Source organism: Bubalus bubalis, chromosome 13 (genome assembly GCF_019923935.1).
Source record: "Bubalus bubalis isolate 160015118507 breed Murrah chromosome 13, NDDB_SH_1, whole genome shotgun sequence".
NCBI classification, from domain to species: Eukaryota; Metazoa; Chordata; class Mammalia; order Artiodactyla; family Bovidae; genus Bubalus; species Bubalus bubalis.
The window spans coordinates 28177375-28249463 of NC_059169.1; positions in this window are offsets into that span (position 1 = coordinate 28177375).

Below are 72089 nucleotides of genomic sequence, written 5' to 3' on the forward strand. Positions count from 1 at the left end.
AGTTTTAAACAGGTTTCCTGCTATTTTGGTTACTTCATCGATAACATATGCAGCTACTTTCTGCTGAGTTTCACCTGAATTTGTGCTACCTTCATGATTAAAAAACAAACAGAAAACAGTAACAAAAGGCCCACTTACTGCAGTCACTGAGAGAATAAAAGATGGGTTATTCATGACATATTAGAGATAATAGTTTAAAAGAAAGTTGGGAAGTGTCAAAAAGGCTACTATGGTTGTGAATTATCTTTCAGTTCAGTCGCTCAGTCGTGTCTGACTCTTTGTTGACCCCATGAATCGCAGCACACCAGGCCACCCTGTCCATCACCAACTCTGGGAGTTTACTCACTCATGTCCTTCGAGTCAGTGATGCTATCCAGCCATCTCATCCTCTGTCATCCCCTTCTCCTCCTGCCCCCAATCCCTCCCAGAATCAAAGTCTTTTCCAATGAGTCAACTCTTTGCATGAGGTGGCCAAAGTACTGGAGTTTCAGCTTTAGCATCATTCCTTCCAAAGAAATCCCAGGGCTGATCTCCTTCAGAATGGACTGGTTGGATCTCCTTGCAGTCCAAGGGACTCTCAAGAGTCTTCTCCAACACCACAGTTGAAAAGCATCAATTATTCTGTGCTCCGTTTACTGGCCTCCAAATTATTTCTCTATTATAAAATTCAATTGGGGTAGAGAATTACTTTTCACATTATTGTGTGTACTCCAGAAATTATTAATAATTAAGGTACACTTCTTCTCTGGAACAGAAAGGAAAACTATGAGTTAAAAAAAAAATAGACCAGTTAAAGGATATTCTCCTGGAAAGTAAACTTTAAAAGTAGTTGATGCATATTCATTTCAATCAGTGTTTCCTAGAATCCTTGGTTTTTAGATCTTGACAATATTTCAGCTTCACTACAGATTTAGTTAGTTGCCCAGTATTTTAAACAAAATATCTTTTCCTTACAAAGTACAGTATTAAGTCCCATTTTTAAAATTTTAATTTAAAATGCAATATAGTGAAAGTGAAGTCGCTCAGTCATGTCCAACTCTTTGTGACCCCATGGACTTCTCCGTCCATGGGATTTTCCATGCAAGAATACTGGAGTGGGTTGCCATTTCCTTCTCCAGAGGATCTTCCCAATCCAGGGATCGAACCCTGGTCTCCTGCATTGTAGGCAGACACTTTACCATCTAAGCCACCACAGAAAATGCAGTATAAAATAGTTTTGTAGAAATTAAAAAGAGAAATAGGCTTATTTTAATTATATGGCTAGTTTGTGTTAGATTATCAAATTAAGATTATGAAAAAGTAATCTTCCAGCCCATCACTCCAGCTCTAAGTCATCTATTCTTGGTTATTCAAAGGCATTTTATATTTGAAAAGATTTGTTGTATTGACATAATTAAGTCTGATAGAAACCTGAAGGCAGATATAAACAAGAAGAAGGTTACAATAAGTCTGTTTCTCTTTCATTCTTACCATGGACATGGTTTCTAAACAGTCAACTCACATTTAGAAGAAAATCATAATCTATAACCTATGAACCCTTTTCATAATGGCATATTGCCTGTAGATATAACTACTAATTGAGAAAATGGAGCATAAAATTGCAAAAGAAGCATAGAAAACTAATATTTAAAAATCACAAGAAAACCTAATTAATTGAAAGAGCCATCAATAGAAGTGGAAAGTGTTACTGAGAAAATGATTATATGAACTATGATGGGGTGAAGATTGGGGGAACTATGATGGAAAAGATAAAATACAGAAAGTCACATTAATTTCATTACTTTTTATAAAGTTAGGAAAATTAAATGCCATGACTTTAATTGACGTTCAAATGAAAGAGTAATATCTTGAATATATTTTAAAATATTATGTTTCAGAAAAGATTATTCAGGGTCAGTTCAATTGTAGTCTAATGATTTGCTTTTTTTTATCTTTGGTTTTTGTTTCTTTGTTTTCTTTGATATTGTATATAATATGTGCTTAAGGCATTTCCTCAAATCTTACTCCCACCTCACCCCATCAGTGATATTCTCTACCTTCAAAAGAATCTCCTTTTGATTCTGCATCCTTTTACCTTGGAATTATTTCCTTATTTTAAATTTATCTTCCTTTTCACACAATTATTTTGCCAATTTTTAAAGTAATTATAAGGTATGATAATGGAAATTATGATCTTCTTAATAAAAAGCTATTTTTAAAAGCAATAGAATTTTTCTATCCTCAAAATTTACTATTTTTATTACACTTTTAGTTTTTTGTGAAGCAAGTGGTGCAATAACTATAACTGCTCTCATTTGACTTCTGCCCTTAATCATAAAATCATAAGTTTCCCACAGTTTAGGTATTAGTCTAATAATTACAATATCAGTTTTTAAAGAAAGCAGTAGTGATACAGGCTTATTTGATTTCCAAACATATCTCATTCTGTAATTGCTCATCATTATAGTCATTTAACTTTTTACAGAAGCTCTGATAATAAGAAGAAAAGAATTCATCCTAAAAATGGAAATTTTGTAAAAGACAAATTGTTTTCTTTTTTACTTTATATTCAAATTTGTAATAACTTCTTCACTTATAACTTTAAATTAGATTTAAGATCAATTTTATTCTTTCAAAATACCAACCCATTAAATTGAATTTTATATGCATATAGAAAGATTCAGAAGTTTATGTGTTTATTTTACTAATTTTTAATGCTGATATGATGATATTTAACACAAAGCTTTATTCACTTCATATAGTTACTTCTAGTATTGGATATATATGTAATATCTGCTATCAATAACACTATTATTGTGTACTTGCATAATGTCCATTATGTTTATAAGTTATATCATTGATATCCACTATATATAAAATATGAAATATTTGTATTTCTATACAATGAATGTATTTTAAATACAGTATTTATTCCCTTCTGTAGCCAAACACTTGTAGCATGTATAAGATTATAAGCCCAAAAATTTAGGTGTAAATATATATATTTAGCATTCACTGTAGTCACTATTTTTAAAAATTTAGATGCATTTTATTTAATTAAGAAATCACCCACATGAAGTCATACTATAATTTATCCTCGTTTCAGAGATAAGGAAACTGGAACTGCTATGTACTGCTCTAGGAATTGAGAATATCAGAACAAAGAGTACAAATTCTTATTTTCCTTCATACTGCATGTGTTCTAGTGGATAAACAACAGACAACTGGGTGAAGAAACAAAAGCTTCTCAGATAAAGAGTTGATGTTTAGCTGCTGCTGCTGCTGCTAAGTTGCTTCAGTCATGTCCAACTCTGTGCGACCCCATAGACAGCAGTCCACCAGCCTCCCCCGTCCTTGGGATTCTCCAAGCAAGAATACTAGAGTGGGTTGCCACTTCTCCAATGCATGAAAGTGAAAAGTGAAAGTGAAGATGTTCAGTCATCTCTGACTCTTAGCGACTCCATGGACTGCAGCCTACCAGGCTCCTCCGTTCCTGGGATTGTCCAAGCAAGAGTACTGGAGTGGGTTGCCATTGCCTTCTCCTTAGTTGCTGAATCATATCTAACTCTTTTGAGACCCAACAGACTGTAGTCAGCCAGGCTCCTCTATCCATGGAATTTCCCAGGCAAGAATACTGAAGTGAGTTGATATTTCCTGCTCCAGGTGATCTTCTTCACCCAAGGATTGAACCTGTGTCTCCTGAATTGGCAGGCAAATTCTTTACCACTGAGTTACCAGGGATGCCCAAACAGAAACAGTACAACCATTCAAAATAACAGGCTGAGAGGCTGCTTCAGGTAGAAAGATGGAGAAAGCTCTTCTGAGGGGTTGATACTGACAATGAGACCCAGAAAAATATAAAGAGCAGGCTATGCAAAGAATCAGAAAAAAATTATTTCATTTTAAAGGAAATAGAAAGCGCAAAAGCTCCAAGTGACAGGAAGGATTCTAGTTTATAGAATAAACAATGAACAAAAGAATGGTATGGATAGGATGTGGTGAGTACATAATAATATAATACACTGAAAGATACTCTAAGATATAATCAACCATCATGGAACTTGGGAGTCAGATCAGGCAGAACCTTGGCAGCCATACTGACAATTTTCAACAGCATCTTGGTTGGCAAAGGCCAGAGTGCACTGAAATCATATATCTCCTCCCATGCTGAACTATTACCTTTTTCATGCATCTTAGTTTATATAGCATTTTTATTTTCTGTTTGTTTTTCTCTTCCACAATATGTTGAGTTGTTTAAGAACAGAATCTCTTCTTCCTTTATTTAGTCTCAGATATAAAAGAGCACGTCAAGGCTGTATATTGTCACCCTGCTTATTTAACTTATATGCAGAGTACATCATGAGAAACGCTGGGCTGGAAGAAGCACAAGCTGGAATCAAGATTGCGGGGAGAAATATCAATAACCTCAGATATGCAGATGACACCACCCTTATGGCAGAAAGTGAAGAGGAACTCAAAAGCCTCTTGATGAAAGTGAAAGTGGAGAGTGAAAAGTTGGCTTAAAACTCAACATTCAGAAAACTAAGATCATGGCATGTGGCTCCATAACTTCATGGGAAATAGATGGGGAAACAGTGGAAACAGTGTCAGACTTTATTTTGGGGGGCTCCAAAATCACTGCAGATGGTGATTGCAGCCGTGAAATTAAAAGACACTTACTCCTTGGAAGGAAAGTTATGACCAACCTAGATAGCATATTCAAAAGCAGAGACATTACTTTGCCAACAAAGGTCCATCTAGTCAAGGCTATGGTTTTTCCAGTAGTCATGTATGGATGTGAGAGTTGGACTGTGAAGAAAGCTGAGCACCAAAGAATTGATGCTTTTGAACTGTGGTGTTGAAGAAGACTCTTGAGAGTCCTTTGGACTGCAAGGATTTCCAACCAGTTCATTCTAAAGGAGATCAGTCCTGGGTGTTCTTTGAAAGGACTAATGCTAAAGCTGAAACTCCAATACTTTGGCCACCTCATGAGACGAGTTGACTCATTGGAGAAGACCCTGATGCTGGGAGGAATTGGGGGCAGGAGGACAAGGGGACAACAGAGGATGAGATGGCTGGATGGCATCACCGACTCGATGGACATGAGTTTGGGTGAACTCTGGGAGCTGGTGATGAACAGGGAGTCCTGGTGTTCTGTAATTATTAGGGTCGCAAACAGTCAGACACGATTGAGTGACTGACCTGAACTGATAGCACAATACTGACAAAGTTTTAGGGCATAATTAACTTTAAATGAGTAATTTAAACTTTGGATGATTTAATAATGACTCTTCCCAGTGACTAATGTATATGAATTACAATTAGACACACAGAAAATTTTAACCCAGTTTTGCAATCTTGTAGCAATTATTACTCTCCAAATACCATTTTTAGAGTGAGTTGAATCTTTAATTGTACGTTTCAGATAGTGTATTCCAGGTTGTCTCATTAACAGGGGATGAAGCATAATAGACACCAGATCTGTTTCACATTTTTTATAAAATATCAAACATACATTTTAAAATGCTACCAAAGAGCTAAGATTATATTTAATTGCATGGCTTGAATTGTTTACCATTAATTTTCTCAGATATGAAAAATGTATATCTACAAATTGTTACATTAATAGGGGCCCTTTGTGTAATAACTTGTACCACTGAAAATTCTTCAGAAGGCATTAAACTTCATATGACTGAATGTCTAGCTCAAAATCTATCATTTTAATCTCTTTTCAATGCAATTATTCCTATATATTCTCTAACTTTCTTATTTCTCTTAAAGAAGAAACATTCAGCAAAACCTCTGCCTATAATTGTCACTTGTGCTGAGGCTGAGAGATATGAAATAAGGTGCAGAAATAGGGAGAATGCCACAAGGCTTTCCCAGCCTCCTTGGGGTTTTAGCATCATTTTGTTTCATAATCCCTGTTTACCACTGCACTAGAAAGTCACTTTGACCCTGAGTGAAAAGCTCAGACAGACTTCTTTTCTAACGTTTTATGTCCCATTTTTCACTTTGTAGTTTCTCTTTTTTACTAATTTCAAAACTACTCGGCTTTATCAAATTCTTCACTCAGTACCTACATTGCTGAGTTTTGTGCTTTGAAATTGTAATTGTTAATTTAGATCACAGACTTATCCAGTTTTACAAATGCTCCTCCACTAGGGAAGAGAAAGAAAGTACTGATTAAGCTCTGACCTGACTTTGAAATTAGTGGCTAGAGAACCATGTTAAAAAGCAGTCTTAGAATAGAGAAGATATAATGGACATTTTTAAAAATGTAGAAGTCTCTCTACACTTTTTACATAAGGCAGTGTTTAATAAGCCTTTCAATTTGAGGGAATGAACTACACTAGGTAAATTCCATTTTATTCCTATAGGTGAAGTATTATCTCATCAAATTTAAATGCAACATGTTCAAGATAGTTCAGAGATCCAGAATTTCTATTCCATATTTTTATCAAACTCATATTTCATTTATACTGAAAGAGAAGGCAAGCTTTTTCCTATCTACACCCTCACTTGACCCTGTGTCAACCCTTTCACCATTTGTTTAATAAAAAATATCTTCTCAAGCTCTCCTTGTGGCTCAGACAGACAGCAAAGAATATGCCTGTAATGCAGGAGACCTGGGTTCTATCCCTGGGTCAGGAAGATCCCCTGCAGTATTCTTGCCTGGAAAATTTCCTGGACAGCGGAGCCTGGCAGGCTACAGTCCATGGTGTCACAAAGAGTTGGACACAACTGGATGACTAACACACTTTTTCATGTTCTCAAGCATAGAGTTAAAGTAGCACTGAAATGAAAGTTTCAAAATTTTATTTGGTTTTGTCTTTTTTTCATCATTATAACTAGAATGTGTAGCATCTCATTGTGATTTATATACTTGCAAAGATGTACTAAAAGTCCCTGGTATTCATATATTTCTGGTGGGAATGGAAAGTGGTACAGTCAATTTGGGAAATAAAAGGGTTTCTGTTTCTCATAAGATTTAACATCCATTTAAACTAAAACAAAAAATTTACTCATAACCACATTTACATATATTTTTAAACACTTGTCTACATGCATTACAAAATGGCTATCAAAACCATTTTCTTGAATAATACTATTCTCAAAGTAACAAGTAGGCAGCCTCATTGTCATCTTTGTTATGGGCTTTTTTTTTTTTTTTTTTTTAGCTATAAGACACATTGGCTACCACAGAGCTGTTGAATGTTGACCTCGGATTAGTAGCAGATTATTTTTAAAAAGAAACAGCCAATGTTTTTGTGACAGAGACCAGGAGACAGATCTGATTATATATAAAGAAACAAATTACAGATGAATGTTGATTGTTAAATGTTATTTTAGATTTGGAACAGGAAATATATGATAAAACTAAAGAGTATATTACTAACAATGCGTTCTCCCTTAATTAAACATCATGTGTTATATTTCAACATGATGGCTGTCTTTATATAATTGATATTATAAATAAGTTTAAAATGAGATGTTGCTATTTTCTTACTATGACAAATATCTACTTTTATTCAGTGTTTACACTATGTCAGACACTTTGTTATTTACTTTATGTTATCTCTTTTAATCTTCAAAATTATCCTTCAGTATAGCATTATGTTCTTTTTACCAAGGGTCACTGAAAATAACTCACATGGTTTACTTCTATAGCTCATAAATGCTTCCATCCATAATTTTCCATTTTAAAGTCACAGAAACCTGTGAAATGGTATCATTTCCATTTGCAGACTAGAGAAACACAGAAGTAAGTTACTTTGCTGGAACTCAAGAAAAGTTTAAGATTCCTTATCATAGTTGCTTTCAAAGACTTAACAATTACACCCCCTTATATTTCATGCTTCCTCCATGTATATCATGTTATTAGAAGCAATTGTATTATAGAGATCACTTTCTTTTCTATACCGAAAAATAAATTGAGGTGTGGCAAAATAATTAAAAGTCTTTATTTTGAAGATTGGCAGTAAATTGAAAGATTCTTTAAGTGTTGAGCTTATCCGTTCTTCCATTGAACATTGATTATCAGGAGAACGGGTGATTTTAAATGGCATTTTATATAATAATTTCTGCTTAAATGAGATTTTGAATACTTTAATAAGCTATGTAGTATTTTCAATAGAATCTATAATTGACATCTCAAAGTAAAACTTTCCCTTTCATTTCTTCATGCTCGAGCAAGTTTCTAAAGAGCATTTATATGGAATGAATTTTAACGTTTTAATTATTGATATTAATGTTTGACACAAAAAGTTGGTAAATTCAGTTTCCTAGAGTGCTACCCTCTTCAAGGAGATACTTAAAAGAATATATTGACCCAAATAAGTAGGTCAGATTTTCAAAGGAGTTTTTGAAACTCTTGTCTAGTTGCTCCCATAAATGTACTGTTTTGAATATTTTTAATGTAATAGGATATTTTTTTCATGGAAGCTGAATTTTATTCTTGGAAATAGCCTAAAGCCACCATGATTTGATAATAAATCTATAGTAAATGGCAGTTATGTAATCAAATCAGGCTTGAAATATTAATTGATCATTATAAACCTCATCAGCTATATTTAAAAGGTTCTCTTTTTCCAATCTTTCCCCAAATTCAGCCTAATTTGTATATTTCCCCCTCAAATTGTGATTGTTCTAAATCATATGACTGATTACAATGGAATAAATGATTTATAAAGCAATCATTTTCCCTGTTGCTTCACTGCTTGAATTATTCATGTTTTATAAAATATACTTAATTAAAATTATCAATATTTTAGTTGCAAAATTAGAAGGGACAATCTAAGGAAAATATTGACGAACTGAATTGTACCCTTGCCTGGCCAAGTCTAACCTGAAATGAACCTTTAAAAAGTACAACATTTAAAAAGTGAGGCAGGACTTAAATCATCTTTCTGTTTTTCTGATAAATGGGAAAAAGAAACTTCAGAGAGTAAGAAAATTTACCAACTGAAAAATCTTAGAAGGTTGTCATTGTGATAATGAATAAAGATTGATAAATTCTCTGGTCTAAACCAGTCATGTATGACTTTTTGGGACCCTATGGACTGTATCCCATGGGATTCTCCAGGAAAGAATACTGGACTGGTTTGCCACTTTCTTCTCCAAAACAAGGCACTGGGACCATTTTCATAAGGAACTTCTGATTTTTGGGGAGATTCCTGCTGAGACTGGATTCCTTTGTGTGCCTCACAGGCAGATACACCTAAGGCATGGAATTGAGGAAACAGCATTAACTGAGCAACTTGTAGCTTCACATCCATTTTGCATTAAGAATATTCAAGGACAGCAGAGATGTGTCTATGAGAAATTACTCTACACCTAGGACAAATAGTTGCAAGGAAGAAAGAAAGACAGAGAATGGGAGTACTATCCGATGCTAATAGAAATTAATTTTTTTCAGCCTCTTGTCGTGTGGAAAGAGCACTAGAAATCAGGAACAAGTTTCTGTTCCTGCTTTCCAGCACCTCACAGATATAAATTATTTCACCTTAAAGGAACCATTTCCTTTTAACGCCTTTGCTCAGGAAATTTTATAATGGCTTGGATCCTGCCAAGAAGTTCTGCCTTATCAGTATCATTTCTTATTCTTAAACTCAATGCTCAAGTCAGACTTTAATTGCAATTCCCAAATAACCCATCCATCTCACCCCCATGCTTTGACATTGGTGTTTTCCTCATCTTGTAGCACCCTGCCTTCTTCACCTGGATAATGATCATGAATCCCTCTTGTCTAAGCTTCTACATCATTACTTACGGAAACAAATTTCTAGTGACTCACAAAACCTGTGCTGTCTCATCTAGTCTACCTGGACTGTATTTTTCCCCGTCTTATTAGTACCAGAAGCTTTGGGCTGTAAAATCTCATGAGCCAAATCACAAATACTGTCAAACTTTAATGAAAACTGGGACTTGTATGACTGACCCCTGCTGTTTTTCAAATGCTAACACAATACCTGCTACAATAGGAGGAAATTGAATATTTGTTGTTTGTATGAAAAACTATCAATGTGACTATAGGACAGCTACCCAGCCCCTACTGTATATAACACGTTTGTGGGTAAACACATTGAATAAACACATAGGTCATCCAGGAAACTTCCTCTTAACCTCCTTTATTTGACCATTTGTAGAGAAGACATGTGATTGTAAACAGCTGACTGCACCTCTTAATATCTGATTATAAAACAACCTTGAGCTTTGCAAATACCATAGAAATTATGCCATTGAACTCCCTTATGGAAAGGAACTGGGCTTCTTTGGTGGCTCACATCGTAAAGAATCTGCCTGTAATGCAGGAGACAGGGGTTTGATACCTGGGTTGGGAAGATCCACTAGAGATGGGAATGGCTACCCACTCCAGTATTCTTGCCTGGACAATCCCATGGATAGAGGAGTCTGGTGGGTTGTAGTCCATAGGATCACAAAGAGTCAGACACAACTGAATGACTAAGCATACACACACACAAGAAAAGGAAGTAAGTAAGGTAAGAATTGCTGAAGAATTGATGCTTTTGAACTGTGGTGTTGGAGAAGACTCTTGAGAATCCCTTGGACTGCAAGGAGATCCAACCAGTCCATTCTAAAGGAAATCAGTCCTGGGTGTTCATTGGAAAGACTGATGCTAAAGCTGAAACTCCAGTACTTTGGCCACCTCATGCGAAGAGTTGACTCATTGGAAAAGACTCTGATGCTGGGAGGGATTGGGGGCAGGGGGAGAAGGGGACGACAGAGGATGAGATGGCTGGATGGCATCACCAACTCGATGGACGTGAGTTTGAGTAAATTCCGAGAGTTGGCGATGGACAGGGAGGCCTGGCGTGCTGTGATTCATGGGGTCGCAAAGAGTCAGACACGACTGAGCAACTGAACTGAACTGAACTGAAGGTAAGAATCAGAAATCAAAAAATTAAATCACTAGTAACTGAAAAATCCAATGTAAGAAATCAGTCTCCTGAGTCCAAATTTGGTGAACTTAACTTTTTCCAGAAAATATTCATCTATTTATTTCATTACAGAAAGAATATCTGTAGTGAAAAGTCCCCAGTTCTTATCCCAATTAGTTCAATGGCTAGCACTTAACCTCATCACAAAGTAACCAAGGATTAACACTGTTTTCATTTAAATATCTATGTAATACATTTTTCAGTGGAAATTCATCTCACACCCTTCTAATTTAGAAAAGAATCAATGACTACCTCATGTATGATCGTTTCTTCCCTTTGTATATATTTCAGTTTGTTGAGGACAAAGAAGAGTAAGGTACTAGAGTCTCCAGGAATGACCTGGACTGTGAATACAGTTGCATGTTGATAGCTACAAATGTCTCCTGGTTTTATGAGGGTACTTTTCAATTCCCACTCTAAAAATGTTCAAATGATAGTCTTTTCAGAATCACAAATACACCCTCTCAAGCTAGTCAAGTTCAGAGTTCCAGCCTCTCTCATTATGTATTTTCGCTCTCACTGGCATCTGCTACTGATCTGCTGTCATGAGTTCTTAAAAGTTTAACCTGTGCTCTGTTTGAAACCACTCTGGCCTGTGGAACATACCACTATCATGCAAGATACAGTGGTCTCCCAGCAGGGGTGCTGGTGTGGATAGAACATACAATCTAATTTGTACAAGCAATCCTATAATCAGTTCTATTATTTACAGTGTATAAAATGAAATAAGATGACATGAAATAAAGACAAAATGGAAATGATATCCAGTGCAATATAGTAAATCTGTACTTTGGAACCAAATCCTCTAGGTCCATACCCTAAAAACTTTCATGTGTGTGATCAAGGGGAATTTCCCTGTCTGTGCTTGCTTTCTCACTGGTATAAATTAAAATCATACTTCCTCACAGCTTTGTTAGGAGACTTAACCAGGTAATATTTCTGAACTTCTTAGAAAAATACTTGACATATAGTACCTCATAATTAGATTCTAAATTTTAAAATTAACTTTAAATAGACATCTTTGAAAGTATCATCCAATAGGATTGCAAGACAATATTCTACAAAAAAAAAAAATTGCATTGTGACAAAATAATTCTGTCTGTACTAAATGGATTTAGGTAACGCCACATTAACTATATTAAGTATATTTTTGTCTGATGATTTATTACAGATATTAATAATAGATTATAAATATTGCAGGTCAGGAAGAGGAGATAGAACATGCATTGTTTACCAGTTTGTCTATGAAATTCTCTTTATTCATGAAGATTTCATTCATATCTCCCATAACTCATCTCTTAAGTAACACAGATTGGTAGATTTTTGTCTTAAAATATTGTGCTAATGAGGAATGTTCCTATTTTTCATACTACTATAATTTAGATCTATAAATTGAAACATGTAAAATATCATGTATGAAATGAGTTGCCAGTCCAGGTTCGATGCACGATACTGGATGCTTGGGGCTGGTGCACTGGGACGACCCAGAGGGATGGAATGGGGAGGGAGGAGGGAGGAGGGTTCAGGATGGGGAACACATGTATACCTGTGGCGGATTCATTTTGATATTTGGCAAATCTAATACAGTTATGTAAAGTTTAAAAATAAAATAAAATTAAAAAAAAATTAAGCAAATTTTGCTATTTAATTATATCTCTCACACTGTGTATACATTATGAATAAGGCATTTGCAATGCATAAAAGATAGTATAGTTTATAAATTATATTCATTTACATCATTGAAAAAAATTAAACTATATTCTCAAAGCAAGAAGTATTCTGGTTACCTAGATACCAGTAGGAATTAACTAGAGTCCAAAACAAGTGAGGAAGCATGATATACCAAGTTAATTCTAATCTCTTTCACATCATATTTGGGGGGAAATGATTATGACTTTTGAAATGTTTTATAAGGGAATAATTAAAAAGTTATAGTTCAATAATGATAACAGGTCTAAAATGCTAAAGAAGTAATAGCAAATTTTGGTATGAAGATTGCAAGTTACAGTTTTTTCCTGACTTCACTTAAGCTGACCAGAAACTTGGATTTATATTAGCATTATTCATCAAGAAGAGCTGTAACACTGAAATTTCTACTTTGGTTCATTTACCAACAATAAATTGTCTACATTACAATTATAAAATATATCATGAAATAAGGACTTCTTGGGTGGCCCTAAGTGGTAAAGAACCCATCTGCCAATGTAGAAGACAAGAGATGCAGGTTTGATCCCTAGGTTGGGAAGGTCAGATGGAGGAGGGCATGGCAACCCACACCGGTATTCTTGCCTAAAGAATCCATGGACATGGACAGAGGATCCTTGAGGGCTAAGTTGGTGGACTCACAAAAAGTCAAACACAACTGAAGTCACTAAGAGTGACTTGGCACAGCAGATATAGCATCATGAAATAAAATTATTTAATTATTTTAAAAAGCCTTTTATAAGCATATTTCACTAAAATTTATACTTTTATGTTTATCATGTCTGCATTTAAGAAAACAAGTTTACTAACAACATATGTGGTACTGTACATTATGTATTTTATAAAAGTTAAATAAAATAATACATTAATATATGCATGCATGTATATATATATGTATATGATTGTTTGATAGCATAGCTCATAGAATATTTTATAATAGTTACATTTGATTTTTATAAAAACTCTACAAATCTTTGGTGGCATTATGTACAGTTATTTAGATAAATAAGATTAACTTGTTTGATTCTTTGTCTAGAATTCTGCAAAGCAATTGAAAGTCACTTTATTGTAACTTGTATATGAAAAATGCGACATCATATGGATTGTGATAATATGTAAGATTTTGGTTTTTAATCTAGGTTTTTATTATCATTAATAATTCTTATTCAAGGAAAGTAGTTTTTGACATAATGAGATTCATCAACTTAATAAGAATTATCTATCACATTAGATTTACTGAGATAATTTTGTCAACTTGTTTTTGTTACTATTTATTGATATAAATAATTTACTGGGAAACAGCATTTAATTGTGCATTTTTAAAGGCATAATGAACTAGTCTGTTAGCAGCCAATAGTTTTATTATGGTAACCAAGTTTTGTTATGGTATCCAAACAGTATAAACTGTAAGAAATAAAATTTACATATTTGATTTTGTAATAACAGGTAAATTTCATATTTTTATTTGGAAAGGTATGATTTTGTAAAATAGTAAAGTCAGAACTAGCTTATCTTTTTTTTTTAAACATTCTATGGATCTATTGTTGTTCAATCACTCAGTCTTGTCTGACTCTAAGTGACCCCAGGGACTGTAGCATGCCAGGCTTTCCTGTCCTTCATTATCTCCCAGAGTTTGCTCAAACTCATGTGCATTGCATAGGTTTTGTCATCCATCTCATTCTCTGTCACCCTCTTCTTCTCCTGCCCTCAGTCCTTCCTAACATCAGGATCTTTTCCAATAAGTCAGCTCTTCACATTAGGTGGCCAAAGTATTGGAGTTTCAGCTTCAGCATCAGTCCTTCCAATGAATATTCAGGATGATTTCCTTTAGGATTGACTGGTCTGATCTCCTTGCTGTCCAAGGGAGTCCCAAGAATCTTCTCCAACACCACAGTTTGAAAGCATCAATTCTTTGGCACTCACTTTTACGGTCCAACTCTCACATCCATACATGACTTCTGGAAAAACCATAGCTTTGACTAGACAGACCTTTGTTGGCAAAGTGATGTCTCTGCTTTTTAATATTCTGTCTAGGTTGATCATAGCTTTCCTTCCAAGAAGCAAGTGTCTTAATTTCATGACTGTGATTTTGGAGCCCTTCTAAAGAAAATCTGTCACTGTTTCCACTTTTTCCCCTTTTATTTACCATAAAGGGATGAGACAAGATGTCATCTTAGTTTTTTGAATGTTGAATTTTAAGCCAATTTTTTCACTCCCCTCTTTTGCCCCCTCAAGGGGCTCTTTAGTTCCTCTTCATTTTCTGCCATTAAAATGGTATCATCCTCATATCTGATGCTGTTGATATTTCTCCCAGAAACCTTGTTTCCAACTTGTGATTCCTCCAGCCCAGCATTTTGCATGATGTATCTGGCATATAATTTTTTTTTTGGCATATAATTTAAATAAGCAGGGTGACAAAATATAGCCTCGATGTACTCCTTTCCCAATTTGGAACCATTGTTCCATGTCCCATTCTAACTGTTGTTTCATGATCTGCATACAGGTTCCTCAGGAGCCAGGTAATGTGATCTGGTATTCCCATCTCTTTAAGAATTTTCCACATCTTGTTGTCAAAGGGTTTAATGTAGTCAATGCAATAGAAGTAGATGTTTTTCAGGAATGCCTTTGCCTTTCCTTTGATCCAATGGATGTTGGCAATTTGATCTCTGGTTCTTTGCCTTTTCTAAATTCCAGAACACCTGGAAGTTCTCAGTATGTGGTAGTGGTGTGCGGTGTACGGTAGTTTGAACGTTCTTTGGCATCACCTTTCTTTGGGATTGGAATGAAAGCTGACCTTTTCCAGTCCCGTGGCCATTGATAAATTTTCCAAATTTTCTGACATATTGAGTCCAGCACATTAACAGCATTATCTTTTAGGATTTTAAATAGTTCAGCTGGAATTCCATCACCTCCACTCACTTTTTTGTTGTAAAGCTTCCCTTTTTTTGTCCATTGGCAGTTTTTTGACATTGCCATGACCCACTTCATGCTCTGTCCTTATGGTTGAAAGGCAGGGCCACATGATTGACTTCTCTACCATACTGCCAGTTGAACATCATTTTTAATTTTGTGCTATTTGGACATTTGATCTTCTATCTATTGTCATTATTTCCAGAAAGGTCAGTTTCATTGACTACACTTTCCTGATTTTGTTTTCCCTCTTATCACTCCACCAAATGTATTTTCACTCTGCTTCTCTGACATTTCAATCTCTATCCACTCTGGAAATACTGATATAATTAACAGTTCATTTCTAGCACATCTACTTGACATAGACTTCCGAGGCAGAAAATACCCTCTTCTCTGGATTTACTGGCACATATATGCTTGAAGTTCATAATGCACATGTTCAACACAAATATCTCTTCAACCACTTACCCACAATTTAAACACATTATAAGTAAAATTAAGTAATATTTTATTCAATAATTATTCATTCCAGGGCTCATTATCCCATAAAATGGTAATAAATCCATGTCTAAACAGATTCATCTTTATGCTACCTTATTTCTCCACTTCTAGTCCGTCATCAAGCTGTTTCAATCAGCTCCCAAATATCTCTTCCACCTGTCCAATTTGTTCCCTATCTACTGTTTTTGGTAATCTTGCTCCCCTCAATCAATTCATCTCAAAGATGATAAGATTCTATTTTTAAAAATGTAGATTGAATCACAATTCTCCTGAAAGTCATCTAATGATTTCCCTTTATATAGAGAATAAAGATCTAGTTACTTACTATGACTTGCAGAATAACTCATTAATAATTCTGACACATTTCATGTTGCAGACTCTGGATATCTTCTAATACATTATTCTGTCTTACTTCTAGGTTTTCACCTATGTATAGAACTTGGAACCTTTTACTTCATTTCTCTCCTGATTGGCATTACTCCTACATTTATGGTACTGTCAGATTAAGCATGCTTCTTCTTGAAATAAATGAGGAAGAATAGAGGTAGAGTTAACATAGAAAAATCGGTTTAGTTGAGTTTGAAGGCAATACATTCATGAGGTTATGCTAATACCATATATATTTGAAGTGTTCTTTATGAGATATTTAGCCTGTGGGAGAAAAGTGTGACCATAATCAGTGCTTTCATTGGCTTAGTACATACAAACTTTTTAGATTGACTATCTAATCAAAACTGTGCCAAACACTAAAGCAATGGATTCAGAGCATTTTCTTTAAAAAGGAATCAATGTCATGTTATTATGTTCCTAATCAATATATCTTAAAAGCTTAACAAACCTAATTTCTGGTCAGATACTCTTATATAAAGCATGCCCTAAATAGAAGCTGATTTCTACTATTAATTGGTCCTCAGTGGAACCAATTAATTGCCAAATATACATAAAGTGAAGTGATAAGACTGATTATCAAATGACTTTTATTGCTATTGTTATTATGCAGCACCTTTTAAATGTAAAATGAAAAATTTTAAATACTGATTCAGTTCAGTTCAGTCTCTTAGTCGTGTTTGACTTTTGCGACCCCATGAATCACAGCACGCCAGGCCTCCCTGTCTATCACCAACTTCCGGAGTTCACTCAGACTCACGTCCATGGAGTCAGTGATGCCATCCAGCCATCTCATCCTCTGTCGTCCCCTTTTCCTCCTGCCCCCAATCCCTCCCAACGTCAGAGTCTTTTCCAATGAGTCAACTCTTTGCATGAGGTGGCCAAAGTACTGGAGTTTCAGCTTTAGCATCATTCCTTCCAAAGAAATCCCAGGGCTGATCTCCTTCAGAATGGACTGGTTGGATCTCCTTGCAGTCCAAGGGACTCTCAAGAGTCTTCTCCAACACCACAGTTCAAAAGCATCAATTCTTCAGTGCTCAGCTTTCTTCACAGTCCAACTCTCACATCCATACATGACTACTGGAAAAACCATAGCCTTGACTAGACGGACCTTTGTTGGCAAAGTAATGTCTCTGCTTTTGAATATGCTATCTAGGTTGGTCATAACTTTCCTTCCAAGGAGTAAGCATCTTTTAATTTCATGGTTGCAGTCACCATCTGCAGTGATTTTGGAGCCCCAAAAAATAAAGTCTGAAATAAAAACTGTTTCCACTGTTTCCCCATCTATTTCCCATGAAGCGATGGGACCAGATGCCATGATCTTCGTTTTCTGAATGTTGAGCTTTAAGCCAACTTTTTCACTCTCCACTTTCACTTTCATCAAGAGGCTTTTGAGTTCCTCTTCACTTTCTGCCATAAGGGTGGTGTCATCTGCATATCTGAGGTGATTGATATTTCTCCTGGCAATCTTGATTCCAGCTTGTGCTTCTTCCGGCCCAGCATTTCTCATGATGTACTCTGCATATAAGTTAAATGAGCAGGGTGACAATATACAGCCTTGATGTAATCTGAAAGAAATATTTTTTCTAAATTTTGTATTATAATTTGTTACACTTGTCTCTTGCCTTTTTGTAACATTTAAACAGGGGGCTTCAACTATCTGAGCACTAAGTTAGATTATAAAAATGAAATTTATCTCTAGCTTGTAACAGTATTTGGACTAACACTCAAGTAGATAGGTGGATAAAAAATGTGATTCCCATAATTTTGCTTCTGTTGTATACTGATTAGAGTTTATGTTTTGATTTCAACATTAAGAAATCCCTCTTTGTTTTTTGAAATAAAATTATAGAACTTTAGGTCATTAATTCACTTGGTTGCTATTTTTGTCTGGATTTCCAGATCATTGCTTGATGACATTCCAAACTGTGGATTCATAATCTTGTGATTTATCAGAGTTTCAACTTTTCAAGATTGCTGACTCTGAAATATTTGTCTTCAGATTCAAACCTATATCCTGTTTTCTGTCTCATTGTTTTTATCTTTCAAGTTTTGCAAAGTCAATATTGTTATTAAAAAACCCATGAAGGCTCACCCAAACCTCCCTTGTATTTTCTGTCCTTCTTTTCCTACATGAAATACATAGTTCTTTTATTATTATATATATAATGCTTTCATACAATAATTTAAAGTTTGAAAAGAAAAAGTAAAAATTCCTCTAAGCCATCTCTTTCAGTTCACTAATAGATATCCACAGAAACAGTTTATTTAATTTCTATAAGCATTACAAATTCTGAAAGTGGAAGTCGCTCAGTCGTGTCCAACTATTTGTGACCCCATGGACTATATAGTCCATGGAATTCTCCAGGCCAGAAACAGGAGTGGGTAGCCTTTCCCTTCTCCAGGGGATCTTCCCAACCCAGAGATTGAACCCAGGTCTTCCGCATTGCAGGTGGATTCTTTACCAGCTGAGCCACAAGGGAAGGTCAAGAATACTGGAGTGGGTAACCTATCCCTTCTCCAGCGGATCTTCCCGACCTGGGAATCAATCTGGGGTCTCCCACATTGCAGGTGGATTCTTTACCAACTGAGCTATCACTTACAAGTGCTACAAGTTTATAAAAGTAGTCAGTACTTTACCTCCCATATGTCAGACAAAGAGCCACATTGTCAAAGAGTAACTTGCTGGTGTAGAATATAATTTTGGTCATATTTGTTTGTTTTTACTTTATTTTAATTCATTTTTTAATTGGAGGAAATTGTTTTACAATGATGTGTTTGTTTCTGCTGTACAGGAATGCAGTTCAGTCATAGCTATACATATACTCCTTCCCTCTTAAGCTTCCCTCCCATCCCCTCATCCTGGCCCTCTAGGTCATCACAGAGTGCCAAGCTGGGCTCCCTGTGCTATATAACAACTTCTCACCAGCTATAAGGTAGTGAATATATGTCAATGCTACTTTCTCCTTTTGTTCCACTCTTATCTTCCCCCACTGTGTTGACAAGTCAGTTCCCTATATCTGCATTTCATTTTGGATGCCTAAAAACAGTAATCTTTTTCTCAAAGCAAGCTCATATTTACAGCTTTCTTTTGAATAGATTGCATGAAAACCTTTTAGTATAGTCAGATTTAGACGTGCAAAGACTTTTTGGGTTAGTTTGCTTCCATACCTCTCATTCTCTGCAACATGAGAGGGTGTACAGCACTCTAATGCAATTCTATATTATATGATTATATTGAAAGTCTTCAAGAAGCAAAAGGGGACATGTAGGTACTTTACTAAAAAATAAACAAAAGAAACAGTGGAAACACTGTCTCAGATTTAACTCTTATAGATTCTACTTTAGAAATTTCTATTTAATCAGTCTTATTCCTCATGTTATCAATGAAGTCAACTTCCTTTCCTACTTTTATGTGGCAATCATTAATTCTTAATATTCTATGCTTGATATTTTTCTTGCATATGGAGACTTAGTCTCATCCCACAAGAGCTACATTGGATCATTTTATTTTCTGTATTCAGTAAACCATACGTGGAAGTAATGTGTGACTCTTCTGGGCAGACGCTTAAGAGTGGTTCACTTTATTCTAGCTTTCCTGCCTCTGTAACCATGGTAGCATGTTTGAGATGAAGCTTTCATATGCCTGAATCTCTAAATAACTATGATAAGCAAAGAATTTTTTTTGACCTCTGATAGAAGTGGGGTATAAAGAAATAATTTTTTTGTTTTAATCCATTGAGATTGGTATGTGTTTTGTTCTTTTCACAGTCATATATTCAAATCTTTACTGAATTAGGGTTTCCATACCAACCTCCATTCTCTACTTATTCAACTTTTATATATAATCATCTCAATCATCTCTCTAAAGCTCTGCTCCCACCATGACTTCAAAATACTATGTATTTCCTCACTACTTGGTAAGTTGAATACAAAATTTTTGGCTCTAAATTTGAGAGGCTTTATATTCTCATCAATGCCACTTTGGCAGAAGTTGTAAAATATTTGGATACATTGGATAAAAGCAGAAAAAGAAATGAATCACAATTTGGCAAGTTTTAATTCTGCAACACTTGTTGAAAATGGGAGAAAACTTACCAGCATGGCTCACAAGGCTGACCTAGTCAACAGAAGGATTATTCTCACAAAAGGATCACTGCTATTGGAAAATATATTACTGTCTTGGTCTGTTTATATTGCTACAGCAAAAATGCAACAAAAATACTATTGATTGTGTGGCAGTGAGGCTCCAGATAATACTGCTCCTGCTGCTAAGTCACTTCAGTCGTGTCTGACTCTGTGGGACCCCATAAACAGCAGCCCACCAGGCTCCCCCGTCCCTGGGATTCTCCAGGCAAGAACACTGGAGTAGGTTGCCATTTCCTTCTCCAATGCATGAAAGTGAAAAGTGAAAGTGAAGTCGCTCAGTCGTGTCCGACTCTTCGAGACCCCATGGGCTGCAGCCCACCAGGCTCCTCCATTCATGGGATTTACCAGGCAAGAGTGCTGGAGTGGGGTGCCATTGCCAGATAATACTAGAGCATCAGAAGATTACAGAGGCATGCAAATTAAGCAAAATGGGTAGAATTTTAGAGAAACTCCACAAAAGAAAATGTACTATTATATGAAGATCTTTTCTTTTCTTCAAGTATTACCTTCTTAAACTCCTAGTTAATGTTTCTAAAAATTCAGAAATTTTTATTTCAGTTTGCTCTCTTTTCTAAAAGGTTTTGCAGTTCTTTAGCATTCTGTTTATAGCTGTCATAGTATTCTTCCACTGACAGTCTTGTTGTAACACATATTCATTGTATTTCCTTTACAAATATTTTCTAGTTTTTGAGTGGTTACCATATATTAATCTTTTTCCAGTCAAATCCAGTAACTTTAATAAATTTCTACAAACTGATAATAGTGGTTGAACTAATCTAAATTTTAATTAAAAATAGTATACCATGATATCTTCCTTTTGCAACTGGGATCTAGTCTCCAGTCTTCATCATTTTCTGTGTATTGAGTAGATGACATAAATGGGCTATGTCATCCATTACCTATGCAGAGTCATCAAGAATGAGATTAGTGCCTTATGAAAGATAAGAAACAGAAAAGAAAAAGAAACAGAAAGAGTGTTCCTGTTTCCCTTCTGCCATGCCAGCACACAGTGGAAAGAGGGCTGTCTAGGAACCAGGAAGCAAGGGCTCACCAGACATGGAAGGTGATCAGGTGGTTTGATCTTGAGTTTTTCAGCTTTCAGAATTGTGAGAAATAAATGTTGGCTTTTTCTAAGTCTCTCACTTCTATGGCAACAAATTAAGACAGAAATAAGTACCAAGAAGTGAGTATAACTATACACTCACTATAACAAACACCAAAAAAATGTAAAAGTGACTTTGGAACTGCTGGTTGAGGCTGAGGTCAGAAAAGTTTTGAGGCGCGTGACAGAGCCTATCATACCATAAATCGACCTCTAAAGGAGATTCTGGTAATAGCTCAGAAAGAGAAGAAGACAGCTGTGGTGAAAGCCTTAGTCTTAGAGAACACATGAAAGTGAAGTGAAAGTGAAAGTAGTCAGTTGCTCAGTTCTGTCTGACTTTTTGCAAACCCATGGAGTGTAGCCCACCAGGATCCTCTGGCTATGGAATTCTCCAGGCAAGAATACTGGAGTGGGTAGCCATTCCCTTCTTGAGGGGATCTTCCTGACTCAGGGATCAAACCTAGGTCTCCTACATTGCAAGCAGCTTCTTTACCATCCGAGCCACCAGGGAAGCATAATTCTAAACAGAATATCAATAGAAATATGGACAATAAAGGCCACTCTGATGAGAGCTCAGATGGAAATGAGGAACATGTTCGACACTGGGGGAAAGGTATTTCTTGTTATAAAGTGGAAAAGAACTTAGCTGTATTGTGTTCATGGCCTGGTGTTTTGTGGAAGGTAGAAATTACAAGAAATGAAATTGGATGTTTGGCTGAAGAAATCTTTAAGCAAAGTGTTCAAGGAAAGACCTGGTTCTTCCTGAAAGCTTATCATGAAATGTGAAATGAGAATGTTGACCTGAAGATGAAATTGTGAATCAAAAAGGAAATAGAACTATAACTTTTGGACAATTCTCTTGAAGGGCTTCCCAGGTGGTTCAGATGATGAAGATTCCTCCTGCAATGTGGGAGACCTGGGTTCGATCCCTGGGTTGGGAAGATCCCTTGGAGAAGGGAAAACAAATACTCTCTATGGTATTTTTGCCCAGAGAATTCCACGGACAGGGGAGCCTGGCTGATTACAGTTCATGGGGTTGCAAAGAGTCAGACAGGACTGAGTAACTAAGCACAGCTTGAAGGAATGAGAAAACCTGTTTGGGAGAGAACACTGAGGGTAGGGCCACTCTCTATTAAAAGATTAGTCAGTCCTCTCAACTGAAGGCAGGGACTGCTGTCCAAAGCAATGGAAGAATAACCTAAAGGCAATTCAGAAATTACCTGGGCTGCCCCTCTTCTCAGGGACTCTGAGTTTAATGTTCAGTGGGCAGACAGGTTTCAAAGGAGAGACTGCTGGCACTTATGGAACAGGTCCTTCTGGCACCATCTCCCATGGCAGGCTCCACTTCCTGTGTCTGAAGCAACCCGGGATTGGCTTTACTGGCCTTAGCGAAGGACAGGCATGGTGGCCACCTCCCCAGAGGGAGCAGGTAGTAACCTTTGTCAGTGTCCTCAGTGCTTTCTCTGTTGGCACACAGAGCATAGGAGCTGGGCCATGGGGGCAAGGCTGCCTTAACCTAGATTTCAGCCGGTGGTGCCCCTGCAGAGAGCCCTGGAGAAGGCAAAGCCAGCTCAGGGAGTCCAAATCAGAAGAACTCCCTTCTCCCCTGGGGAAATGCAGGTGGGAGGTTTCACCTGGAAGAACAGCAGAAGCAGAATTAGAAGAATTGTAGGCAAAAGACTCCAATCTCTGAGAGCTAAGGAGGTAGGACCACAAACCCAGCTGATATTATTTTTGAGCCTGAAGATTTAACATTGTTTGTTCTATTTTAGATTTCTCAAAATCACTCCTTTCTCTCACTCCTTCATTCTGATTTCTCCCTTTCGGATTACTAATGTCTATCCTAACCCTGTTTCACAATTATGCTTTAGAAGTACTATGCCAATTCACAGCTGTGGAGGAATATGTCTCATCCATTCTGATTTGGATGACATTTAGATTAGACTTTGGACTTTAGACTTTTGAGCTGAGGCTGGAACAAGTTAAGATTGGGAAGTATTTCAATTGAATGAATGCTTTCTGTGTATGAGAGGGACATGAATCTGTGTGCCCAATACTAGAATGCTAGAGATAATAGTTGTGTCCCCCCCAGAATTCATATTCTGAAACCTAGTCCCAAAGTGATGCTATTTGGAGGTGTAACCTTTCAGTGATTAGGTCAGGAGAGCAGAACCCTTCCTCCCTATGAAGACCCAGTGAGAAGATGGCCATCTATGAACCAGGAAGTGGCTGTCACCGGACACCAAATCTGTTGATACCTTGATCTTGGACCACCAGCCTCTAGAAATTGAGAAATAATAAATTTCTATTGTTTACAAACCACTCAGTCTATGACATCTTGTCAGAGCAGCCCAAACAGACCTAGACACCCTGAAAGAATATCAAAGGAAGGGTAAAGAGTGGTTCACCCATGTATTTCGCTTACTCTCTGTGTGACCACTATGGGCTGGCTGTGTTCCTGTGTGAAATGTATTACTTCAAGTACACTGTACTTCACAAGTACATTGTTTTACATTTCTGGATTCTAGTAATGGGAGGTCCCCTTGTCCTCACGAAGGCAGTCATAGCAACATGTGGCTAAACAACAGTTAAAGTACTATCTTCTCCCTGCTCAATAACTCATCTACTCTTTGTAAATGACCTCCTGAATTATCCTATTAATTATCTTACTGTGGGTGGGCTATCTGTTTTATGATAAGTTGCTGGCTGATACAAGTTTAGCTAAATATGGTTCAGTTGCTGAATATTTAGAGTTAAAATCGTCTCCATAGGAAAATATTTCATAAATTTGAGACACATATTTATACCATTTGGACTTCCCTGGTGGTTCAGATGGTAAAGAATTTGCCTGCAATGCCGGAGACCTGGGTTCAATCCTGGGGTCAGGAAGATCCCCTGGAGAAGAGAACGGTAACCCACTCCAGTATTCTTGCCTGGCAATCCCGTGGAAAGAGGGACCTGGTGGGCTACAGTCCATGGGGTCGCAGAGAGTCAGATACAGAGAAATTAACACACACAAATATACCATATTGGGTAAATATATCTTGGGGCCAGAATGATAAATTAAATATGAAAAAATGCTGTTAATAGTGTTTAACTTATTGTTAAAATGTTTAAATATTAATAAAAATAACACCTAAGATATCATCCATAGATATATTTCTACTATAAAAATAGTACCAAACCTTAGAGTGAGGCAGCAGTCTCTACAAAACTTGAAAATGAGAATCAAGAACTTAGTCACACCTTCATTTGTCATGTGTCTGTGACATATCCTATTCCTTTTTTGGTTGTACTAGGGGTCTCGACTTTTCTCAACAAATCTAGCTACAGTGATCAACTCTTTGGGAAATTTTAAGCATAGCTTTTTAATATACTAATCCAAAAATGATTGTCATTAAAATAAAAGAGCCATTATCTATTAGCTGCACCATTCTGTCTCATCACAGAGGAGGTCAGAATGTAATGAAATGTCTTACACCTCAGGTTTTGAATGAGACAGCAGAGAGATTAAGAATGAGAAGACCATGATGCATTTCATATCAGAAAATATATTCATAAGGGATCTTCAAATTTGTCCTTTGGGGTTATGCAGTTTTACTAAAAGGCCCAGGTAGGGTTACTTCCTTTTCTACTGTCAGAAGATGTATCTTGTCTGAACACAAAAAAGAAAGAAACCCTACCTCCTTCAAACTCTTTTCAGGGCTCTTTTTCTTTCTATCTACAGATATACACTCACTTAGCAAAGGGAATTATGACACACTTTGCCTATTTATTCCCTGATAACAATGTTTTGAATAGCAATGAGTGAATTTAGAATTTATGATAATCTTTAGAATACTTTATATGCTCACTACAGTTGTTAAAATTCACCTATTATTTAAATATTTCAACTGTTGTGTGTGGGTATGTCTGTCAATCTAGTTAGTAATATCTTGGTTCCCAAATCAATTTTAAGTTTATTTAAAACAAGAACCTTTATTATATTTTATTTAACTCACTATTTCATCTGACAAGCACAATTCACATGCAAGAAAACAACGATCCATAAAAATATTAATAATGATAATATTTGTTGAATGATCTGTGTGTATTAAATTTTAATTAGCAATATACTTATTTATTTTAATCCTTGTTTCAACCCTATGAAAAAGTTATTTTATTTCAGAGATACTAGGATGTTTTAATTAAGAATTAAAGATCATTGAGAGTTGGAAACATGACCATTTTCACATAGTTACCACATGAAAAGCCTATAGTTTCAATACTGTAGTATTGACAAATACTTGATAGAACTATTAGAAAAAACTGGTATATTTTACTCCATTTCTCCAGAGGGTGGGACTAATCAATGACTCTTTTTTTTGGCCTCATTGACCGCGATAAAATCCATGGCCCCTGCAGTGGGCACACAGGCTTAACCACAAGACAGCCAAGGAGGTCTGATCTTTGACTTATTAAAAAACAAACAAATAAACCCCCACATTTTCTCAGCTAAAACTTTCCCAATCATTTGTAAATGTTACGTCATGTCATGCGTTTGATCCCATGATTAGCTTATCTTAATAAATTAAGTGCTGTTATAATGTATGTGGGAGGCTTGCTTGTAGCTCACATGATAAAGAATCTGCCTATAATGCAGAAAGTGAGTGAGTGAGTGAAGTCGCTCAGTCGTGTCCGACTCTTGGCGACCCCGAGGACTGTAGCCTACCAGGCTCCTCCGTCCAAGGGATTCTCCAGGTAAGAATACTGGAGTGGGTTGCCATTTCCTTCTCCAGTGGATCTTCCTAACCCAGGGATTGAACCTGGGTCTCCCGCATTGCACATGTTAATGCAGGAAACTTGGGTTCAATTCTTGGGAGGGGAATATCCCCTGGAGAAGGGAATGGCCACCCACTCCAGTATTCTTGCCTGGACAATCTCCATGGACAGAGGAGCCTGGCTGCCTTACAGTCCATGGGGTCACAGAGTCAGACACAACTAAGCGACCAACGCTTCATAATGTATGTGTGATCTCGTTTCTTTAAAACTTAAGAAAATAAATATTAATCAACATCAATTGTTGTCAACAGCAACATTTCAGAGATTCACTTGTTTCTATAAGACATCAATTCAGCTATAACACAAATATAATTATTAAAATCTTTACAAGTATTTGCACATATCTTAGTTTCTATTTTACAGCAATATAATAAAAATATAGCAACTTGAATTCGGTGCTTTCATCAGATATCGGATGATCACATAAGAAAACATTTTGCTGAGAATGATGAAAGATAAGAATATACTGCATATTAAGTCTTCTGAATTATTTTGAAAGACTTAACTTACAACTGAAAATTATTATATTATTCAGTATTATTTAAAAAAACCTTTGTATTAAAACAATTGAGAAAAAGTATACTATATTTATTTTATTTTCTCAAAACTATTAACACTCATCAATATTGTAAGCAGATTGATTTTCAGTATTATTTATTTATAATAATATGTATTTAATATGATCATTTATTTCACTTTAGACTTAATAACATTTGGTATTCCTTCCTTCATTAGGATTAAAATACACAGAACCAAATATAAATAAAATATGTTCAATGTAAAATCAACTTTCTCAAAGGGATATTTTCCTAAATCAGTTCATCCAAACACCTGGGGTACTGTGTTGTACAAATGCATCAAGAGAGGGCCATACAATGTAATTGTTAGAGGCTGGAACACAAAATTAGAAGGGACAATCTAAGGAAAATATTGACGAATTGAATTGTAGCCTTGCCTGGCAAAGTCTAACCTGAAATGAACCTTTAAAAAGTACAACATTTAAAAAGTCAGGCAGGACATAAATCATCTTTCTGTTTTTCTGATAAATGGAAAAAGAAACTTCAGAGAGTAAGAACATTTACCAACTGAAAAAATCTTAGAAGGTTGTCATTGTGATAATGAAGAAAAATTGATAAATTCTCTGGCCTAAACCAGTCATGTACGACTCTTTGGGACCCTATGGACTGTAGCCCATGGAATTCTCCAGGAAAGAAAGACTTCTATTTATGTATCTATAAAACTAATAACTGTCTTTTAATATGGGGTAGTATAAATCATTTTGTTAAAGCTATTTAAAATTTTAATTAAATCAATAATCCTCTCCATGAATTTGTGCTATGAATAAATTCTTCTTTACTTTCCTCCTAACTTATTTTCAGATATGATTCTAATTTTCCTGCCACATTCTAAGCAATCAAATTGGAATGAGAAGCAAATAAAATAATAGCAACAAATAATATCTCCTGGGGAAAGTTAATAAAAATTCTTTATTACCTTGTTGGTTGATGATAAAGAATTTTTGTTTATCTGATCTCTTTATAACTCAAAAACTAAAATGATAGAAATTTTCAGGCATAAAAATTACTTTTTTAATGTTCCATTATCATTGCAGTTCATGACATCAGAGAATATTTATACTTGCATTTTTCTTCTGCTTCTGACTGGAATTGCAAAGATGTCTCTTTTAGTAAGACAATTAAATGGTCAGCCATAGTATAAAGTTTGACATGAATAACATCTGACAAAACAATAAGTAGTTAATTAATATCCATGAAATGAATAAGTTAATAGGCATAAAATATGACAGATCTAACATCCTACACAAAATATACTAAATATGATTGCTCTCTTTTCCTAGTCTAATAAATTCTATTGGCCTAGAGCATTATAAATCAGAGTCTATGAAAACTAAAAAATATATGACTTTGGAATAAATGACAACCTTAACTCAATTTTACTTCTTTCATAATGTAGTATTTATAAATGTCTATTAAAATTTGTATACACTAGTCACAATCATAGTCTAATTCAGTGATGTCTGAATGATGGCAAAGTTTGCAATTTTGATACTATACACATACTATAAAATGTGGAGCATGTAGAAAAACTTAGCTGAGAAATGAGCAGTAATTAAGATTTTCTAGAAGGTGGGAAACTAAAGGAGGATAAGAAATATTAAAATTAAAAAATAAAAGATATAATTTGCAACAATCTTCTATGCTTACCTTTTCTTCATTACATTCATCCTCTAGCCAGCAATTTTTATGCATGTAGTTAGTAGTCAATGAATGTTTGCTATTTTAATTATATAACATATATTAACACAAAAATAACTGAATAAATGAATAGTTCAATATTTAATGGTTTTAAAATAATTATCAAAATATTTCACAAATACAGCTATTTTAGAAAATTGTTTTGTATTTAAATGTTGACAGGTCCTCTGACCTAGTAATTTCACTTCTATGTGTATACACAAAGGTGTACATAGGTGGAAAATGAAACATATAAGAATGTTTTATAGGCATAAGTTTTAATAGTTCAAACTGTAAGCAAATCAAATATTTTAATACAATGGTTAAAATGGGTATAGTATATGTATGTTATACATTATATTTACCATAAATAATATATATGAGACATATAGGTTACAGAAATAGATATATATGTGCAGTTACAAATAGACATATCAAGGTTATAATGGATAAATACAAAATAAAATATTCAGAACTATGTTAGTGCATGATTTTTTAAATTGTGGCATTATTAATCTCAATTGCCTCATACCTCCTCAAATTATAGGTACTATTATTAGATTCTTGCGCATTTATCCAAGGCAAGAAAATGCTTGCACAAGCACACTTTTATTTCCTCTTTCTTTTTTTTTTTTTTTCTTTTTTTGTACTTGGTATTCCAATCAAATTACACTATTTGACTTTCAATATAATAGAGGAGATGATCCATGGACTCACTTTACTTCCCATCTTTTTTGTTCTTCCTCACCTAATTGGGTTAAATTTGATCCATATCCACATGGTTAGAAGACATAACATTTGCAATCTTTCTGTTGCTCTAATATTCATATTTGTTTTAATATTTATTCTTCATATAAATATATTCAATTATCACTGCTTGTCCTTTAGCTGTAATTTCCCAAGTCATTTCTTGGTTGCCTAAAGCTCATCCTCCAGTAATTTCCCAAGACAGTCTCATGAGCAAAAAATGAACTCTTGCATGTTTAAAATAATTTTTATATCAGCTTTATACTTTAGAAAGTTTGAACTGATTACAGAATCCATGGATCACACATTCCTTCTCTAACTATATAGTAGGAGTAATTCAACTGGACTGTGATTTTGAATGTTGCCTTTGAGAAAATTGAGACCAAGTGAATTATTTTCCCTCATTAAGTAAAGTTAAAAAAAAATGATTTTACTTTTTGTGTACAATGATGTTATCTAACAGTTAGCCACTTTTCTTTAATTTTTCTAAGAACATTGAATATGTATATATCAATATGTAGATTAATATAATTGTATTCATAAAAATATTTATATATAGCATAAACAGATACTCATATGAATACACTTGTATATGCACATATGTATATATGCATATATTTGCACATATATGAATATATACATAAATAAGAAAGTACATACATAGGTATAGTAGAGTAACACAGCTAAGCTAAAATATACCCATTCTACTGTAAAAATCAGTATTCCTGCTCACTTAAAAGGAATAAAGAAGATCTAGAAATTTGCAGAGGCAGAGAAGATAATGTTTGAAATATCATTATTTAAGAATGCCAAAAATGTTCTGCTCACTATTACTTAGATTGTCTTATGAAAGAGTATCACCTTTAATCCAATAATTACCAAAAAAAAATATTGGAGAGAACATAGGACTGAGACAACTGGATTTGAATCTTACATCCAATAGTTACCTCCACAGAATTACTTGCATTCATTTCTAGGGCTCTATTTTCACGTCAATAAATAACAAAATATAGTTCCAAATATGTGCTATGAAAAAATAATGGTCACATTGTTATCTCTAACTGGTAACTATTATTACTTTTCAATCACACTTTTCACATCGAAATTTAAATTGTAGCCATATCTGAAAATGGCAGATATTTGTCAGATTCACAATAATCTAATTTTAACTGCTTATTAATTGCTATAATTATTCATGCATTGTTATAAAGCAAATGTTTATTAATTTCTATTCCTCATATACTTAAATAAGACATTGTTTTTACTTTCAATATGCTTCCAAACTCATGTGGGAGACAAAAATCAACAGAAAATTTAATCTGAGGCAATCAGTTTCAATATCTATATAAGTAAAACCATCTCAGTTGTGAAAGAGAAACTGTGTGTCAGTTTTGTAAGCCTTTGGAAATGAGGGCTATACAGTCTTGCACAAAATGTAAAGGTGATTACTAGCTCAGGGGAATAGAGAGAGCGTGTTGGAGACAGGAGGAAAATAAAAAACTAGAAATACCACAGTAATTAGTTGCAGCTGGGGCATATAGGTTATGATAAGTATAGTCATGGCATTCAATGCCATCTTCTTCATAAAAAAGTGGATATTATGCTAAAGATGAGAAGATGCTGACAGACTTCAAAAACATGCAGGAAGACCTGAAGTATTAAATTATGTATTTTTGAATTATCACTCTGAATTCTGAATGAGTGAGGACTGAATAGAGGCTAGCTTGGCTGTAGTCTGGGAGACTTAGTAACAGGCCATTTTAATTATTTAGACAAGAGATGACCATCAGTCAGTTCAGTCTCTCAATCCTGTCCGGCTTTTTGAGACCCCACAGATTGCAGCACACCAGGCTTCCCTGTCCTTCACCATCTCCCAGAGCTGGCACAAACTCATGTCCATTGAGTCAGGGATGCCATCCAACCATCTCATCCTCTGTCGTCCCCTTCTCCTCCCACCTTCAATCTCTCCCAGCATCAGGGTCTTTTCAAATGAGTCAATTTTTCACATCAGGCCTTATAGAGATGACCATAAGCTTAATTTAAGGAATGGAAAATTCAGATAAAAGTATTTGATTTCATCACATGTTAATGCATGTATGTGGAATCTAGAAAATGGTACAGGTGAACCTATTTGCAGGGCTGGAATAGAGAAGAAGATGTAAGGAGTGGATGTGTGGGCACTGCAGGGGTTTGGATGACTTGCGAGATTGGAATTGCCTTATATATGCTGTCAAGTGTAAGAGACAGCCAGTTTGAACCCACTGTATTGTGCAGGGAGCTCAGCTCTCTACTCTATGACCTAGATGGATGGAGTGTGGGCAGGGTAGAAGAGGGATGTCCAAGAGGGAGGGAATATAAGTGTACATGTGGCTGATTCACCTTGCTGTATGGCAGAAACTAACACAACCTTGTAAAGCAACTATACAACAATTTAAAATAAAAGAAAAGAAAAAAGAAAAATGATTTCAACTTCACACATTGCTGAGGGTGTCTCATATAATACAACCACTTTAGAAAAGTTTTACAGTATAATATAAAGTTAAATATATATCTATATTTAAGCAATTTTATTCATAGATATTGAGCCAATTACATATATATATATGCATATATACATATGGACTTCTATATCTATTTCTCAAAACTTTTATATATGTGTGTGCATGTGTGCATGCTAATTTGCTTTAGTTCAGTCTGACTCTTTGTGACCCTATGAACTGTAGCCCACCAAGCTCCTCTGTCCATGGGATTCTCCAGGCAAGAATCCTGAAGAGGGTTGCCATGCCCTCCTCCAGAGGATCTTCCTGACCCAGGGATTGAACTCTTGTCTCTTATGTACCCTGTATTGACAGGAAGGTTCTTTACCACTAGTGCCACGAGGGAAGCCTATATATATATATATATATATATATATATGTGTGTGTGTGTGTGTGTGTATATACATATATGTATAAAACACAAAAATATTTATAAGCAGATTTTTAACAACTTTCTTCATAGTAGCCCCAAACTAAAACAATGGGAAGATAAGAAAATATATCAAGAGAAGGATAAATAGACAAACTGTTGCATAGTCATACAGTGAAATATTACTCAGCAAAGAAAAGATGATACTGACATATGTAACTTAATGGATGAAATTCACATAATTTATGTGGACAACAGAACAGATATACATGCACATATATATAAGAATATTAGAGTATTACTCAATTAATATGAAATATCTCAATTCCTTCAAATGTGACCCTTCATTTACTATAAAGTGAAGTGAAGTGAAGTGAAGTCGCTGAGTTGTGTCCAACTCTTTGTGACCCCATGGACTGTAGCCTACCACACTCCTCGGTCCATGGGATTTTCCAGGCAAGAGTACTGGACTGGGTTGCCATTTCCTTATCCAGAGGATCTTCCCAACCCAGGGACTGAATTTGCTATAAAACTGTTCCCAATTTAGATATTCAGTTGCTGTAATATTCAAAGTTAATAGAGCCAACAAAACAGAAAAAAAAAATGAGTGAAATGCATTAGCAAGCACACCCCAAAGGGCAAAATTTAAATATTATGGCTGAAATGAAAGTGGCTAATTTGACTTAACACAAATGTGGAGTAATAATGGGATATTAAACACAGTCACATAAAACAAATTATTAAAACTAGTATTTCAGGTATCTATAAGACCTAGATCATATTATGTTCTTTGATTCTCTAGTTTCTTTTTTTTTTTTTTTTTTAGAATTTTTTTTTTAATTTTATTTTATTTTTAAACTTTACATAACTGTATTAGATTTGCCAAATATCAAAATGAATCCGCCACAGGTATACATGTGTTCCCCATCTAAGTTTCTTATACTCAACAGAGTTGTCAATTGTAACCATGATGCTTCCCTAAACCCAACCATGGCATGCCCTGTCTTTGAAACCTCCCCTTACCTGCATGATAATTTGATTGAATGCATCATCTCATTTACCAGTGCTTTCCTAATACAAGCCTGAAGTTGCTAATTTTTTTGAATACTGAAAAATAAACTTCAGTCTCCTCCTTGGAGAAAATCTCTACAAGACAGTTTCCCCAGCATGACCCTTGGTCCTCTTTTCTGTATAGCAGTTCCCTTTCTGGACTTCACTATATTTACTGTCTCTTCTCAATATTTTTCGTTTAAGATTCTTTATTAAGGATATTTTTTTCCTGTTTGCATGTGGAAGGAGAAAACCCCTTTGAAACCACTAGCTTACACCTTTATTACAATGTCACAATATGGACAGCTTTGTAATGAGTGCCATGGGGGAACACAATTAGATTTCAGAATTTATAGGGAATAGATAGCATATTCAAAAGCAGAGACATTACTTTGCCAACAAAGGTCTGTCTAGTCAAGGCTATGGTTTCTCCAGTAGTCATGTATGGATGTGAGAGTTGGACTATGAAGAAAGCTGAGTGCCAAAGAATTGATGCTTTTGAACTGTGGTGTTGGAGAAGACTCTTGAGAGTCCCTTGGACTGCAAGGAGATCCAACCAGTCCATTCTGAAGGAGACCAGTCCTGGGTGTTCTTTGGAAGGAATGATGCTGAAGCTGAAACTCCAGTACTTTGGCCATCTCATGCAAAGAGTTAACTCATTGGAAAAGACTCTGATGCTGGGAGGGACTGGGGGCAGGAGGAGAAGGGGACTACAGAGGTGAGATGGCTGGATGGTATCACTGACTCGATGGGCATGAGTCTGAGTGAACTCCGGGAGTTGGTAATGGACAGGGAGGCCTGGCGTGCTGCGATTCATCGGGTCCCAAAGAGTTGGACAGAACTGAGCAACTGAACTGAACTGACAACGATTAAGTACAGATTGGTACTGAGAATTGTTCACTGTTCAAATTCTTGGGATATATAAAGATATTTAGATATATTAATATAGGACAGAAGTCATCAGATTAGAAGTCATTGATTAGGCGATCTTGTGTTTAACAAGACAGATAGGACTGATAGTGGATGAATGGCTTGCAAGGGTCAAAGTGAAAATTGTTTAGTCTTTCTGGGGTTGAGACACAAAAATGAATCTTGAATCTGATATATGCTTTTTCTGATATGTAAGTAAAGTATTTATTTTACATAAGCCCTTGCTTCTTCAGTATAAAATACAAATAAAACTTTTCATAAGTAGTTGAGAATATGGGGAAGATAATATATGTACAATACTTAATAAAGTGTCTGGCCTATAAAAAATAAAACATGTAGTGGCAACATGTTCATTAATAATAAGTGTCTTTTGCTCTGTGTCTTAAATTGTCTCATATTAAATTGACCAGATACTTGATGAATCAAAGTTTTAAAAAAATGTGGAGACAAATCCTCTGTGGTACTTCTTCTATACTTTAATTCTAATCTGTATTATGAAGTTGTAATGGCTCAAAGCTAATTTCCTTATGTTTAGTCTCTGACTTGTGTAAACAAATGTATATGTCAATGCCAGTCGAGACTTCCCTAGATTAATCCCATTCCTGTTCAAAACCTTCAATGATTCCTTATTTTTACAGTAAAATACACTTCTCCAGTTTTGCATTCATGATTTTCTGTTATATTTATTGTCTAAAATAAATGCCCCTATTTGATTTCTAAGGCTCCTCCTATTTAATACATATACTTTCTGCAAGCTATGCCCCATGATTTCTTGCATCTATTCCTTTACTTAATAAGTTCCCTTTATGCATAATTTTTTTCTTTTTCCATACAAGTTAAAATCATATGTATACTGAAGCCTTCCAAATTATTAACTTGTTCTCGAAGAGCTTCCATGGTCTGTAATACTGTAGTAAATCTCTCCCTAATCTGAGTATGTAATATGTAATTCCATAGTATGAAATTTGTATTTTCAAACATGTAGATAATTCTAAATTTATATTTTGTGTTAAACCATCAATTGAGAATGACAACTATTGTTGATCCCTTTTTTGATTTCCTCAACTGGACCTAGATCACTTATGGATCTCAGTAACAGAATGTCAGAATATTTTTTCTGCCTCCAAGTGCTGACATCTTTCTAATACAATGCCATCTGCCTTCACAAAGCAAGGGCTTGCTATTCTACAGGATAGTTGACTCAAAAATTAGAGTTTCAGGTTTCCATCATTTCTGACATTTTTAAAAAGAGATTCAGATAAACTTTCCTTAGAATATCATTTGTGGATATAGGATATCTCAGGTATTATGCCTATAAACACAAATGAAAAAAAAACAAAACAAAAACTGAAGGTGAGAATCTGCAAATGTACTTGGCAAATGCTGCAAGGTTTGTTTTGTAAACAATTTGTGTTGCCCTCAGATCAAGTATTGTCAGTACCTTTTGATCATACTCATCCAAGGGCAGTTTTTGCAGTATGACAGTTTTCTCACATATCAGTCTTGCCATCACAGGAGTACAGTGGCTCACTATAAAGGCTGATCTGCTGGGTTACGGCTACTCTAAATAGTACTCATTGAATGACGAAAAGACTACCAAGAGGTGTGATACTTAAAGGGAATTATTTTACGGACTTTGGAGTGGTTGGCCTGTAATAAAGTAGTGATCTGTGATCTATGATGAAAGTTTAATCAACATCTTCATTCATTGATGTGACTTTTACTGATTGAAATGCACATCTGTAAAGTATAGTTTCATAATACTAGTTTAACAAGAATTTTTTGAGACAAGACCATTTTTTTTATATATTTTTTTATGAAAAAAAGAGAGACAAGACCATTTTAAATGTTTTTTTACTTTGCATCTATTCCTGTTCGTGAATATAATGATACCTCCCTAAGAAGTGGAAAATGTCAAGACAAACTACAAAGGCTTGATGTGGGAATATTTGATTGCCAGTGCCAGTTTCACAGCACTGGGATTTTTGGACAAGTTAATTAGTTTTTAAAATTTTGTTTTCATAAACTATAATGTTTCAAAAATAAAATATCTGCCTGTGTTACTTTCCATAAATGTAGGTAAGATTAATTGAAATAACAGATGTGAGTAGTATGTTTTAGTTTGTGAACTATAAGGTGAGGAAATATACTGTGTATATGCTAATTAAAATTGGAACATAATAAAAACCTGGGTGTGTGTGTGTGCTATTGTCTCTGACTCTCTGCAACCCCATGGACTGCAGCCCACCAGGCTCCTCTGTTCATGGAATTTCCCAGGCAAGAATATTGATAGGTTGCCATGCCTTCCTCTACAGGATCTTCACGACCCAGGGATCAGATTCCTGTCTTTTGGATCTTCTGCACTGGCAAGCAGAAATAGTAGAACATTTGAGACAATACTCAGTAGTTATAAAGGTAGGTAACTATTTTGGGTTTATTTTTAAATCATTCTCATGAATAGTACTTCTCAAGAATGTATTGAATTGTCAGTGATGGAATAAAGCAGTATAAGATAGCAGATATCAAAAAGAATTTATGTAGGATAGATCAAGTAAACACATGTGGGAAAAAAAAAAAAAAAAACTTTAGACGTCAAAGTAAATGAAAAGGTTTGAGGGCATGGTAATAGACTAGGCATAGGGAATAATTCATTCTGAGTCATGATAAACCAAAGAAGACATCAGAAGTCAGTTTTATCTTGAGATAGCCATTAAACAGTTTATACAACATATATTTGCTGCACCCCCACAAATGAGTCTTATAAATAAGGAACAGAGTGTTTGCAATGACCAGTGTGTACTCTTGGCAGAACTCTATTAGCCTTTACCCTGCTTCATTCTGTACTCCAAAACCAAATTTGCCTGTTGCTCCTGCTATTTCTTGACTTCCTACTTTTACATCCAGTCCACTATAATAAAAAAGACATTTTTTGGGGGGTGTTAGTTCTAGAAGGAAGAATTCTAGTAGGATCAGTTGTAGAAAGAAGAATTCTACTAGCATCAGTTCTAGTAGGAAGTCAAGAAATACATGCAGTAACTGGCAAATTTGTCCTTCGAGTACAGAATGAAGCAGGGCAAAGGCTAATAGAGTTTTGCCAAGAAAACACACTGGTCATAGCAAACACCCTCTTCCAACAACACAAGAGAAGACTCTACAAATGGACATCACCAGATGGTCAACACTGAAATCAGATTGATTATATTCTTTGCAGCCAAAGATGGAGAACCTCTATACAGTCATCAAAAACAAGACCAGGGGCTGAGTGTGGCTCAGATCATGAACTCCTTATTGCCAAATTCAGACTTAAATGGAAGAAAGTAGGGAAAACCGCTACAGCATTCAGGTATCAGTTCAGTTCAGTTCTCGCTCAGTCGTGTCCTACTCTTCGCAACCCCATAAACCGCAGATCTCCAGGCTTTCCTGTCCATCACCAACTGCCAGAGTGTACCCAAACCCATGTCCATTGTGTCATGAAGTCATCCAAGCATCTCATCCTCTGCCATCCCCTTCTTCTCCTGCCCTCAATCTTTCCCAGCATCAGGTCTTTTCAAATGAGTCAGCTCTTTGCTTCTGGTGGCCAAAGTATTGGAATTTCAGCTTCAACATCAGTCCTTCCAATGAACACCCACTAATCTGCTGTAGGATGTACTGGCTGGATCTCCTTGCAGTCCAAGGGACTTTCAAGAGTCTTCTCCAACACCATAGTTCAAAAGCATCAATTTTTCGGTACTCAGATTTCTTTATAGTCCAATTCTCACATCCATACATGCCTACTGGAAAAATCATAGCTTTGATTAGATGGACCTTTCTGGACAAAGTAATGTCTCTGCATTTTAATATGCTGTATAGGTGGGTCATAACTTTCCTTCCAGGGAGTAAGTGTCTTTTAATTTCATGGCTTCAATCATCATCTGCAGTGATTTTGGAGCCCCCCAAAATAAAGTCAGCCACTATTTCCACTGTTTCCCGATCTATTTGCCATGAAGTGATGAGACCATATGCTATTATCTTAGTTTTCTGAATGTTGAGCTTTAAGCCAACATTTTCACTCTCCTCTTTCACTTTCATCAAGAGGCTCTTTAGTTCTTCTTCACTTTCTGCCATAAGGGTGGTGTCATCTGCATATCTGAGGTTATTGATATTTCTCCCTGCAATCTTGATTCCAGCTTGTGTTTCCTCCAGCCCAGCATTTCTCATGATGCACTCTGCATATAAGTTAAATAAGCAGGGTGACAATATATAGCCTTGACTCCTTTTCCTATCTGGACCAGTCTGTTGTTCCATGACCAGTTCTAACTGTTGTTTCCTGACCTGCATACAGGTTTCTCAAGAGGCAGGTCAGGTGGTCTTGTATTCCCATCTCCTTCAGAATTTTCCACAGTCTACTGTGATCCACACAGTCAAAGGCTTTGGCATAGTCAATGAAGCAGAAATATATGTTTTTTCTGGAACCTCTTGCTTTTTCGATGATCCAGTGGATGTTGGCAATTTGATCTCTGGTTCCTCTGCCTTTTCTAAAACCAGCTTGAACTTCTGGAAGTTCACGGTTCACCTATTGTTGGAGCCTGGCTTGGAGAATTTTGAGTATTACTTTACTAGTGTATGAGATGTGTGCAATTGTGCGGTAGTTTGAACATTCTTTGGCATTACCTTTCTTTAGGATTGGAACGAAAACTGACTTTTTCCAGTCCTGTGACCATTACTGCATTTTCCAAATTTGCTGACATATTGAGTGCAGCACTTTCACAGCATCATCTTTTAGGATTTGTAATAGCTCAACTGGAATCCCATCACCTCCATTAGCTTTGTTCTTAGTGATGCTTCCTAAGGCCCACTTGACTTCACATTCCAGGATGTCTGGCTCTAGGTGAGTGTGAGTGTTCACACCATCATGATTGTCTGGGTTGTGAAGATACTTTTTGTACAGTCTTTCTATGTATTCTTGCCACCTCTTCTTAATATCTTCTGCTTCTGTTAGGTTCATACCATTTCTGTATTTTATTGAACCCATCTTTGCATGAAATGTTCCCTTGATATCTCTAATTTTCTTGAAGAGATCTCTAGTCTATCCCATTCTGTTGTTTTCCTCTGTTTATTTGCACTGATCACAGAGGAAGTCTTTCTTATCTCTCCTTGCTATTCTTTGGAATTCTGCATTCAAATGGGTATATCTTTCCTTTTTCTCCTTTACTTTTCACTCCCTTTCTTTTCTCAGCTATTTGGAAGACCTCCTCAGACAGCTATTTTGCTTTTTTTCATTTCTTTTTCTTGGGGATGGTCTTGATTCCTGTCTCTTGTACAATGTCATGAACCTCCATCCACAGTTCTTCAGGCAATCTATCAGATCTAGTCATTTAAATCTATTTCTCACTTCCACTGTATAATCGTAAGGGATTTGATTTAGGTCATATCTGAATGGTCTAGTGGTTTTCCCTGCTTTCTTCAATTTAAGTCTGTATTTGGCAATAAGGAGTTCATGGTCTGAGCCACACTCAGCTCCTGGTCCTGTTTTTGCTGACTGTATAGAGCTTCTCCATCTTTGGCTGCAAAGAATGTAATAAATCTGATTTTCATATTGACCATCTGGTGATGTCCATGTGTAGAGTCTTCTCTTGTGTTGTTGGAAGAGGGTGTTTGCTATGACCAGTGCGTTATCTTGGCAGAACTCTATAGCCTTTGCCCTGCTTCATTCTGTACCCCAAGGCCAAATTTGCCTGTTACTCCAGGTATTTCATAACTTCCTACTTTTGCATTCCAGTCCCCTATAATGAAAAGGACCCCAAAATCTTTCTGGGGTGTTAGTTCTAGAAGGTCTTATAGGTCTTTATAGAACCATTCAAGTTCTGCTTCTTCAATGTTACTGGTCGGGGAATAGACTTGAATTACCATGATATTGAATGATTTGCCTTGGAAATGAACAGTAATCATTCTGTCATTTTTGAGATTGCATCCAAGTGCTGCATTTTGGACTCTTTTATTGACTATGATGGCTACTCTGTTTTTTCTAAGGGGCGCCTGCCCACAGTAGTAGATATAATGGTCATCTGAATTACATTCACCCATTGCATTCCATCTTAGTTCACTGATTCCTAGAATGTCAATGTTTACTCTTGCCATGTCCTGTTTGACCACTTCCAATTTGCCTTAATTCATGGACCTAATATTCCAGGTTCCTATGCAATAATGCTCTTTACAGCATCAGACTTTGCTTCTATCACCAGTCACATCCATAACTGGGTGTTGCTTTTTCTTTGGCTCTCCCTTCAATCTTTCTGGAGATCAGATTTAGGTCATTCAGGTATGACCTAAATCAAATCCGTTGCAGTTACACAGTGGAAGTGAGAAACAGTTTCCTGGGATTAGATCTGATAGAGACAGTGCCTGAAGAACTATGGACAGAGGTTCATGACATTATACAGGAGGCAGGGATCAAGACCATCCCCAAGAAAAAGAAATGCAAAAAGGCAAAATGGTTGTCTGAGCAGGCCTTACAAATAACTATGAAGGGAAGTGAAAGGCAAAGGAGAAAAGGAAACATATACCAATTTGAATGCAGAATTCCAAAGAATAGCAAGGAGAGATAAGAAAGCCTTCCTCAGTATCATTGCAAAGAAATAGAGGAAAACAATAGAATGGGAAAGACTAGAGACCTCTTCAAGAAAATTAGAGATACCAAGAAAAATTATCATGCAAAGATGGGCACAATAAAGGACAGAAATGGTATGGACCTAACAGAAGCAGAGGATATTTAGAAGAGGTGGCCAGAATACACAGAAGAGCTATACCAAAAAGATCTTCATGACCCAGATAATCACAATGGTGTGATCACTCACCTAGAGCCAGACATCCTGGAATGTGAAGTCAAGTGGGCCTTAAGAAGCAGCACTAAGAACAAAACTAGTGGAGGTGATGGAATTCTAGTTGAGCTATTTCAACTCCTAAAGATGATACTGTGAAAGTGCTGGACTTAATATGCCAGCAAATTTGGAAAACACAGCAGTGGCTGCAGGACTGGAAAAGGTCAGTTTTCATTCCAATCTCAAAGAAGGACAATGCCAAAGAATGCTCAAACTACTGCACAATTGCACTCATCTCCCACACTAACAAAGTACTGCTCAAAATGCTCCAAGCCAGGTTTCAGCAGTATGTGAGCCATGAACTTCCTGATGTTCAAGCTGAATTTAGAAAAGCCAGACGAACCAGAGATCAAATTGCCAACATCTACTGGATCATGAAAATGGAGGAGAGTTCCAGAAATATATCTATTTCTGCTTTATTGACTATGCCAAAGCCTTTGACTGTGTGGATCACAACTAACTGTGGATAATTCTTCAAGAGATGAGAATACCAGACCACCTTACCTGCTTTAAGAGAAATCTGTATACAGGTCAAGAAGCAACAGTTAGAACTGGACTTGAAACAGCAGACTGGTTCCAAGTTGAGAAAGGAGTATGTCAAGCCTGTACTGTATTGTCACCTTGCTTATTTAACTCATATGCAGACTACATATGAGAAACGCCGGGACAGATGAAGTACAAGAGGGAATAAAGATTGCCAGGAGAAATATCAATAATGTCAGAAATGCAGATGACACCACCCTTATGGCAGAAAGCGAAGAAGAACTAAAGAGCCTCTTGATGAAAGTGAAAGAGGAGAGTGAAAAAATTGGCTTAAAACTCAACATTCAGAAAACTAAGATCATGGAACTATCATGGATCTGTGGTGTTGGAGAAGACTCTTGAGAGTCCCTTGGATGGCAAGGAGATCCAACCAGTCTATCCTAAAGGAAATCAGTCCTGAATATTCATTGGAAGGACTGATATTGAATCTGAAACTCTAATACTTTGGCCACCTGATGTGAAGAGCTGGCTCATTTGAAAAGACCATGATACTGGGATTGATTGAAGGCAGGAGGAGAATGGGATGACAGATGATGAGATTGTTGGATGGCATTACTGATTCAATGGTTATGAGTTTGAGTAAACTCCAGGACGGAGAAGGCAATGGCACCCTACTCCAGTACTCTTGCCTGGAAAATCCCATGGATGGAGGAGCCTGGTAGGCTGCAGTCCATGGAGTCGCTGGGAGTTGGACACGACTGAGCGACTTCACTTTCACTTTTCACTTTCATGCATTGGAGAAGGAAATGGCAACCCACTCCAGTGTTCTTGCCTGGATAATCCCAGGGATGGGGGAGCCTGGTGGGCTGCCGTCTATGGGGTCTCACAGAGTCGGACACAACTGAAGCGACTTAGCAGCAGCAGCAGCAAACTCAGGAGTTGGTAATGGACAGGAAGGCCTGGCATGCCGCAGTCCATGGGGTTGCAGAGTCAGACATGACTGAACGACTGAACTGAACTGATAAATAAGGAAGAAGAAAAAAGTCAAGATCTATTCTGTTAAAGCCGTGTGAAAGAAACTAGCTGAAATTGATGAAGAGAGTAAAGCTCAAGCTTGAATAGTCACAGAGCTCCCACAAATCAAATTTTGCAAGATTTTGAAATGAAAAATATTCATGAAAGCTTAGCTTCTGAGGTGGCCTTTTGTCAAATAACAGCAAGAAAACAACCACCCGAAGAAAGATGAAAACCAAACAAACAAACAGCAAATTCCATGTTAATTGTATGTTTCTTGATCCAGTTAAGAATAGGTTCAAGCCAGAACCAAATTTTGATTTTCTATGTTTCAGTGTTAACTTTAGTTTTAGTTCACTTGCTAATATATTATATATAGGTAGGGATTGAATGAAATCTGATGATAAAGGATGATTGTAAAACAACAAGCATTATAATGTCAGTTATACTCCACACTGTTCCAGAAAGACTCTAAATAACTCCGATATTAACCTGGCATCAATCACAATAGTAAACCTGATCTGGCAACTATTCTTCATCCCCATTCCTGGTGTGTACTAAGGATTAAAATCCAATATTTTTAGAATATTTTAGAGATGGATTAACTCTCATCAGCATAAGTGGATTTGTCCATGCATTGCTATGCAGCAAGGCAGATAATAGAATGAGAACAAGCAGCAACTGTGCAGAAAGTGACCTGGGCTGATCTGAGGCACGTGTATTGAGAGCTTTAGGAAAACGACTTTTCCTCTCTAAGCCCCAGTTTTCACCAGTATCAAAGTGACAGATTCAAATGTCTCTCAGAAGTTACTTATGGGAACAAAATGAAATATTCTTTATTTTCATAAAGGACCTAGCCTCACACCTGGTACACAGAAAATGTAGAATATATGATGATTAAATATCCATCCCCAGAGTCCAGGATACACTCATATTTTCCCGAAGCAGTCTTAGATGATAGCATGAATTTGATGATAGTAGCCAATCCCTTTTTATATCGAGAGGAACCATAGCGTTATGGGGCTGAGAAGTCATATTTAGACTATAAATTAGGTTACAAACACTTTGCAGTCAGGGACCAAGTCATATATGATTTCTTCATCCCCAGTGCCTAGCAAAGTGCCCAGTAAACAGTAGATGCAATAAAACTTTGATGAATGCAGCTATTAAAAGGGAAAAGGCAGAGCCAACAAACACTTTCTGCCCATCAACTGTGGCAAGTGGGAATAGACCAGTTTAGATAATTTTAGTTGTTGAATGAGAAGTGAGTCTGAAGGGCTTGACACAGCCGGCTTTGAATTGAGCTGTGATACTCTTCTGTCCACCAGGGACTGAAACAATCATGCTGGGCTAGCAAGTTCTCAGAACACTTCTACCCACAGTAGCTGTTATGTATTATGATCTAATTGCCATTGTTTTTTCTGCAAGGATCTTTTCCACTAAACTATGCAATGATACATTCTATTAAAATAATGTATATATATATATATATATATATATATATATATATACACATACACTCCTTCCTTAATGTACACAGAAGGAAAAGAGTCATTTCACATGTTACTAACACAAATGCACAATTTTTCAATACTCATATGAGAGAATCATTAACATACTAGCATCATTTATATGAAGTTCTCTAGACAGATAAATAGATTAAATGTTAAAAGAATTGTTCTATGAGAATAAAATGAAATTGGAATTGTAAAGCTCAAATATTTTCATCAGTATTGGGGGATTATAAAAAAACTAAAATGAATCTGATCAAAGTACTGTGCTACAGGTAACTGTTTTCACCTAAAGGAAATATTGACTCAAAAATTGTAAGGTCAAAACTGTTCTTATAATAGTACTAAGATATTATTTCCCTTTATCAGGGTGCTGATAATCTCAAAAATGACAGAATGATCTCTGTTTGTTTCCAAGGCAAACCATTCAAAATCACAGTACTCCAAGTCTATGCCCCAGAAAGTAATGCTAAAGAAGATGAAGTTGAATGGCTCTCTGAAGACCTACAAGACCTTCTAGAACTAACACCAAAAAAAGATGTTCTTTTCATTATAGGGGACTGGCATGCAAAAGTAGGAAGTAATGAAATACCTGGAGTAACAGGCAAACTTGACCTTGGAGAACAAAATGAAGTGGGGCACAGGCTAATAGAGTTTTGCCAAGAGAACACGATGGTCATAATAAACACCCTCTTCCAACAACACAAGAGAAGACTCTACACATGGACATCACCAGATGGTCAATACAAAAATCAGATTGATTATATTCTTTGCAGCCAAAGATGGAGAAGCTCTAAAGAGTCAGCAAAAACAAGGCTGGGAGCTGACTGTGACTCAGATCATGAACTCCTTATTGCCAAATTCAGACTTAAATTGAAGAAAACAGGGAAAACCACTAGACCATTCAGGTATAACCTAAATCAAATCCCTGATGATTATACAGTAGAAGTAACAAATAAATTCAAGGGATTAGATCTGATAGACAGAGTGCCTGAAGAACAATGGGCAGAGGTTCATGACATTGCACAGAAGGCAGGGATCAAGACTATATCCAAGAAAAACAAATGCCAAAAGGCAAAATGGTTGTCTGAGGAGGCTTTACAAATAGCTATGAAAAGAAGAGAAGTGAAAGGCAAAGGAGAACAGGAAAGATATACTCATTTGAATGCAGAGTTCCAAAGAATAGCAAGGAGAGATAAGAAAGCCTTCTTCAGTGATCAGTGCAAAGAAATAGAGAAAAACAATAGAATGGGAAAGACTAGAGACCTCTTCAAGAAAATTAGAGATACCAAGAAAAATTATCATGCAAAGATGGGCACAATAAAGGACAGAAATGGTATGGACCTAACAGAAGCAGAGGATATTAAGAAGAGGTGGCCAGAATACACAGAAGAGCTATACCAAAAAGATCTTCATGACCCAGATAATCACAATGATGTGATCACTCATCTAGAGCCAGACATCCTGGAATGCAAACTCAAGTGGACCTTAGGAAGCATCACTACAAGCAAGCTAGTGGAGGTGATGGAATTCTAGTTGAGCTATTTTAACTCCTAAAAGATGATACAGTGAAAGTGCTGCACTCAACATGCCAGCAAATTTGGAAAACTCAACATTGGCCACAGGACTGGAAAAGGTCAGTTTTCATTCCAATCCCAAAGAAAGGCACTGACAAAGAGTCCTCAACTCTTTTCACTTGACCCAAAGAGTCCTCAACCATGCAACTGCACGCAACTGCACTTGTCTGCCATGCTAGCAAAGTAATACTCAAAATTCTCCAAGCCAGGTTTCAGCAGTATGGGAACCGAGAACTTCCAGACGTTCAAGCTGGATTTAGAAAAGGCAGAAAAACCAGTGATCACATTGCCAAATCCATTGGATCATCAAAAAAGGAAGAGAGCTCCAGAAAAATATTTATTTCTTCTTTATTGACTATGTCAAAGCCTTTGACTGTGTGGATCACAGCAAACTGTGGAAAATTCTTCAAGAGTTGGGAAAGCAGACCACCTGACCTACCTCCTGATAAATCTGTATGCACCTCAAGAAGCAACAGTAAGACCTGGACGTGGAACAGCAGACTGGTTACCAATAGGGAAAGGAGTACATCAAGGCTGTATATTGTCACCCTGCCTATTTAACTTATAGGCAGAGTACATCATGAGAAATGCTGGACTGGATGAAGTACAAGGTGGAATCATAATTGCTGGGAGAGATATCAATAACCTCAGATATGCAGATGACACCACCTTTATGGCAGAAATCTAAGAGAACTAAAGAGCCTCTTGATGAAATTGAAACAGGAGAGTGAAAAAGTTGGCTTAAAACTCTACATTCAGAAAATGAAGGTCATGGCATTTGGTCCCATCACTTCATGGCAAATAGATCATGGGGAAACAATGGAAACAGTGACAGATTTTTATTTTCTTGGGCTCCAAAATCACTGCAGATGGTGACAGCAGCCATGATATTAAAGACACTTTCTCCTTGGAAGCAAAGTTATGACCAACCCAGACAGCAAATTAAACATCAGAGACTTTACTTTGCCAACAAAGGTCCATCTAGTCAAAGCTGTGGTTTTTCCAGTAGTCGTATATGGATGTGAGTGTTGGACTACAAAGAATGCTGAGCCCCGATGAATTGATACTTCTGAACTGTGGTATTGGAGAAGACTCTTGAGAGTCCCTTGGACTGCAAGGAGATTCAACCAGTCAGTCCTAAAGGAAATCAGTGCAGAATATTCATTGGAAGGACTGATGCTGAAGCTGAAACTCCAATACTTTGACCACCTGATGTGAAGAACTGACTCATTTGAAAAGACCCTGATGCTTGGAAAAATTGAAGGCAGGAGGAGAAGGGGATGACAGAGGATGAGATGGTTGGATGTCATCACTGGCTCAATGGACATGAGTTTGAGTAAACTCGGGGAGTTGATAATGGACAGGGAGGCCTGGCATGCTGCAGTCCATGTTGTCGCAAATATTCAGACATAACTAAGTGACTGAACTGAACTGAACTGAAAGGGTAGGGCTCTTATTCAATATGATTTTTCACCTTATAGAAGAGGAGGAAGCACCACGGATACATGTGAGTAGAGAAAAGGCTACATGTGGGTAAAGTGAGAAGAAAGCATCTTCAAACCAAGCAGAGACGTCTGTAGGGAAAACAAAGCTACTGACATTTTGATATTGGACTTCTAGTTTCTGTTGTTGTTCAGTCACTCAGTGTTTGTTGAGGTCTTTTAATGGACTGGAACCTGGTGGTCTGGAGTTGACTGATAAGAAAGTAAAGGAGAGAGAAAGAGGCTGATATTCCTTGGTTACGCAGAAAGCCAATAAAGCCCCTGGTACAGGGCTTGCTCTGTTCACGAAGGCCTCAGGCGCCCTCTCGACTGGGTGAAGTCGCAGAGCACCTTCTCAAGAGGGTCTTAGAAGCCCGGGCAGGAAAGTGAACCCAAGGACCTCTGCACTCCAGGGGATCAGCCTGAAAAAAAGAGAGAGAGAAAGAGAGAGAAAGCAAGACACGGGGACCAAAACTCTGATGGAGCAGAGGTGTTTTATTCAATATTGTGTGAGTATTTATACTGTCTCATGAGGCAGCTATTTTCAGCAGAGATAAAATAAAAACTTACAAGTTATCAAGGAAACATGAGGCCATGCATATGAAAGAGAGAAGGTTGTAAATAATCACTTTTACCATATGGTTCATAAAAAGGAAGAGGGTACTTATCACCATATAGAAAAACTAATAAAGGAAATGCCTGGATTCATCAGCCCCTGGGAGAGGCTTGCATCTCCTCTTAATTCCTGAATATTCAGGAATTAATAAGGAACAGAGAATTCCTGACAGATCCAAAACAGCACACAGGAAGCTTCCTCTTAAATGCTTCCTGACAGGTGTTGTCCAACTCTTTGTGACCCTATGGGCTGCAGAATGCCAGGCTTCCCAGTCATTCACAATCTCCCAGAGGTTGCTCAAACTCAAGTCTATGGAGTTGATGATGCCGTCCAAGCAGCTTATCCTCTGTAGCCCCCTTTTCCTCCTGCCCTCAATCTTTCCTGGCCTCAGAGTCCTTTCCAATGAGTCAGCTCTTCCCATCAGGTGGCCAAAGTATTGGAGCTTCAGCTTCAGCATCAGTTCTTCCATGAATATACAGGGTTGATTTCCTTTAAGATAGACTGGTTTGATTCCCTTGCTAGTCAAGGGACTCTCAAGAGTCTTCTCCAGCACCACAGTTCAGAAGCATCAATTCTTTGGTGCTCAGCCTTCTTTATTAGTCCAACTCTCACATCCATACTTGACTCCTGGAAAAACTATAACTTTGACTCTACAGGCCTTTGTTAGCAAAGGGATGTCTCTATCTTATGGAACTGTGATAAAATGAATTATCTTTTCTCAGCCATCCGTTCTGTATCATTTTTTATGGAAACCCTAGCAGACTAATACATTGGCCTTAGACAGTTTCTACTAATGGGGAATCCTCTGAAGATCTCTGGTTTTCTCTCTTTGAAGCTCTGTCCTCTCAAATATTTTGCTCTGTGACTCTCAGTGTCTTAAGCCCTGTGGACTTCCAACTCTATTCTTTGAGAGAAAGACTCAATGATGTACACATGTCAAGTTACTTTAATTCAATTGATAAATCAAATGCATTCTGAAGCTTAATTTAAAAAGAATTCTCAGAAATAAGCAAAGTCAAAGTGCATCCATAGAAAAAATAAATAGTAATTTAAAATTATGTTGAGAGGGTAGTGAAAGATTGAAGCTGTTCAAATCCTACACCTCAAAGTTCTATGGAGTCCTCTATTGATGTTTGCCACCATGAAAGTTTTCCAAGCTCAAATTTTATATTTCCATGATATAATATTATGCATGTTTTAACCATAAATTTTATACCAGTTTTCCTGAATAAAAATCCATTTTAGCTCAGCCTTTCACAGAATCAGTATTAATCAGCTTTTCTGATTTTGCCTTTCATCATTTACCACTGCTATCAACTATTGATTTGACAGATTTTTGCAGTATCTACTGATGGTCTACAATTACATGTGAAGATTTAACTCAGATTTTACTATCTCCTCCCAATACTTTGTATTATTTGAATATTGCTATTGGCTAACTCTGTACTCATATCCAATTGTTAAATATCAAAATTTTAAAAATGTACTTTAAAAAATTCTGATATGAGTTCTGCTTTTGGGTTTCTTCATATCCAATAATTATTCCCCTCAACATTATCCACTAATGTTTATAGCAGTGTGGTGATATACATGCTGAAATATGTGTACTCTAATTAACAGGTGTGACACTTTTGCCCTCGGGCACTTTCTTATGCCCTATTACCTGTTTTGTTTAACATTATCAGGGAAATGACCTTCACAGGCAATGTTGCCCATTGCCTGTGGCCCATGACAACTGATTTTTGCCTGGGCTTGTCCAATGTGAAATGCAGCAGGGTATCAGAGGATAAAGGATCAGAGGTCATTTCTCTCTTCTTTCTGTCTAGCAGATTCTTGTCATTGCTGCCTGTTTTCTTAATAACTAGGAGATTGCTAAGCAAATCTCTGTGATGACAGCTTTTGCCTGGTGGGCATGTCCTCTGGGCTCCAGTAATATCATCATGTCTGTTGCCTAAGCTGTTTCATCATCTATTAAACTAATTATTTATTCCCTTTGAATCCCCTCTATTTTAAAATACTTAGATAAAGACAGTAGCATGATATCACTTACATGTGAAATCTGAAAAAAGAATGACACAAACTCATTTACAAAACAGAAACAGACTCACAGATTTAGAGAGCAAACTTATGGCTACCAGGAGGGAGGGTGGGGGTTTAGATTAGGGGTTTGGGATTGATGCACACACTGCTGTATTTAAAACGGATAGCCAACAAGGAGCTAAAAAAACAAACAAAAATACTTCAAGTTGTTTGTTTTATCCTGGATGTAATCCCATTCAAACAATTTACATTAAGAAATCCTCATTAGAATATTAATTCATACATTTTTCCTGAGGAAAAGAGCAAATTTAAATGGACAAATTAGTCAAATAGCATGGTCCATAACATCTCAATCAGTTGAGATTGTTTAGCCTCCAGAAGAATAGGAAAATGGGTGATATTAACTGGCTCAATCATGTGAAATATTAAAGAGGAGGACAACAGTCAGCTGTTATTAATCTCAATACAGAGATGGAATAAGAAAGAAGACATACAAAGTGTTTCAAAATGGGCAAACAGCTGCTAGCAAAATAAACAAATTTAGAAAATTTGTAACTGAAAACTAGAATACCCAATAGACTAAGGCCCTATACAAACATATACCAGAAACAGTTTCCCCTTATGGCAGTTGGAAACATATTTATTCTGAAGGCATATTACAGTATTGAAAGCTTTGGTGAAAAATATCATTTAATAACAGACTTATGGCTAATTTAGGGGGGTTACATTAACACATAAACTTGGGGACATACAATTTTAATGCTTTAAATGATCTAGAGAACATAAAATCCAAATTGTCCACATCATTAACAAAATAAAGTAAGTTGAAATTTTTAAAAGTCAGGTAATCTGAAGTTTATAATGTGTAAACAGAAGTCAAATATTTGCCTCTTAATTCTTTACTTATTCCACTGTTTCCAAAGAGGTCATAAACAAGGTGTATTTTGTGGCACACTGTAAAAGCTTTGTGTTTATTGAGTATTTGGTTGGAAAAAATAGTGGCTATATACTTATTTACTTTAGATTTAGATAATGCAATGAATAGTCCATTGTATCACAAATACTGTAACTTAGTAAAATTTCTTATTCCAACTCCCCTTAGATATAAGGTGGAAATTGTGTTTGAGACCACAGTCATTAGAAGACAGTGTACAGAAACATAAGTAAAACTAAACATACTGAATTGTGTTAAATGACCATGATAGGTCATTCTTGTTTATCTGGAGAGCCAGCTAACTAGGACCAGTAGCTACTCCCTTTTCTTAGTAAGTCAGGTAGCTTTCCTCCAGTCTAAGGGAATTGATAGCTTTTTCCTCTGTGGCAGAAAATTGTGTCACTCACCTCTCATTCACCTCAAATTCTTCAAATTCTGGCAGCTAGATTTTTCTCGACAACTCCAGAAATAACTAAAAGCTTAGTGCCAAGAAATTCTCTTTTAAAAAAATTGGATCATAATTGCTTTGCAATGTTGTATTAATTTCTACTATACAACAAAGTGAATCAGCTATATATATATATGTATGATACATATATCTGCTGCTTCTTGGACCTTTCTCCCCACCCCCCATGCTATCCATCTAGGTCATTACAGAGCTTCCTTTACTATACAGCAGGTTCCCAGAAGCTATCTATTTTACACATGGTAAATATATATATATATATATATATATATGAAGGAAATGGCAACCCACTCCAGTATTCTTGCCTGGAGAATCCCAGGGACAGAGGAGCCTGTTGGGCTGCCGTCTATGGGGTCGCACAGAGTTGGACATGACTGACTTGACTTAGCAGCATATATATATATGGCTTCAATGATGGCTCAGCAATAAAAGAATCTGCCTGCCAATGCACGAGGTGCAAGTTCAATCATTCAAACCTTGGGTTGCAAAGATCCCCTGGAAGAAGAAATTGAAAGCTACTCCAGTATTCTTGCCTGGGAAATCCCATGGACAGAGGAGCCTGGTGGGCTACAGTCCATGGAGTCACAAAGAATTGGACAGAACTTAGCATCTAAACAACAACAAGCAAAGTGTGTCTATGTCAGTCCTAATCCCCAAATTCATCCCACTCTCCTCTCCCTACCCCGTGTCCACATGTCCATTCTCTATGTCTGCATCTCTATTCCTGTACTGCAAATTGGTTCATCCATCTGCTTAATTTTCTGACAGACAAGGTTGCTTTCTTGCCTGGCCCATAAGCAAGAAGAATAATGGTATGAAGAGAGAACCTCTTCCACTGAATGCATGCCTCTTTGAGATGACTATGGGTTGGAGAATCTGTGTCTTCTATTACTTAATCTTGGTCCCAAAGTTTTCCCAATAAAGCCCATTTCTCAAGTCAAACTGTATAATATTAAGTCATCTGACTGTATATACATGACATCATTTTAAGATAAATTACAGTAGAGGTACTGTGCACATGTATTACACATAAAAATGCATGCTGAGGCTTTGTAATGCTAACAGTTAGAAATCATTTCATTTTGAAGCAAGGACACTTATGGAGTCCCAGTATATGCTAATGTGTGGACTTGTAGTCTCAAAGGTGATCAATATTGTGCAACTAAGAATTGATGGTAAAGGATTTGCCAATAGTTGAGTAGTTCAAGAACAAATTTGACCATACAGGAGAGTCGATATACCATTAGAAAAAAAGAGAATTAAAGTTTAAGAAAGACTAGATCTTCTTAGTAAGTTAGTAAGAGACTTAATATTTACACTGGAAATATAATACATGAATAGAATGATCATAGAAATGAAGCAAATGGAAAAGTACAACCAAAAGATAAGGAGAAAGAGCAAATCTTCTCTGAAGCTAAATCAACACTTTTCTTAATCTGAGGGGTTTAATATACTCCTGACTGGTATCACAGGTTCCCTTGTCTTTATAATATAATTATACCTATACAGGTGGTAAAGAACATTTGATATTTATTATGGCTAGATTCCAGAGTCAGGAATTTGGAAGGTCATTATAAGGGGTTTGGGTTAATTGACGCATTGTTTCCCAAAATATTGTTCACAAGACACTTACACCAGAATCACTTGGGAGTTGTTACAATGTCTCTTACTTCATCCTCCTAACCCACTAAATCAAGCAGGATTCCGAGAGTGGGTCTTGGTGATCTGCATTACTTATAGACTTCTCAGGTGACTCTTATGTATAATATTGGAGAAACTTAGACCTAAGCAGATGCTATTGATTGGACAGTTGACTAAAGAGAAGGTTACATTTCAAAAGAAAGGTATGAGATATCTATCACAGATATCCTTAAATATAGGATTTTAAAAATCTGCTCCAAGTAGATAAGCATAGCTATGCCTTGAGGTGACCTTCAGTTCTGAGATTCTTTTTTTTTCCCTTCTAAAATAGGATTAATCACCTCTCACTGAGTGGGTGTTAGTTCTAAGTATTTCAATTATTTTCCCTTTCCACATAATTTTGTTTATGAGTCATCAAAGCTAAGCAGTTTTAAATACAATTTGCACAAGTGCTAATACATGATCCTCATGTATGTACATCTTTGTTTTGAACCCAAGCTGTGTTTTATTTTTAAAATGATCATGGATCCATGCAAGGTATCTGATTATTTGATAAAAGCACAAATAGGTCCCAGTGCAGCCCAAGCCTGTCTCCCTGTTGTTTGGACTTTATCTTCTGACCACATTATTCAAGATATATTTCTTGTTAATTACATATATTTCAAAGGGATTAGGTATTCAGAGCTTGAGAACCCTGAGCATTTTGGTGGCTTTCTAGTACACCTGACTAGCTGTTTATCTAAAAAATAACTTTAAAATGAACCCTGAGGAAATTTTTGCAGAATAAGAGAATCTCAGAGACTAGAAAAACAGGAAAAAAAAAAAAAAGAAAAAGCACCAATTATGGCAGAAAATGCATTTACTAATTCTAGGCTTACTTTTTAAAACATATATATATATACTTTTTTTTTTCCTAAACTCATGATATATCATGTCAACTTACAAAAATAATCAAAAACCAATATCCTTCCAGGGGGAGAATTCTACAAAGATTATCCAGTTTGCTTTAGTACAAAGGCTCTAAGGCAGAACACCTATGCCTGCTTCCTGTTTCAACCTTAGTATGATATACTCTGTTTTCAGACAAGATTAATCCCACTCATGATCGTGGTTATTGAGATAAAAGTTGTTAAGGAGAAAAGTTATTGTAATGTAATGTCCTTCAGGAAAAATAGGAACAATTTGAAGTCTAACTGAAAACACAGAGACTTTTATGACAGTTGTAAACCCTTAGAATTTTGCACTAAGAATTAGAAAGCTATATTCATATTTTCGTTGGTTTTTTGAGAAGAAACAATAAGCCATATTCTTAATGCAGGCTGCTCAAAAATGTTTTTCTTAATATTCTCTAGTGATTCTGATCCTTAGATAATGACAAAGGAATTGGCTATCACCAGAAATGAGACAGAATGGCAAGGAGAGAACAGTCTTGTATCAAAATATCTTCTCATATTTTGGTTGAAATGAGACATTTTTATTCATTAGTTGAGAGAGCCCTCTTTTGAAGTGTACGATGTATTGTTTGCTCATTCGGATTTGACAGCACCTTGGTCAGTTACTGAAGGAATCCAATTTCATTTCAAATCCATGCAACATACAATTTTAAGCATTTCCTTTTCTGTCTGTGGATTCTAAGAACGTAATCTCTTCTGTTGGTGCATTCAGATTTTTTATGTATTCTAGAAGAAGCTTCACTTTTGATATGTGTGATAGATTGAATTTCTGGCCATCCATGTCCCTACTACATAAATTGATATATATTACCTTCCTGTTCACTTTGGGTTTTACATTTTATGCCTTCTTAATTGGGTTTGGGACACTGTCCCCTACTTTCACAATCACACACATATACAAACACACAACTGCATATATTTGATTTGCTTCTGACTCAAAAAATGTTATTCACATGTCCTAAAAGTTTTAACCACTCCAGTGTTCTTGCCTGGAGAATCCCAGGGACGGCGAAGTCTGGTGGGCTGCCATCTATGGGGTCACATCGAGTCTGACACAACTGAAGCGACTTAGCAGTAGTAGCAGTAAAGTTTTAAACTAGGTGTCACCAGAAAAAAACTTTTCCAAGTCATTATACATTTGGTATAGAAAACATGGCCTAACATTGAGATTGGTCTGAAGAAAATAGTTATTTAGGAGGAGTGATGACAGAAAATAAATCAGATATGAATAATGTAAAACTTAATATTGCATTTGAATTTTAAATATACTTTTATTCTTAGAAAAATATTTGGCTATACTTTGCATTATTTATAAGCATACACAAAATGGTATTTATAAATTTGAGTGATTATATGATGAAGATATTAAGGCCACAGCCAAGTGTGTAATGATCATTTCTGTGATATTAGGCAATAAGCATCTTTATGTTGTACTTTACCACCTGTAACATATGGGGTTTCATAATAATATCAATTTTCCATTGTTGGTGTAAGGAATATTTTGTTATGTATAGAGTGTTCAGAGAAGTTTCTGATGCTTAATAAGTGCTCATGTGTTAGCTCTTATTTTGTTTTTTTTTTTTAAATGATTAAAGCATAGTGTCATGGTACTATTTGTATATATCAAAAACATGTGTGTAAAATAAATAGCTAATGGGAAGTTGCTTTTTAACACAGAGTTCTATATATTACAGCCTGGTGCTCTGTGATGACCTGGAGGGATGGGGTGGGAGAGAGGCTAAGAAGGAGGGCTTATGTATGCTTAAGGAGAGGTTATATGTATGCTTACAGCTGATTGTACAAAAGAAACCAAAACAACATTGTAAAGAAATTATCCTCCAATTGAAAAAAAAAAAAGTGTGTGCAAAAATCCAAATCTCCATAACCAAGAAATGTAAACTTGTTTGCCAATAGGGTTTTTGTATATATATCAGGTGAAGAAATCATACCAGATTTCAGTTCGCTTCAGTCAGTCGGTCATGTCCAGCTCTTTGCAACCACATGAACTGCAACATGTCAGGCTTTCCTGTCCATCACCAACTGCGGGAGCTTACTCAAACTCATGTCCATTGAATCAGTGATGCCATCCAACCATCTCATCCTCTGTCATCCCCTTGCCCTCCCACCTTCAATCTCTCCCAGCATCAGGGTCTTTTAAAATGAGTCAGTTCTTTGCAACAGATGGCCAAAATATTGGCATTTTAGCTTCAGCATCAGTCCTTCCAATGAATATTCAGGACTGATTTCCTTTAGGATGGACTAGTTGGATCTCCTTGCAGTTCAAGGGATTCTCAAGAGTCTTCTCCAACACCACAGTTCAAAAGCATCAATTCTTTGGTGCTCGGCTTTCTTTATAGTCCAGCTTTCACATCCATGCATGACTACTGGGAAACCATAGCTCTGATTAGATGGACCTTTGTTAGCAAAGCAATGTCTCTGCTTTTTAGTATGCTGTCTGGTCGGTCATAGCTTTTCTTCCAAGGAGCAAGCATCTTTTAATTTCATGGCTGCAGTAACCATTTGCAGTGATTTTGGAGCCCAAGAAAAATAAAGTCTGTCACTGTTTCCATTGTTTCCCCATGTATTTGTCATGAAGTGATGGGACCAGATGCCCTGATCTTAGTGTTCTGAAGGTTAAGTTTTAAGCCAACTTTTCACTCTCCTCTTTTGCTTTCATCAAAAGGTCTTTAGTTCTTCTTTGCTTTCTGCCATAAGGGTGGTGTCATCTGCATATCTGAGGTTATTGATATTTCTTCCAGCAATCTTAATTCCAGCTTTGTGCTTCATCCAGCCCAGCATTTCTCATGATGTACTCTTCATATAAGTTAAAAAAGCAGGGTGAAAATATAGAGCTTTGACATACTCCTTTCCTGATTTGGAACCAGCCTGTTATCCCCTGCCAAGTTCTAACTGTTGCTTCTTGACCTGCATATAGATTTCTCTGGAGGCAGGTCAGGTGGCCTGGTATCCCATCTCTTGAATAATTTTTCACAGTTTGTTGTGATCCACACAGTCAAAGTCTTTGGCATAGTCAATAAAACAGAAGTAGTTTTTTTTTGGAACCCTCTTCCTTTTTTGATGATCCAATGGATGTTGGCAATGTGATCTATGGTTCTTCTGTCTTTTCTAAATCCAGCTTGAACATCTGGAAGCTCATGGTTCACTTACTGTTGAAGCCTGGCTTGGAGAATTTTGAGCACTACTTTACTAGCTTTTGAGATGAGTGCAATGGTGTGGTAGTCTGAACAATATTTGGCACTGTCTTTCTTTGGGATTGGAATGAAAACTGACCTTTTCTAGCCCTGTAGCCACTGCTGAGTTTTCCAAATTTGCTGGCATATAGAGTAGAGCACTTACAGTATCATCCTTGTAGCTCAACTGGAATTCTATCACCTCCACTAGCATTGTTCATATTGATGCTTCCTAAGACCCACTTGTGGAGAAGGCAGTGGCAACCCACTCCAGTACTCTTGCCTGGAAAATCCCATGGATGGAGGAGTCTCATAGGCTGCAGTCCATGGGGTTGCTAAAAGTCGGACATGACTGAGGGATTTCACTTTCACTTTTCACTTTCATGCATTGGAGAAGGAAATGGCAACCCACTCCAGTATTCTTGCCTGGAGAATCCCAGGGACAGAGGAGCCTGGTGGGCTGCCATCTATGGGGTCGCACAGAGTCAGATACAGCTGAAGTGACTTGGCAGCAGCAGCAGCAGCAGCAAGGCCCATACAGGATGTCTGGTTCTAGGTGAATGATCACACCATCATGGACATCTGGGTCATTAAGATCTGTTTTGTAGAGTTCTTCTGAGTATTGTTGCCACCTCTTCTTAATATCTTCTGCTTCTCTTTGATTAAGGGCGGTATAAATCCAGTATGACTGGTATCCTTGTAAAAAGAGAGGAAGATACACAGACACAGAACGTGCGAATGCCATGTGATGACAGAGACAGAGAGTGGAGTGATGAATTTACAAGCCAAGAAACACCAAGTTTTGCTGGTAGGAGTGGATCATGGAACAGATTCTCTCTAGGCATTTTCAGAAGAAACCAGCTCTTCTAACACCTTGATGTCAGACTTCTAACTTCCAGAACTGTGAGGTTCCCTCCTCCAGGGGCTCTTCCCAACCCAGGGATTGAACTCAGGTCTCACACATTGCAGGTGGATTCTTTATAGTCTAAGCCATGAGGGAAGCCCAAGAATACTGGAGGGGGTAGCATATCCCTTCTCCAGGGGATCATCCTGAGGCAGGAACAAAACTGCGGTCTCCAGCATTGCAGGCAGATTCTTTACAATGTCGTATTAGTTTCTACTGTGCAGCAAAGTGAATCAGCTATCCATATTCATACATCCTCTCATTTTTGGATTTCCTTCCCATTCAGGTCACCCCAGAGCACTAAGTAGAGTTCTCTGTGCTATACATTAGGTTCTGTTATATATGTAGTGTCATTAGTGTGTGTGTGTGTGTGTGTGTGTGTGTGTGTATATATATATCAGTCCCAATCTCCCAATTCATCCCACTTCTCCCTTCCTCCCTTGATAGCCATACATTTGCTTTCTATGTCTGTTTCTCTATTTCTTCTGTGCAAATAAGATTGTCTACACAAATTTTTTTTCCAGATTCCACATGTATGTGTTAACATATGATATTTGTTTTTCTCCTTCTGACTTACTTCATTCTGTATGACATTTCTTCATAAGTAATTTCTCCAGTTCAGTAATGCTCTTAGAATTTGGAAAGAGTAGATGAGTTTACGATTGGGAGTAAAAACTTTTGCCTAGAATAAAAATCATTTAGGGCAGGTAATTTGCAAGCAATTTAGATTACTGCTTTCTATAACACCCATTATCTTCTCCAGGTTTTACATACAATTGCTTCAGTCTTTTATAAGTATTGTTAAGATTCTAAATTTTGAATAATTATATATCCTTTAGCCTTCCTTATCAGTTTAAAAAGTTGTGCCTTTAGTTTTGTTAACTCATACTTATTCTACAAGCTTGAAATTTTTATTCAAATAAGCTGGAGAAACTCATATACAGATTTGTCTAAATATATCTAGAAATTAGAGAAAGAAGTGTTAGACAATGGAAATAATTGTGAGCTCTACTAAACCAATAAGTTACATTACTTTGGAGTTTTGTTTAAAGTCAAATCTTGTCCAGGTTGCTCTTTGTCCATCAACATATTAGTATTTTGTTTCTTAGTTTTAGCTGAGACTAGATATAGTAGGTATCATCACTGCTTTAACTACTAAATTGATTAATTCCATGTTTATTTCCTTTATGTGAAAACATTCATTTTATTTCATGTTAATTTTGCTCTTTGGGAAACAAAGTTTTTGCAGAGAAATTCTATTCAACATGCTGTATTCATGTCCTTCCATGTCACATAGATACATGAACACACACAAACACACACACACACACACATCCTCAACAATCAGAGAAATCTTTGTTGTGCAGGTATTGTGCTATGCCTGTGTTATGTGAAAATAAATTGGGCTCAATTGGGTTTTTACATTTGCAACAAGATATTATCCATTTTTAAAATACATTAGTCTAGTCACAATTTGTTCTCAAAATCTTAACTATAGTAAATGTACAGGATGGAAAATATGTTGGAATAAAATTGGTAAATAAAATTAAGTCAATTTTAAGGCAACTTTGACTTATTAATACTTTTACATTTAGGCTCATTAGAGTTTTCAGTACAAATGGTAAAAATTCAAGCAGTAATACATTTATACAATCCTGAACAAATTTCAGTTTTTATGAGAGAAATCAATAAGTTATCTTTTAGATTTTAAGCTCCTCTCTATGACTTTCAAAATGTCAGCAGTTATTTAGACCTTAACTTTTTGTGAACTTGTAGATTTCCATTGTGTCCTTATGATGTCAAAATAATTGGTGAAATATTCCTTTAAAAAGAAACAGGACTTGCTATAGAGTCAGTTCCAATTATCTGGAACTTAGTATGAAAGAAATACTCAAGTATTTCTCACTTTTCACAGTATAGCAATCTTTCACAAAAGTAAACATAGCTATCAAATAAATATATTCAATAGATATGGTCTCTGTACTTGTTACCCCTAAGATTGGTATTGAGAATGCAGTCTTCTTTAATGGTCAGCTACTTGTAAAGAACTCCCACAGCTTTCTCAGGGAGATTTGAATCAATCTCCCAGAAAGAGCAAAGGTATTCAAGAGCATTGATAGCCTTTCAAGAGCCCTAGGATTCTTTACAGGTGTGTGTGAATAGGGTGGCAAGTTATGGCCAAATAGGCAGAAAATGGAACGTCTTTTTTCCCCTAACTCTGGATACTTTTAACACCCATAGAAATCCCCTCAAACAAATCTGTAAATATGATAAAGATTATGCACTTGACAGAACATTTCTGGGAAGGACCTGTTTCATAATTTGCAGAACCACATGCTAAAGGAAAATTCAGTGCCTCTTGTTCAAAAATTATGAAGAGTCTGAAGAATGTTATCAAGAGCAGAATCTTAAAACAAGTTTTGGAGCCTATGACACTGTACAGAGCTCAGGTCCATGAAGTCATAACACCTGATTTGGGGTTGTTCTCAAGGACTCTGAAGGGGTGAATCAAATGGCCACCACAGTGACTCTAATCTTTTATGTTTATACCATTTTCACCCTCCTGCCCATAAGAGTAGGAAAAGTGTTTCACTGGTCCCTACTTCTAATAGTGTTTTCTAAGGCCGTCAATGCTATGAGCAGTATCCCTTCTTCAATCTCCATTGGAGAAGAAATCTGTTTTCTTACAAAGATGAACTTAATAATTCTTTTTCATTTTAGAGCTGAATCTTAATCAACAAAATAAATAGTCTACATTTAATCAGAACTTTATATGTGCTGGGTACTGTTCAGTGGTTTTACATGTATTAGCTCATTTAACCTTCAAAACTAATAGAAATTACATTATCCTCAATTGACAGATGGTGAAAGAGAGGTGAAGAGGCAGGGCAGTAAGCTGTTCCTGATTAGCCATATCGGACCTGGCAGAGCCTGGGTGCAAGTCAAGACATGGTGCATCCAGAAGCTGTCCTCTTAACTATGAGGTTATTTTTATATTGACAAACGATGCATTTTTGTCTTTGTTTTGTTAACTGTTTTATTGATGTGGGGTCATGTACAGAAAAAGTACACCTCCTCACAAGCGGAAAGCTTGATGGGTTACACAAACTGTCCAGCAGTCCCATAGCCCCCTGCAGAAGCTCTCCCAGTTGCTAATCACTGTGCTCTCCATAGGTAAACTCTATTCCAAAGTTTAACCCATAACTATACTTACCTGCTGTTTAAATTTATATAAATGAAACCACTCAGTATGAGCTGTGTATTTGACATTTCTTTCAATGTTATGCTTGTGAGATTTATCCATGGTGCGGGTGTAGCAGTAGTTAAATCATTTTTATTGCAATGTAAACATGCCGCCACCACATTTTACTGTCTGAGCCACCAGGGAAGCCCCTAGTACTAAATTTATATATTTAATTTACTGTTAAGCGTCTATGTTGTTTCCAATTGTTTTTCTATTATGAGTGATTCTGCTATAAATACCTATGTATACATGTTTTGTTGCCCTGGGAGTGAAATTGTTGAGTGACAAGTTATACTTATGTCTGTTTTCAGTATATACCACCCAAAGGACTTACAAAGTTTTTGTAACAGTTTACACGTATCAGTAGTCACTTTTTTATATTTATTTTTTATTTATTAAGTATGTATACTATTCCTAGTTTTTAGTTTGTATTCCCTTCATGAATACTAGGTTTGAAGATATTTTCAAATGTTTATTAACCACTTGAAAAGCATCATTTGTGATCTCCTTGTTCATGATTTTGTACTTTTTTTTAGCTAGTTGTCTTATTTAGTTATTTGCCTTATTGAACCTCTATTCATTATAAATAAGTCATCTCTTAGCTATAAATTTTATAGCTATCCTTCCTCACTCTGTGGTGACTGCTTATTACTATTTTCTATTAGTGAACAGAAACTCTTAATTTAATGTATTCAAATTAATTATTTTCTGTTTAGAAGCTTATGTAAATTCTTTAAAAGCCTGTTCCTCAAGTTAATGAAGGAATTCTCACATATATTCTTTAAGTTTTGTTTGTTTGTTTAACTTTTTACATTTCTGAAAGTGAAAGTCACTCAGTCATGTCTGACTCTTTGTGACCCCATGGACTATACAGTCCCTGGAATTCTCCAGGCCAGAATACTGGAGTGGGGAGCCTTTCCCTTTCGACCTGGATCGAATCCAGGTCTCCTGTATTGCAGGCAGATTCTTTACCATCTGAACCACAGGGGAAGTTCAAGAATACTGGAGTGGGGAGCCTATCCCTTCTCCAGGGGATCTTCTCAACCCAGGAATCAAACCTGGGTCTCCGGCATTGCAGGCGGATTCTTTACCAACTGGGCTACAAGGGAAGTCTTACATTTCTACTTACAGTTGAATTTACTTAAATATTTTATGGTATGAGGAGGAAGAAATATTTATTTATCCTATAAAGATATCTCACTGAATCCAAAGATGTAATTATAAAGATTTATCTTTCTTCACTGTTTTGTAATGCCACCTTGGTCATAATTTATATGTCCATATGTATGATTCTGTCCAGCTTTCTTCAGTTCCAATGGTCTACATATCTAATCTTGCCCAAACACCGCCCTGTCAATTAAATTGTTTCATGATAAATAAAGATAGCAGTTACATGTTTACCCACCTACTTTTACTTTTTGAATAGTCCTGGCTATTGGCACTTGGCTTCTCAATTTACATTTTAGAATTGACTCTAGAATATTTTATGAAAACATTCTGTGAGGAGAGAATAAACATGTAGACATATGTATGATACTGAGTCTTATTATGGTGAGAATATTACATTTTTGTAATTCATTTAGGTCTTCTTTAAAGCTCTTCAGTAAAGTTGAACAATTTTCTTCATAAAATGATTATAATTTTTTTTTATTTAATTTTATTTTTAAACCTCAAACACTGTATTAGTTTTGCCAAACATCAAAACAAATCCACCACAGGTATACCCGTGCTCCCCATCCTGAACCCTCCTCCCTCCTCCCTCCCCACACCATCCCTCTAGGTCGTCCCAGTGCACCAGCCCCAAGCATCCAGTATCGTGCATCGAACCTGGACTGGCAACTCGATTCGTACATGATATTACACAGGTTTCAATGCTTTTGAGTTAGATTTATACTAAATACGGTAAATATAAGTCCTGTACGTATTTTTGTCTTCAAAATTTTCTTTACTGTCTGTTTCTTGGCATTTCATGGTACCTTTAAAATAAGTGTATTAATTTCCCACTCTGCTTTCTTTCCAAACAATATGGGACCTTTATTCAGATTCCACTCAATCTATAGATCAAATTGGGAGAAGAGTATTTTTGCAATATTGATCAGTCAATATTACAACATAGTATAAACCTCAATTAATTGAAGTAATTTTATCTCACTAGTGTTATATTTTTCTCTGTAACGACCTGACATTTTATTCAGCAGAGCTATTTTTAAGTGATTAAAATTTTTCAATATATTGAAATTATTTTAACCTTTCATTTCTGATGTTTAGCAACTGGAATACAGAAATAAAGTTGATTTTTATATTGATGGTTATCTAGTGACCCTGAAAGCTTCATTTATGAAATATATTAGTGTCTGTAACTCTTACATGTTCTCTATGTGTTGTATATGGATAAGGACATTTTAATGTCTTCTTTTCCAGTCTTTATGACCTCTTTTATTTCCTTGTCAATGTATGGGCTAGGTCACTTAGTAAAACAGTGAGTGGAATAGCAGTCATCCTTCTAATAAGAAAATCTCACCCAATTCATGAAGAAATTTTATTTTATTGAGTTTTGGAATCAACAAACTGCCTATAAAGAGACAAATATATGTGTCATCATCTTTGTGGCCCATACAATCTCTGTCACTTCTGCAAAGTTGACGATGGAGCAAAAACACAGTCAGGGATAATATGCAAATGAATAGCTGCAACTCTGTGCATATGAAATTCTATTTTATTACAAGATTGAATTGCACAGTCTTAGGGCCATGTTTTGCCAACTCTTGCCAAGAGTAGAGATTCTTCTTTGTGTCCAAACTTCTGAGTTGTGTATCATTAATATATGTTGAATTTTATCAAATTCTTTTTCTGAGTTTTTTGAGATAATAGTTTTCTTTCTCTCCTTCATTCTGTGAATTTTCTGAATAGTAGTAATAGCTTTTCAAATGTTAACAACATATGCCTGAAGTATAATCCAACTGAATGTGATGAATTATCTTAAAAAATATTTTTATAGATTTACTTTTAAAAATATATTTGTTGGGTTTTTTGTTTATTTTAGATGCACTGTACTGTCATTTTTCTTCCTTGTAATATTTTTGTCTCACTTTTCTATCCAGGCATGTTGCTCCAATTTAATGAGTTTGGAAGCATTTTCTCTCATTAGACTCTCTGGCAGCTACCATATAACAGTATTCTACCTGTCTTTTAATTATTTGGTAGTTCTTTCAGAGTGAAATCATCTGGGCATGAAGTTTCCTTGTGATTGAATTTTTAATGACAGATTTAAATTATTTCATAGATACAGTACTTAAAAAAAATTGTTATGCCTTCTTGTTAGTGGCACTGTGTTTTGAGGAATTCTTTTTCCATTTCATAAAAACCATCAAATTTGTTGGTAAATATTTTTTTCATGAAAATCATCATTTTGAAAATGTGTGCAGCATCCGTTATAGGGCCTGTTTTTCTTTCTGATTTTGTTTAACTTGTATTTTCTCATTTTTCCCCTCTGTTTGTTTTTAACTCTTCTCCCTAGGATTTTTCAGTCTGTGTTTTCAAAAACTAAATTTTATCACTTTTGCTAGTCTATGTGATTTTTTTTTCTATCTCATTAGTTTATTTCTTATTGTCATTATTTTCATTCTTCTACTACTTTTTGTTTGTTTTGATTTTCTTTCATAACATTTTAAAACAAACCGTTAATATAATTGTTCTTAACTCCTCACTGGCAGTGAAAACATTAAGGTTTTTAAAAAACTTGCTGATTTAGGATGATGTAGTTAATCACTCGGAGACAGTGATGGCACCCCACTCCAGTACTCTTGCCTGGAAAACCCCATGGATGGAGGAGCCAGGTAGGCTGCAGTCCATGGGGTCGCTAGGAGTCGGACACAACTGAGTGACTTCACTTTCACTTTTCACTTTCATGCATTGGAGAAGGAAATGGCAACCCTCTCCAGAGTTCTTGCCTGGAGAATCCCAGGGACGGGGGAGCCTGGTGGGCTGCCATCTATGGGGTCGCACAAAGTCGAACAGGACTGAAGTGACTTAGCAGCAGCAGCAGCAGTTAATCACTGAATATCACACTATTATAACTTTTCATTCACTGAGTTAAGTTCATGTGGACACTGAAATATCCCCTTCTTTCCTTATTTTTTATTTTACTTAACTGACCGCCAGGATTTATTCTGCTAACACTCATTTCACTTATGTGATTCATGCCCCTTTGCTAGTGGATTTGTTACAAATGTATATCTATCATGTTAAAACTGATCACTCAATGGGCAATGAATAAAAAGTATTCTTAACTCACAAATAATTTACTTTTCTAATAATCTTTTATTCTTATCAGACATAACCAACTTGAAGACAGAAGAAAGAACATGGTAAAGCAGGGTGAAGTATGAAATTTTTGATAAGAAGATGTGAGAGAAAAATGTTTCTTTCTCAGTAATAATTTTTACATTACAATTTGAAAGATAGTACCTTATATAGATTAATTTCAAAGTATTTGGAGATAAATGATATTTAAAACTTGATACCTGAATTCCCTGGAGGTCTAGTGGAGAGGACTCTGTACTCTCACTGTCAAGGATCCAGGTTCAACCCCTGGTCTGGGAACTAAAATCACACAAGGCATGGGGTGTTGCAAAAAAAAAAAAAAAAAAAAAACACAAAAAAACATAAAACAAAAACAAACAAAAGAAATATCTTTGATAGGCTACAATTTTCTGATTTTGATTTTATGCAGAATTTGATATTGGCATTTTATTGACATACATGCTTTACTTCATAAGGTAATATAGATATATTAAGGTCATACTTGCCTAACTAAATTTGAATTGCTAATAGGCAGTCATGATGTCAATTTATTGAATACTACATTTTTTTCTCCAGGAATTCCACCCAATCAGTTTTATCCCTGCTACGTTAACACCGTATCTTGAATCAAGCATGCTCATTGTTTCTGAATATTTATTTACTTGTTTGGTAATCAGCCAATGATTAATAATCAAGAGCCTACTGTAAATTCATCTTTGTGCTAATGTAGAGAAAAAGATAGTACAGGAAATAAAATCCATTGCTTATCTCCCTGAACAACTTCTATTCCATATGAGAAGTCAAGAGAACTATAAACCAAGTTGTGGAGAACAAAACAAGGGTGTTCATTATACAAGACAATTGTATACTTTTTACTCATATTAAAATAAAATTCAATTCATAAGCATATGGTAAGCATCCAGTAGACACAAAGCTGTAATAAATGTGTGAGGCTGCAACAAAAGAAAAAAAAAAAAAGTCTGTGTACACCAAGCAAGAATACATTCATCAAAAGCTCAATTGAAGTGGGAAGTCAGATTTGAAATGATGAGAGATTTCACAGAGGAAGTAAGACTAGAACTGGACTCAAAAAAAGGTAAAGAATTTGGATTTTAACAAGCAACACAAGGTGATTTCTAGTTGTCACACAAACACAGAAGATTTGAAATTTGAATAGGTAAATTTTTATGTTCCATTGGAAAATAGGAGGTATTAGGTTTTTAAAAAGACTATCTTACAGAAAATTTGAAATCTGGTGATAAAGATTTTAAAGCTGTAGTAGATATTTTGGGGAAACAGATGTGGAAATAGTGGAAACAGTGTCAGACTTTATTTTGGGGGGCTCCAAAATCACTGCAGATGGTGACTGCAGCCATGAAATTAAAAGATGCTTACTCCTTGGAAGGAAAGTTATGACCAACCTAGATAGCATATTCAAAAGCAGAGACATTAACTTTGCCAACAAAGGTCCGTCTAGTCAAGCCTATGGTTTATCCAGTGGTCATGTATGGATGTGAGAGTTAGACTGTGAAGAAAGCTAAGTGCCGAAGAATTGATGCTTTTGAACTGTGGTGTTGGAGAAGACTCTGGAGAGTCCCTTGGCCTTCAAGGAGATCCAACCAGTCCATTCTGAAGGAAAGCAGCCCTGGGATTTCTTTGGAAGGAATGATGCTAAAGCTGAAACTCCAGTACTTTGGCCACCTCATGCGAAGAGTTGACTCATTGGAAAAGACTCTGATGCTGGGAGGGATTGGGGGCAGGAGGAGAAGGGGACGACAGAGGATGAGATGGCTGGATGGCATCACTGACTTGATGGACGTGAGTCTTAGTGAACTCCGGGAGTTGGTGATGGACAGGGAGCCCTGACGTGCTGTGATTCATGGGGTCGCAAAGAGTCGGACACGACTGAGCAGTTGAACTGAAATGAAGATATTTTGGATACTTTTAACTATTTTTAGGACAGTTTTAGAATTACAGGAAAAATATTTGAGATGATACACAGTTCATTTATACCCTGCACACAGTTTCCCTGTTATTAACAATTTATATGAGCATAGTACATTTGCTACAGTGATGAATCAATGTTAAACCACTGTAATTGTTAGGTAGTTGTTTAGACACTAGCAGCAATGAGATGACAGAGGTGAAAAAACAAACAAAAATGAAAAAGAGGGAAATAATTAAGCTAAGCCCAAATCTGGAGAAACATCCTTGACAGTAACAGCAAAGAGGTGATGGTGGCTAAAGACAAGAGAGGTTCAGTCCTGTTAGGCCCCAACCATCTGGAGATCTTTACCTGTTCTCACTCAGAAACTATGGTCAGGCAGTGGGCAACTTATCCTGATAAAGAGGGAGCACATGACACAAGAGAACTTCTCCCAGCTACACATGCCAAGACTAGAGAGGCATAAAACCTCTAGTAATGCCAAACTCATTGTGTGTATGTGCTTAGTGACTCAGTCATATCCGACTCCTTACGACTCCAGGGACTGTAGCCTGCCAGGCTCCTCTGTCCAGGCAAGCATACTGGAGTGCGCTGTCATGCCCTCCTTCAGGGCATCTTCCCAACCCAAGGATCAAACCCAGGTCTCCCGCATTGCAGGCGGATTCTTTACCTTCCGAGCCACCACATTATAATAAAATCTAGATGTGGTTTTGTCCTCCCTAGAGTGGGCATTTCTTAATCACTCAAGTATGAGGCATGTACAATAATGATAACTTGTTACAGAACTCAAGACAGTCAATCAAATAGAGATCCTCTGTCACTCACCCATTATCACACCTGATTCCTCCCCATGACACTCACCCAATGTCTCCTGGCAGAACAACTTTTTATAAGCACTCTTAAGCCCATATAGGAATGCTGGTTTCATCTCACAGAAACAGCCCACTCTCCTCTGAGAGGATATCTCTGCTTTAACAAACTTTCCTTTGTGCTTAAGCGTGAAGCGATAGTTCACAAATTTTGCTTGCTATGGCAAGGTCTGAAGTTGCTGGCCCAGGTCTCCCACTGAACTCCTCAGTTGAAGCTCTCTGTCTGACACAATGCATGCCAAGCCAGTAATGTAATTAACTAAACTCTCTACTTTACTTAACATTTCTTAGTTATTATCATATATATATATATATATATATATGTCTATGTATATAAATATATATTTCTGTTCAAGATCCCATCCAGGATATTACATGATATTTAGATGTTATTGCACATCTCCTTGGGCTTCCCTTATGGCTCAGATGGTACAGAATTACATCTCCTTATGCTCTTCCTGGATGTGACAGTTTGGCAGATTTTCCCTGTTTTTGATGATTTTGGAAGATTTGAGGAATTTTGGTATTTTTTTAATATTCCAACTGATCCTCAGTTGGAATTTATCTGGGTTTTTACCCCTCATAGGCAGGCTTGAGTTACAGACTTTAGGGAGGAAATCTATAAAGTCCCACTTTATCCCATCCTAAAAAGGACACATGGAGAAGGCAATGGCACCCCACTCCAGTACTCTTGCTTGGAAAATTCCATGGACGGAGGAGCCTTTTAGGCTCCAGCCCATGGGGTCGCTAAGAGTAGGGCACGACTCAGTGACTTCACTTTCACTTTTCACTTCTATGCATTGGAGAAGGAAATGGCAACCCACTCCAGTATTCTTGCCTGGAGAATCCCAGGAACGGGGGAGCCTGGTGGGCTGCCATCTATGGGGTCGCACAGAGTCGGACACAACTGAAGCGACTTAGCAGCAGCAGCAGCAACAAGGACACATACTATTAACTTCATTAGTAATATTAATAATGATAGTGATGTTGACCTTGATCACCTGGCTAGGTTACTGTTTTCCAGGTTTTCTCATTGCTTATACCCTCCCCACCCCCACCCCCACTTTCCCTATTGTCTTCTTAGGAGTAAGAAGACAATATTGTCTACTTGAGGAGTAGGAGTTTATTCTCCTCTTCCATGAAAGCTGTATACTACTCAATGTATTTGCAATTCTACTACAAGGAAGATTTGTCTCTCATCCTCCATTTATTTATTAACTCAATCATTTCTTTACATCAGTATGGCCTCATTTATGGTATGATATTTTTGTCACCTTGCTAGATAAAATTTCAGATTAAAATGATTTCTTTCATACAGCATCTCAGGTACACATTGATTCAAAACTGAAGCTGTTAAAGATATGCTTATTATTAAAATCTTGCTTCATTTTTCAGGAATTCTAACCATATTTCTCTGTAGAGTTAAGTAAGGTATCTGTTCCTAAATATTGATTAGTGGTTAGGCCAGTTGAAACCCTGCTGACTTTATTAGCCATCAGAAGAGAATATATAAAATTGTTTACCTTAACTGAGGCTTCCCAGGTGGATCAGCGATAATGAACCAGCTGGCAACACAGGAGACATGGAGATGTGGGTTCAATCCCTGGGTGGGGAAGATTCCCTGGATAACAAGTGGCAACCCACTTCAGTAATCTTGCAAGGAGAATCCCAAGGAAAGAGAAGCCTGGCAGGCTACTGTCCATGGGGTTGCAAAAGAGTCAGACATGACTGAACAACTAAACAACAACAGAATAGCTTAATTGTAGGTCTTATACCACAATAAGACTTGTATGAACGTTTAGGCCTTAAAAAGATGGTTGATATAGATGAGAAATGAGGGCAGTTTTCTTTCCCTTGAAAAGGAATTGTCTCAGGCTGTATCATTCCACATCCTCCAATCAGACAGGAGCATCTGCCTGTAACAGAGATAGAGGGAATTACTTGGCTGGCAAGGGAATTACAATACGGTTTAGGAATTGAGGAGCTTCTTATTTACCAAGTCCTCCCAAAGCCTCTATTCTGATTCCCATGTTTCATTGGTTTTTGACCAATTTTCTGACTTTCATATGAGGGAACTAGACTGGTGTATATGTATGTGTGTGGGTAGGTATGTGTTAGGGTTGGGGTTGTTATGTGTGCTGTATGTATTTATATATTTGTATCTCTCAAACTATTTACTTTCAGGACTATAGGCAGAATACAATGACCTAAATACAACTGTACTTGTTTAAATGGTAGACATATTTGGGATACACCAATCGATGACTGTTTTATCAGACTTCAAGAATTATTTTGGAGGGCCTTGAGGAAAACTCTAAAACAAATAACTAAGAGAAATGTACTGTGAGAGGAAGGAATTTAAAAGCATTAGCAAGTTGAGAAAGTGGTCTCTATGTTGAGTGGAGCTTTCTGAAATCAAAAGAATGTAATTTCAGAGAGCTCTCAGGCAAACCTGAAGACATGTACAAGACATGTACAAGGAATAAAGGTACTCAAGAGACTGATAGTCTGACTTTGATAATTCAACTTACCTAGATTATAAAATAAGTGGTATTTAACATATAGCTCCTTTTTCAGTATCTGTATAGTAATTCTGGGCTTCTCTGATAGCTCAGTTGGTAAAGAATCTGCCTGCAATGCAGGAGACCCTGGTTCGATTCCTGGGTTGAGAAGATCCACTGGAGAAGGGATAGGCTACCCACTCCAGTATTCTTGGGCTTTCCTGGTGGCTCAGCTGGTAACGAATCTGCCTGCAATGCAGGAGACCTGGGTTCAGTCTCTGGGTTGGGAAGATACCCTGGAGAAGGGAAAGGCTACACACTCCAGTATCCTGGCCTGGAGAATTCCATGAACTGTAATTTAATGGGCTTCCCAGGTGGCTTAATGGTAAAGAATCTGCCTGCCAATCAGGAGATGCAGGTTTGATCCCTAGTGGGGAAAATCCCCTGAAGAAGGAAGTGGTAATCCATTCCAGTCTTTTGCCTGAAAAATCCCACGGACAGAGGAGCCTTGTGGGCTACAGTCTATAGGGTCACAAAAGACTCAGACACAACTTAAAAACTAAACAACAACAATAAATTAATTTCATATTTTCACCAAACTTCGGTAAAGTCTGAAGTTCCTTTGTGCTGTGTAGAAAAAAGGGAAGGAATAGCAAATGGATATAAACCTTACTCAATATTAATTTCTCTGTGGCATCCAATGAGATGGATCAACCTTCTATCAAGGGAGTCTTGTCCAGTATATCCAGAAGATCAATAGCTACAGAGTGAGTGAGCAGCAACCTATGTCAAAATTGGGACAGCCATGAGAACAAAACAATATTGAGAAAGTAACAGAATGATATATAAGAACGTAAAACTGACACTTAGCTCTGCCTCCATTTTAAATAATCACATATATTACTTCCCCCAGAAAGAAAGGAAAAAGAAGCACTTTGCTCACTTAGAGAAATAAACAATAACAACAACAAAACTGGGTCAAACTGAAATATGTCTCATATCCAAACTGAATAGAACAAATTTTTCTGACAAAATATCAAATCCATTTTGCTGTGATGATGTTTGAGGAAATATTGCAACATTTACTAACAACATAATCATGAAAGAAAAGCTGTCATTTTTTGTGTGTGTGTGTGTCATGAAAAGGCAGCTAGAAA